The 60,948-nt window shown below is 44.8% G+C and overlaps 1 long non-coding RNA gene across 1 annotated transcript; it reads left to right on the forward strand.

Moving 5' to 3' along the window:
* The first annotated feature begins 23,373 nt into the window (after positions 1-23,373).
* Positions 23,374-59,864, forward strand: LOC143172056 (uncharacterized). Its single transcript, XR_012997284.1, has 3 exons — positions 23,374-23,426; positions 32,153-32,281; positions 59,704-59,864. It is a non-coding gene; the product is annotated as an uncharacterized LOC143172056 (long non-coding RNA).
* Positions 59,865-60,948: the final 1,084 nt, after the last annotated feature.

A 60,948-nucleotide genomic window follows, 5' to 3' on the forward strand; every position in this document is an offset into this window, starting at 1 on the left:
TTTCATGGTCCTCAGTTGTAAAAATTTGACAGAGAAAATCCATTTGTTTCTACTGCAAGAAATCACCATTTTGCTGTTCTTCACTATTGCAGACATCTACCAAACTCAAAACATCTGCACTGGCTGCTGGCTTAAGCAACATCTATGTAAAATGAGCCGGACTAGAACCTCAGAGGAATGTAGGTCCCTGAACACCGCTGATAGAGATTTATAAAATAAGGAATACTGCAGAGAATAACAATCACTATTTATGAAAGTACAAGATTACTGAGCACAACAAATTTAACCATGTAATTTAGAATGATGTAGAAGCCAAAATCATATGCAAGTCCAATAACACAACAGACAAACTGATGAGGAATAGATCCACTGACTACAGTTATCTGTGATCTGGACACAACCTCTAGCACAGGCAGTCCCTAAAACACTGATTGCTGGAAACTAGGAGGGCATACCAGAGAAAGTTTTTTCTATATCTGCTCAGTTCCTACACTTCTAAGCATCTGCTGCCCACTGTTGCTGGAGAAAGCACACTAGAGGAGATGGCCTACTGGTCTCACAAATACCGTAGTTCCTGCAGTCTCAATATCTTTGAAGATAAAGGCCCCCAGTGCCTTTGTCATCATGTAGTATGGATCAGACCTCATGAAGCCCCTGCTCAGACAAGTCAACCTTCCAGACAGGTACACAGTCTTAATTGACCCAAGGATGCATGTCTATGTTCTTGGTCTTAATTTTAGACAATTGTTCCTGGCTGTAGAGTTTTGATGGAGTGATTTCACATGACCCCACCTGGGCTGAGTTATAAATCTGCCATGTATTAAGCAGAGCTCACTGCAGCCATGGGATGGATTGGAGAGACTGCACAGCTGCTCCCCTTGCATGTGACATGAAGCATGCGCCACATATGAGGAGCAGGGACTCCTGCCCCCTCCCCACCATCCGACAGCAAATCTCCTCCTGGATTAAGCAAGTTCAGTAAAAGGTTGTCTGTTATCTGGCTTTATTTCATACAGATCTCCTTTTTTCTGTGTCTGAGCCCACTGCAATATCTTTTTTAGTGAACTTCTATAATCTGTCTTAGCTTCCAGTTAAAGATTGGTAAAGGCCCTACTGTGTGTCTGTGCACAAATACAATGTGTGTTTGTGTGTGTGTATGTGTGTATGATTTTGCAAATCTCAGTAGGCAAATGACTGTAAACTATTTGTTGTTCATCTTGTTTGAGTAGTCCATCTAAGGGCATTATATATAACAAAATTTACTTGCTAAAATGCTTCCTGGGAATTGTAAAGCTCCAGCCCTGCTTGCATAAATTTAAATTCCTGCAGGGCCAGAGTTGTCCTAGAAGATTTATGTGTACTTGTCACACTAGAAAACTCAGAAAAGTAGATGATGACTGATATTTTAGAAAGCAGATTAATAAAGACCAGCTAAAATTTCTCATTTATCCATAGAGACTCATGACATTTTCATGATTTGCAGACATGATAATTTCATATTCATGCAGCTGTCAAGACAGTTGTGGATTACAACCATCCTCGCAAGTCACAGGAAACCAATTCTGAAATAGAAAAAAAATATTTGCAAAGGACTTTCTTTACTATTCAGCCAACTTGAATGTTAACACATACAAATCAAGCATGCCTTTTCCTATACTTAAAAATATCTTGGTCTATTCCATAAGACTCTCCTTTTCTAATAACGAAGGTACTTGTTATATTTACTTCTATACAGCCCTATCCACTCCTGATAATGTTATAACTAATAGCTTAGGACTTACAGACTGCCAAAGTGACTCTAGTTAGGAAAGAAGAAGCTATACAACATGTAAAAGTGCTATAATTTCAAAATAATTCGAGAACAGAAACATGCTCAAAGACTTTAAAACACTTCTGCCTTTAGTCAGTCACATAGCAAATCACAAAAACATTTTTAGTGTCTTGCATGGTTTTTTCAAGGTTGTTCAAAAATTTCAAGTTGCTTTGCAAAGTCTTTGTGAGGGATGAAGGGATAGGTCTGTAGGATGTTTATTTTTAGTGCCTGAGTTAGTGAGAAAACACCCATCATTGCCTTTGTGCACTTCCCTCTAGCCATTGCCTTTCTGCTGCTGGATACCACAGCACTGCCCCAAAACTGGCTAAGCAAGACCAGGCTGCAAGAGTTTGGCATAACCCGGGGGTTGCAGGATGCATCTCTGCACTGTTCGGTGGAGACAAAGCCTCAGATAGAGCTGCATGCATGCCTGCTCCACACAACATAGGACCGTTACCCCACTAACGCTAACGTTGCCAAAATACATATCCCACAAGCTGCAGAAAGCTGCAGTGCCTCCAGGGCTGCTCCCCAGCTGCCCTATGGTACTTTGTTTCCAAAGGCATTAAACAATGGGTGTTATGTGAGCCTGCCATTTTGTTCTTCTTGGGAAATGGTACAGTTTGCACCCAGCGGGTGCTTTGAGGCAGTGAGGGCAGTGCATGGCAGTGGAGCCTGTGGGCAGGCTGGGGACGTGCTCTCGCCCTCATATCCTACCCACCAGCCAGTGGCGAGCACAGCAGGCAATCGGAGGAGTGAGCGAGCATCCCAAACAAGAGGCACACAGTCTGTCAGGAAAAACAGAATTACTGGGGGTGTGGGGAATGCTTGCTTTCCTCTATATACTCCCCTGCTGTCCTGAACATGCCGTAGACATCTCAGCTAGGTAAAGGGTTTGTGCAAGCATACAAACACATGTGATTCGATAGCCCAGGCTGATGCCAAGGATGGGAGCGAGCCCGGAGGTGCGGGAGCTTGCTGGGAGCCCAAACAGGGTGAGGGGCTGCGCTCACCTCCGAGTGGCTGCACAGCCACGCTGCTGCCTGCAAGCATAGACCATCCCTGATACTAGCTGGCTGCCGTTGCGCCTGCAGCCAGCCACCAGCTTGCCCAGGCCAGGCTGGGCCAGCAAACATGGCATTGCCATCACTTACAGTTTCTGCCATGAAAGCTGTCTTCTCAGCCAGATACCTGTAGCAAAGACATTTCCCTACCAGCTATGTCTCCAAAGCAGCTGTGCATGTTCACCTTTTGCTTAGCTAATACTTGTTTTCACTCTTTTCCAGGATTCTTTTTTACTTTAAGTCTGCCTAACCAGACTGAAAAACATTTCCCTCTCTCTGAAAAAAATCTGAAGCGCATCAGTTTTGCCAGGAAGGTCTGTGCTTGTTTAACCTTTGGGGAGGCGTGCCTAGAGTGGGTTCCGCAAGGTGGGAAGGAAGCTGTGGGGTTTCGTATGTCACCTATTGTGCCACTGAAAACCCAACACAATGCACAGGCTGGGCTGCATGCCAGGCCAGGCAGCACGGCCTGCTGTGCAGGTGCTGCATCCCCCCCAGGTGCCAAGCTAATTGCTGCCTGGGGTCAAACCGTACCACTGCAAAGTCTGGTTTCATGCCTTGGTCATGCCCTGGGGGCACGCTCCTGTATTTGGAGCTGTACAAAACTGCGCTGGTTATGCACTGGTAGCTTTCCATTGGCATATTTTTACTGTCCCCCCAGAGACAAAAGGGGAAAGGCACAGTCCTGCATCTGACCTCCTTGTCTGCGGTGCCAGGTATCCCTGAGCGAGCCACAAAGGAGCAGCCCATGCTGTTTTCTGAACAGTGGGATGGCAATTCTTCCAGCTTTTAGTTAAAGTTGCAGTTGCTTGAGGTACCCTTGGCACCTCCTCTCATCTGCTCTCCTGTTCCCATTCCTGCACATCTATGTGGAGTCAAGAAGAAACTGGCCTTTTTCAGGAGAAGAAGCCTAAAATTTTGGTGCTATACACAGATCACAGGACACTTCTTCAGTTCATATCATGCTGAACTCAGCCCACAACATAGGACTATTTAGGAAAAATATTTACAGTGCTTAATCTGTGAATTACCTTCTGACCAATATATCTGGAGGTTTCAATTACAGTTGTAGAGGAAAAGTTCCTCCTTGTGCTTATTTTTCCCATGTATATATGTGGGATATAGTGGACAGACACTCCAAGCTGAAAAATGTGTGACTACATTAGTACAATGCTGGGCTTGAGCTTACAAACCAGGCTTGTCTTTGTGTCAGAGTACAAATAGAGCAAGTTTGTGCCTGTCCATCATATGCAGGATAAACACACACAGAGTTTTCAAGTGGTCCCAATGAGCTTCCAGTTTCTCTTGCCAGTTAAAGTATTCACATAGTTTAAGGCCACACTTTGACCCACTTGGAATGGTTTTTAATCTCAGGAAAGGTCCTCTGAAGTTCAAAAATTGCTTCATATAAAAGCCACTTGTCAGTAGCAAAATATGGTTTCTACATTTCTGTTGCACACTGATTCTAGCGATCACAGTAAGAAACGAGCAAACTTTACAACAGCCCTCCTGCAAACATCCACTCAAGCATTTAAAACCACATCAGTTCTGTGTGCAAATCTTTTGCTTTCTATGAATAACTGATGAATATTATTAGAATATTATTGTTTCCAGTAAACTGGAACAGCAGAGCCTATGAGAGCAGACTGTGGCAGAACACAGAAATCTCCTAATTTAGTATTTAACCTATAAGGCCACCCTTGCTCCCCTAGCCAGGATATCGAGTGACCCAGCACCGGCTTGCCATGGCCATTTGGAAGCCCTTTGCTAGTCCCAGGACTGCTAGCCAGGTGTGTGACCCCACTCTGGCCTTCCAAGTGACCTCTACAATGCACTTCACCTCAGTGACTTTTCTTGACCTTTCTATGTCTTGTCTAGGTAGACTGGAAAATCTTGGGATCGCAAAAGGGTTTCAGGATGGGTTTCAGCCCTGCATGACACCATGGGAGCCCAGTGTTTGCTTGGCCCTCCCAGTACCACCATAATTTCACAATTACAGTATCTATTGTACAGGTAGAGAGGGGCTTCCATAAATAGGTCTTATAAGTCTGGGAACTATCCTGGCTACATCAAAGCAATAATAAATGCTACTGCAATCTGGAGTCCTGCTGGGTTGCAGATTTGATGTGCCTTCAGCACCTGTAATAGTGTAAGTCTTCAAAAGGATAATGTTTTGTCCAGTGTGCTTGGCTTTCTTCTGAACTTACTTCTGATGCTGTGGCCTACTCAGCTGCTTAACTTCAAATTCTGACCGTGAGTACATACGTATATTGAGATACCAGTTAAAAGTTTGCATTTTTGTTTGAGTTTCATTGGCACACAGTTAAATTGCCACTTCTGTGTAATTATAATAATACCAAACCACAGACCTGTGTGCTCCATTGCTACTAATGCACTTGTCACCTTGCAAACCTGAAGTAAAGCTCATAATCTGGGATGAGATATCAACAGGAGTCCTAGGTATGCAAAGAATACAGGACTAAGCCCTTTGTGCCGCAATTTGCAGTTTGTATGTTACAGACACCTATTTTTTTTCTCATGTCTGGGGCTTCGACATACCCTGGCAATGAAATGTAAAATATTGCTAATCAAATACTTTAATGGACACATACCTTCAATTACTCCAAACACATAAAAGACAGAGGTCATCAGCTCATTCACTCCACATTACACACCTCACTGTAATCACGCTGAAGAGAGTCAGAGGAACAGCTTTTGATGCAATATTATGCAGCTGCATTATTTACCTGTTTACATCTGGACTACCCCGGTCATTGATAAAGCTGCACAAGTAATGATCTGGCATGTGTCATTGCATTGCACTTACTTTTGCTTGCACATGCTGGAGTTAATGTACAGTAGGAAAATGATCAGCAACTGAAAAGATAAACTAGTTCCAGGTTGTAGTTGTAAATAGAAAAATTGCATAGGACAATAAAAAGACATGAATGGAGGAAGCAAAAAGTTTTTCTCCTGGCATGGTGTAAAAACTGATGCTCAACTTTTTAATGACATTTGTCATTGCAATGTGGCCCAGTCCAAACACTTTTCTTCATGTTACTATTTTGTCCAGCAACCACTTTACTTTTCCTATGTATAAATCTGATTTGTCACTGATTGTGGCCACGCCTTGACAACTTCCCCACTATGCCAGCCAGCTTCCCTGAAGCATGCTACATCCCCAGTCAGGTGGTGAGATGTCTGGGTAAGGGCTGTAAGCAATTTCTGGGTTTTCACAGGTCAGACTGGAGGGGCCAGCATCCCAAAGACATACACTTACATGTCTTACACCCACCATTATATGAAACTGAAATCATTAGAAAGAACACTATGTAAAGATATGGGTGTGGGATTTAATCTTGTTATTGTCCTCTGATTTCTGCATTAAGAAGCAGAGAAACAGATTCAAAGAAACAGGACTAGCAAGAAGGTGTGTGCTTCCATGGCTTGCTGCAGAAAAAAGAGGAAGCGTGGCTGGCTGGTATCAGTATATTGTAAGCATTAATGAGGAACAGAGGAGATTTGTGTGATATAATAATCCTATGACACAATAAATAGATTCCTGTTTCTACAACCAAAGCTAATTGGACTGGATGCTTTATATTTGCTTTTCACATAATAAAAAAGTGCCCAGAAGCAGGGGATGAACTAGTTTCCTTATTAACCAGTTCCTCTAAGAATTTAATTCTCACTCAAATTTCCTGTTTTCTGTTTAGTTGTGCCTGTTTGGATTTGTTACACTGCCAAGTAGCGTCATCCAAGCATCCCATTGCACAGTCTGGACACAACCGCTGCTATGGCAGGCAGCGCTCCCAGAGAGGCTGACACTCTCCTCACTAGCCCAGCTTTCTGTGTTTCATAGGAAAACTGGTACAGCAAACACACAAAAGCAGAATGGTGCAAATAGCCTTGAAAAGACGTTCAAGCATCTATCGGGTATTATTACTCCGAATCCAGTATGAAGACAAGCTGTCCTAACTGTCCCAGCAAGTCAGTGGCACAGCGAGACTGGGATTCCTAATGTGTACATCCCCAACCACTGGGGAAGAGGCAGCTGCCTTCTCCTGATTCAGTGCTGCAAGGGGTGACTTTCTCTCTTTGCCTTTTAACTATACTGAGATACACTAGTCAGTCTGTTTTGTCTTTTTGATCCACTCTTCCTGATATTGTTTTCAGCCCACCTGTAATTTGCTATCTATCTTTAAACGACTAACTTTTCTGGTTTAAGATAGAGCATTCTGGAGTCAGAGGTAAAAACACGTGTTAAGCTTTTCATGTATTTTACCAATGAAAATTTACTATCACAAAGGTTTACAGCGCGGCTCTCAAAGCTTACCATTCATAGATGATTAGTCATGCTCTGTACTATCATTTGATATCTGGAATGGGACTTATTAATTTGCAGGCATTCTTAATGCACTGCATAATGTCAGAGATTACCAGCTTCCCACAAACGAACTTTTCTTCCTCTGTTTAAAATTATTTAATAGAAAAACAATGCAAGTGTCTCTACTTAAGAGCTGGTTCTGCTGGTTCAAAGAGCCAAGTGCTGATCCCACCCCACCATCTACTGGAACTCTGCAGAATCACAGGACTGCCTTAGAGACTCTTCCGTACTGAGTGGGCCACGATCTGAAAATTGCTGGAGACTGGGGGAGTGCTCAAAGGAAATATCACTATACACTTGTCCTGCAGTTCACCAGACAGCTGCTGGCGAGTGCTATTTAGACACTGCAGTTACCGGGCTAGATGAACTTTTGATCTGACCTGGAACAGACATCTTTTTTTTCCTTATCTTGTAGAACAAACAATAACAGGATACAAAAACATTAAAAATTTAAAAAATAAAAAGCAAGGGTTTGAACATCAATTTCCCTCTACCCGTGTAATACCACAAATGTGACACACCCCAGCTCCAGCTCCCTGGTGTCACAGACATGAGTGTGTACCCAGGACAGACACACACCTGTACCTTGACTCTCCTGCTTGGGTGGGTCTCCGCACCTACCCCTTCTGCTCCTCCACATGCAGATCTGGCTGGCCCACACCACCAGGCTCTTCAAATTGGCCTTACACCATGCCAGAGGTACTGAATGCAGTTTTAGACCTGAAAATATTGTGAAGTCATCTTTGGAGGGTGGGAGAAAGCTACAGCACGGTAAGGGTAAGGTAAACTCAGTGGGAGACTCCTCACTCCTTCTGAAGCAGGCACAACAATCAGTCTGAGAAAAATTAAAAATTTGGTTTAGTTAATTACAAACAGGTTATCATTTGGGGAAACAATACCGACAAAACCAGTTACCGTTTAACAGCCCTACTCTAATTACAGAGTGGACTCTCAGGCATGATTGGCTTGTTACTAAATTTGTCTCACAGGTTGCTAGTGATATCCCAAACAATCGTACCATGAGAGACACCCTGATCCCATTAAAGTCAAGGGCAAAAAATCATATTGACTTAGTAGAGGGTGTATTTGGCCTTATAAAGCAGGGAGCAGAGTAGAATGGATCCTCACTCTGTCTTACATTTCATGTGGGAACCTCTAAGATGTAGCTCTGACTTTATTCTTTGTCTAGTCACTGTTTATCTGCTGACATTTTAACAGAGATTGTCCTCATTTGGGTGGACCCCGGATCAGTCCCCACCAGAGAGCACAGCTGAATCCTTCTGCCTGGATAGGGGTCCAACTTCTTCACACACATCTGAGCTCGGTGCTAACACTCCCAACATTGAGGATGCAGCTCCAAATCCAATCAGGAGTTAGTTTATATATAGCACAGTACTTGAAATACTTTATAATTAAATTATTACTGGATTTTATTAGGAACTGAAAGTGAAGGTATCCCTTTGTTCATTTTGACTTCCATTCACTAGATTACATGCTTATCAAGCAATACTGAGGGTGTAAACATTCAGGCTTGCGATACACCCGTGAAGAAAGCAGGGAAACACTTTACCCTGGCGCTGCTGTCTCTGCGGTGCTGGCTCCTAGCAGTGCTCCTTACAGACGAGGGCGCTGCTGCTCCAAGCGCTTTGCAAAAGCAGCTCATCCTTCCTCCAAAGCACTGACTGCGTCAGGGGTGAAAAATGGATGCAGAGCCCTTGACCACTTGCCAATGTCCTCTGCAGCAGCAGCAGAAGAGCAGATATGTAAGCTGAATCTATGCTCATAATGGCAATGTGGCACAGAGCAGGTGCTGTCAGCTGTCGACACTGATGATCTCTCAGTCTCTGCAATGCCAGTCTTTAGCCTTGCTCTGCACCCCAGTAAATAACATTTACATAGCATTTGAATATATGTTTCAACCATTCTCTGTGGTCTCACCACAAGGCTTGCACTCACCTAATGAACTGTTATTAGGAGAGTTAACTACCCTACATACAGCCAAACACTGATGCACAGGCAAACAAGCACACAAAAAAAGCTCTGTGTTTCTGCTACTCCTTTTTCATCACTTTTCTGTACCCAGGCTTTCTTCCACTACAAAAAAAACCCCAAACAAACAAACAAAAAAACCACCCAAACCCAACAATCTACCACTGACAGCATAAATGTCAGAAATGCTTTGCTTAAATTAAAGAATAATGTAAATTAACAATATTAAAGCTATCATCTTTATCTGCTGCCTAGACCAGGATCAATCTCTTTTGTGGCTTTGTTGTCCTTAGCCAGGGTTGCTTTCACAGCCACTGAGCACAGGAGGCCCTGAGGAATTTGGAGACATTTCCTTCAAGTCTTCTAAAGAAACAATAAAAAGATACTTACAGAGAAGTCAGTGAGTCAAGCCTAACTCCTAAATCTCAGCTTTTCTGGCAGCCTCTGAGCTGTGAGATGTCTACCACAGCTGAAACACAGAACTGTGTTCACTTCGTGCTCATGTCTACATGGGGAAAGGTGTTTTGCTAAAGCATTGGCCTTGCTTCTCTTCTGATGAATGTAGAGGGCAGGAATTGCCAGCTCTCAAACACGCTCTGTCCCTGTGGGCTGTGGACACCTATCTCGGAGAAGGTGCCTGGCTTTCCCATAGCTGAAGGCAAGCTGAGCCCCTGGCAAATGTATACAGTGCCATAGGGAATATTGTGCCCCATGTGGGACCCGCAAGGAGTCAGCTGTCAGGTCTTTCTCCCCCAAATTCCCTGGCTGTGTACCTGCAATGAGCCTCGTTCCCAGGCTAATGCATGGCAAGAGTGAGACTGGAGCGGTAATCTCCAAAGCCCATTGCCTTCATCACAGGAGCAGAATGGAAGGACAGAGACCCAGTAATGGTAAACGGGCAGGTAAAACTGTGAGTATTTAATTTATCAGATTAGGTAGAGGATGGTGGAGCGGTCAGCTAACTGCGTAACCTGCACTGCAGCAGTGCCCAGGGTCAGAAACCCTGTGTACACAGAGGACAAAGGGCCTCTTGTCACACACAGGAAGCAAAGGCTGCTTTTAAGGACTTTTGAAGATCACCAGGGGTGATAATTTGCAGTTCAAAATGCCTGACCACAGACTCCCTGAAAGACATGTCTCCAGCTCCAGTCCCTCCTCCACAAAGGCGGCAGCAGCCGTGGCAGCTCTTTGAGCAGAGCCAGGGTGTTAGACTGGATGGACTGTCCATGAGGCAGGTGAAAGCTGGTGCCACCCCCTGAGCCACCCTCCTGGTGAGGAGATGCCAGTTAGGAGCTGACTGTCTGCATAATGCTGTTCCCAGATCTGTGCATAGACAGCACTTGCCACATGGTGGATCCCTCCTCAATATAAAAAAGGCCTGAGATGAGCTAAAGCACAAACAAGTCAGCAGTAGAGAAAAGAAACAGCCAATCTCTGGCTCCACAGTCCCACCACATACCTCTTCACAGTTAAGGACCCTTGAGCAGATCACACTGTTACATTTTGGAGAATTTCGGCTCTGGTCTTTGGTTTCAAGCTGTTGAGGATATATTGCTTGCTGGACCATACTATCTTTTTCCAAACACATAGTTTGGATTTAGGTTCAGAAGCAGATGCTTGGGATGTGAATCAGCTCCAGATACAACTCCTACAGTGTCTACATGTAAATTACGTCTCTAGCATCCGTTGTAGTCACAGGAATCAGTCAATACAGCAGAATATAATCACTACACTGAATAAAGTCTAGGGGCTTCTTAGGCTGACCAAACTTAGACATAGCTTTAGTGTAGGTCCTCTCTGCACTCTTGGCTCAAAAGTGCCTTGCCTTTCTTAATTTTCATATATTAGTTTGCCTTATTCAGCAGTAGTGATAAATACACCAGTGCTAAATAAACTTGTTATATCCCTCCAATCCACCAGCCCCCAGGCACTGCTGGTGATCCACCGCTCCAGGTAAATTCCAAGTCAGCCCATTTATTGCTATTTCTTCCATGGAAACAGCCCAGCAAAAAGAAAAGCTCACCTGGGTCCCCTCCCCTTTACAGTACAGAGTCTGAGTTCCCAACTTAGGGAGGCAGAGGCCCAGCCAAAAAAATTGTGTGAAGACATGGGTCTACTATTGGTTTGGCAGACACAGAGGATTTGGAGCATCCACTGTGAACTATTATACCTGTTGCACTATGCTGTGGGAACCATCACTATCCACTTCAGCCATGGTAACGTGCTCTCAGCTACTATCCCTTCATTAAACCTTGTACTTTAACTGTAATTAGGTATTAATACACTAAGATAGTAATGGCTTGCTTATTTATGTTCTCCATGCAGGAGTTAAATCAGGAAATAGGTAATCTCTGAAAACATCATTTGACAAACCATCCTCAGGCATATGCTGACAGCACAGTGGTACAGGCAGCCAGCCTGCAGGACTGTCTGTGAGTGAGTGAATGCAGCACATGCCACTCGGCCAGCACAGTGAGGATGTTTGCACCCGACCTGCACTGGCAGCTCTGCACATGCTCCGTCTGCCAGTGAAGTCACATTCACCCTCCAAGGCTTGTTTGTCTATGGGCAGTGCTTGGCTGCTGAGGCTGGATGAGCTGCAGCATCTCTCAGAGCTGCTCGTAGGCGATTTCACTTGCTGGAGTGAAGAGGATTTTCAAAAGCTCAATTAAGCTTCCAGGGATGTCATTTTAAGAGGGTCCATAACAAACAGAATATACCGTTCCCATCAGGATAGCAATAATGTCCTTGCCTTGACAGCAACCTGCAGCTGTAAAGTGGGTTTAATTCTCTAACAAGAAGATTGGCGACAGCTATCATTGCATTGTTTACTGTAATATATGGGATTCTTCCCTGAAAACCCTGGAGATGGCATTTGCCTGGTCTGGTTGTAAATAATGAGATAGACCACAATGGATTTCAGTTCCTCATCAGTGTTTGATCAGCACAAAGGTAAGTCACCTGCTACTAATTTCAAAATCCTCTGGTCCTCCCATGCCTCCCATGCAAATGTACTAAGATTACTTGGCAGAATGAATAACAAGAATTTCTGGAAAAGATCAGGTCTCATGGAGATTTATTTTGGTTACACATGAAGGAATTTCTTCCATCAATTTTAGACATGGATATTTCAGCCTATTGCTACAGTTATTTTTAAAAATAAAATATTTCAGCAGAATAGCAACAGCATTTGATTGCTCTTATGCTTAGCATTGAGAGATGTAGGTATACATTTATTGTTTATATTATACGTTGGTGCTCTTATGGAGATATGGATATAAAATAATTGCAACATTAGCAAAGAGCAGTTTAAAATGCAGTAAAAATTTAAGAAAAGCTGATTTTCATAAGTCTACTAGTTTGTATACATTGAAAGGACTAGATGCTGACAAGTGATCAACTTTGCTTCAGCAAATCTTAGCTGTATAGGTAAGTATTGTCATAATTGTGAATTTAAGATATCTTTAAAAGCCCCAAATGTGAAGATTTTCTACATGGTAAGGTTGCTATGGAAATATAAATGTCTCTTTGTTGTCTGGTTTTAAGTTAAATGGTTGAATTTCATGTCTTTATTTGCCTATACAAGCTTTTATCTCTTATGGCTTAATCCACTGTAAGGAATGTAGTGGCGTTCCTTTTATGTTCCCAAAGCAGGGAACTTGTCCAAGCTGACATAGCTGTGCTGGCCCCACAACGAAGGTGCTGATTATAGAAAAAAGACAAAGGGCAGGAGTCATTAAAGAGCAAGACAGATACTGCAGTGCCTTTTGGGCGCCCGGTTCCCACAGGTTGTATGCTTGTCTATGTTTGTTTGGTGAACCCACAGTAAATACACTCCATGTAAAGCAGCAGACTTATGGCTGCCTTTCAGCCACAGTAGTGCTCAAAGCCTGAAGCAAGTCCCGAGAGTACTGGTCTGCACCAGCCCAGACGGGACCCCACCCTGAGCAGCTGGGGAAGAGTGGGGAGCCATCAAGCAAAACTGGGTGATAAGAGACAAAAAATACTACCAGAAAGGATAAGAGGAAGTGCAAAGGGAGAAGGGGGTTGTGTACTGCAGAAATAGAGACAGGTCCTCCTAGGTCACGTGCGAATGACGTAAGGAGCATTTTCCCCAACAGGACAGAGGTGTGGGGCTGACTGAGCTTCTGCAGCTCCAAACAGCCTTTCTCAAGCTCTCCTTCTGCAGGCACTACGAGTATGCTCTGTGCCACACGCCGACCCAGCAGTGCTCGGACTGGGGAGGGAGAGGGGACTCCCTGCACACTCAGTGCTATGGGGATGGCTGCCAGGGAGCCGATGGAAGTGCTGCTGGGAATGAGGCTGGAATATGACCAAGGCTGGGGAAGGAGCAGTGAAGTCTCCAGACAGATAAGGGGGCAGACAGTAACGCAGGAGACCACTGACCCAAGCCACCTTATCTGGATAGAAGTGAGAGAGTTGGGAGGCAACATCTGCCAGTACCTCCCCTTGCTGCACCCCCTCCTCCTGCCAGACCACTCTCCAAACTGACCCATTCTTATTCCTGTCCAGCATCGTCTCCCAGCCCCAAGTCACACTCCACTCACAGCACCTCCCCAGCAAGAGGGTCCCCTCTGGATAAGTACATCATCCTCCCCTCCACCACCACAGCAAGGACTGCTGGCTCATTAGATGATTTGTGACTTACTGCTCATCTTCCCTGCTAGCTGCGTGGGAGGTGAACAGGGAGCAGAAGCAGGCAACACACAGCAATGAGACACTGAACAAACTGGTTATCGCACAAAGAAAGGTCTATTCAAAATTTACAGTGCATGGTGAATTTTATCTAAATAGCATGTTAATGTCTTGGCACATTGCCGATTTAAACAGGCATAATTTTTTAGCAAGAAGAAGGGGAATATTTTTCATTGGAGCAATTTATAACAATGGAAGAATGCAGACTAGCTTCAAACACACCAGATCAATATCTGTTGGTCCAATAAAATAATCCATCCTTCCCTACAAACCCTTTCTCCTCCCCATGCATCAGAAAACTACTCCCAGCTACAGGTAAAAAAACCAGCATTCCAGGCTTGAAAATCATACTGTCTCTTTGCAACACTTCCTATGATACTGCTCATTAATACCTTATAATACTTATCAATACCAATAGCGGTAGCAATGCAGGACTTCCAGAAGCCAAGCAAGATCAGAAACCCCTCCCCTCCTAATACTGCTTGGTGTCATTTAAATGTGTGCTGTACGTGGCTTCAAATGTTTGCCATTTAAACAGAGAAGCTAGAAAAAGACCTGGACTGGTACATTCACAGCCAGGCACACACAGGGATTATTACTTTGTTAAGCAATCGATAAATCCATAATATTAGAGAGCGAGTTACAATTTCCAAAATCTGCACTCATCCACCTCCCGCTGACCCTTGACACCGATGTGCTAAAATCAAATAAACTGTCTAGTATTGTGTCCTGCCGACAAGCTGTGGGAAATCACATTAGGCATTTGGCTACTGGGGGAGACAAGAGAGTTTATAGGAAAGGAGGGAGTAAATTATATACATAAATATTTCTTCTTTATAGTGAACATAAATTATCCTGTTATCCAACTTTCAGTTTTCAAAACTTATGAGTTTTAGTAAGGTAAGGTCTAAATCACTCATTGTCAAGACCACATACACTAAACTGCAGCAAATTTATTTAGATCTTAAAAATCCAATGTAGGAGAAAGCATGCACATCTAATGTGCACTTTGTAAACCAACAGATCAGCCGACATTGCAAATCGTGTAAAACATGCGTTCTTCATAGGAGAGTCAGAGGAGTGTTAATGTCACAAGTAGTGTAAATTCATTGCTCTGAATCCTGTGATCATTCTGCATGTTTCTTTATATACCTCCTTTCAGACCAAAAGACTATTATTGTCTTAAAGAAATGACGTGTTTTTAAAACACTGCAGCTTATTTCAGACAGATTGGCTTTTAACTTTGATTCTTTCTAAGCATTTTACCTACAAAAGAAAATGTCACAACCCTGTATGTCATTTGGTCTTTGCTCACTAAGACTCTTCCAGACCTTTCTATGCCACTGTTGTGCCAGCCTGCAGTTTCTCCCTACCCTTGCTCCATACAAAGGCTCTTAGTTGGACCTTCTGCCTTCCTGAAGCTGACTGACAGCTTCCTTTCACCAGTAGCACAGTAATTTTCCAAAATAACATGTAAAATGTATTTGAAACAGCACCAGTACTCACTGGCATTTACAGAACTGCAAGATAATAAATGAAGTAATGCTAACACATTTGAAGATGGAGGGCCAGGCATTTGGCTGTTCGTATTCCCTTTATCCTGCGTGATGCTGGTGCCCCAGCCGCAGCTGAGCTCCCCAGCAGGGTAAGCTCACAGAGGGAGCCACAAGCGCTCTGTACCTCACTGTCGCCTTCTGCAAAACTCCCACTCTCCAAACTATTCCTCTTCTGCCCAGGAAGGTGTCTGCAAAAAGAAATGGCCTACAAGCTTTGCACCCAGGCCCCCTCATTCCTGGACAGGATAAGCTGGAGGAAGATGAAGTGGGAGATGTTGTGTCACCTGGAGCCAAGTGCATCCAGTGTAAATGACATCCAAGCCCTCCTGGCATTCCCTGCTCCCTGTCATCATCTGAAGCATCAGAAGACCATGCATCTTTCTTCCTCCTCTCCCCCCACCCAGAGCCACACAGGTCATGTTAAAGACACCCCGCTTGAAATCAAGTCACCCTACAGAAATGGAATTAGTGTCGGTTCACTTTATGTCAGATGCACAATATGGGCGCTCATCAATTCCTCCTGGCCCAGTCTCCCCTGCCAGCAGGGTGACAGCCTGGTCCACCTGCCTCTCCTTGCTCTGATGGCTAGGACTCATGGGTGGGGAAGTGTGAATCTTGGATGTGGCTTCATGCCACTGTCCCTTAACAGGAGTGGAGCCCATGCTCTGTGAAAGCAGGTGTGGGGAAAACTTCTTCATTCATTCATCCATCCATTCATTCAGAGTTTTGCTTTCTCTCCTCATATGGGAGGACAATTGCTCTGGGGAAAGCAGATTCAGCCCAGCACAGGCAAAGGCACAGGGGAGAAGGTGTTTTGGTTTTAGATGAAAAAGGGTAGAGGGAGTCAGAGACCCACATGCAGGTGTGCATCCATGTCCTCATCTTCCTGCCATCCTGCCCTCTGGGTAAGCAACTGTTGTACTCGGGAGATGGAAAGGTTCCTTTTCTGGCTGGATTGCTCTACTCCTGTCTCACAGCAGGAAAATTTAACAGTACTTACAAGGCTAAACAGCAAAAAAGTATAAAATTTACATGTGTAATGCATAAAAGGAGGCGAGGGCCCCTTTGATCCACTGTCTGTCCCAGTACATCTAATGATTTCTTTACCCACACCAGCAGCATCTTCTCTGTACCATTCCCATATAATGACCACCACATGCAGCTGTGAGAGGAGCTGCAATCGGTGCTCGTGACTGGCACCTCCTGTGTGCCTCCAGAGACTGGCCAACAGGAGCAATATAAGCGATAAACTTCTGCCTTGTCCCCTTGCCTTCCGCCCAGGCCATACTACATCCTTCTTTGAGTAAGGGACTAGCTCAGGCCTGAGCTTGTTTTTAACATGTCTTTGCTGAGTTTACAGATTGTGAGAGCAGTCTGCAGATCTGGCATGATAAGGAAATCTGATTAATGGGCCCTGTAGTAAAGTCACTTCTTTTTTCATATACTAGTCACTGATGATGACTCTCCAGAGGCAATGACTCTTAGTCTCTCCTGATCCCCCAAGCACACAGGTCAAAGCTTCTGGGCTGAATCACCAGTTCTCTGAGTGATAGACTCATCAAGTTAACATTTTTAATTTACAAATTTCATCAAATGTGTAATTTAAAAGACCAGCTAGAAGAAAAAAAATAAATGGTATGAAGCTGCATCGGGGGAAGTTCAGATTGGACGTTAGGAAAAGGTTCTTCACTGAGAGGGTGGTCGGTCACTGGAACAGACTCCCCAGGGAAGTGGTCACGGCACCAAGCCTGTCAGAGTTCAAAAAGCATCTGGACAACTCTCTTAGTCATATGGTTTAGTTTTAGGTAGTCCTGCAAGGAGCAGGGAGTTGGACTCGATGATCTTTATGGGTCCCTTCCAACTCAAGATATTCTATGATTCTATGAAATTAAATTCGCTTCAGTTGAGTAGTGATGGAGCGGGAATCTGTGCACTGGTGAAGGCAGATTTAACGTCAGCTTTCTAGTTTTCCCAAGCCCATAACCAGAGCTCCAGATTTGACAGACTAACCTTTCCCAGGGCAAGAACTGATTGTGTTTCCATGGCAGCCAAGTTTTGAAGCAGAGTGATGATTGTGTCCTGGGGAGAGAAGGTCATGTGTGTGGAATTACGCTGGGTTGTAAACTCCAGTGTGGAGCTAATGTGGGTTCAGCTGCGACAACGTCTAATCACAAACGTGAATAGTGTGGCTAATACTTTAAAATTATCTTTAAAGATCTTTTATCACTCAAAAATATATATGACAATGTTTAATATAATTTATATCAATGTGTTAATAATAACGTATTGTTTGATTATGAAAAAGACTTTTTACTAACTCTCTTCAAATTCTCTTTAAACCATCTCCTTTTTTTCTGCACAGCTTACGTAGTTATGCTATCTCCAGAAGACACAACAAGAAGGAAAAGTCACCAGTCACTTAATCTGTCTTTCCTTTGATCAACTCTCTAGTGTGATTTAGGCATCAGTTTTACTTTCTCCTGCTAACAAGGTAGTGCAGTGGCTGGACAAATGTTATGCTCTGTAGCTCTGACCCTCAGCCACAGTGAACAGTACAGTGCACTGCAGCTGTACTTCTTTCTGAGTTAACAGAGATCAGAAACTCCTCTTTTTAAAATTAAAGATGAGACTGTGGCTGACCAACAATATATATCTAGAGCATTTTACCATTACATCAGATTTGACCCTGCACAAAAAAATCAACTCTTTTGACTCCTGGAGTTAAGAGGTTAACTTGAAGCCAAAGGAGGTGTAGGCATGTGGAGCATGGGATGAGCAGTCTGGAAGGAAATTACAAGCAAAGAAGCAAAGAGAGAATCTGTGAACAAAGAAAATCATCTAATTAATTTCTCTAGAAACAAAAATCTGAGGAGTGTTCAGGAGCAGGTCCTGCAAGGCAGGCTCATGAAGATTTTCCTTCCATTGCAATGGCCTCAGATACTAACTACCTGTGTTTAAAATTCACTAGATAGAAAGTCATAAAAATAGCGCAGCTTCAATTGCAATGCACTGTATGATAAAGGGTAATAAAGGAAGCATCCTGCTCCACATTGGTCATACCTCTATGACTCGCAGAGTAGAAAAAAGATTGAAAAGTACATTCAGAATCCCAATCCCAACCAAGAAAGTATTAACAAAAGTTGGAAGTTAATAATTTTGAATTCCAAGAAATGTTTCTAAATTATAAAATGTCAAATAAAAGCAAGAAATAGACATATAAGCATAGTTACTAACCAAAGAGCGTTATGAGCAAAATTAGCACACAGAAATTGTCATTGATTGTTGAGTGCCCAGTAAAGCTTCTGAAACACCCAGAAATATCATTTCTCCATAAATTAATCATTTCAATGAAGGATGTGTTTAGTTTTCAGTGCCCCTGAAACTAATTGACTGTTTGGCTTAGATCAAGCTGTTGGGCCTGTTTGGCTAGATCAAGCTCCAGACCTTTCCTCTTTGTTTGCCTCACAGCCAGGTTAGGGGCCTCATTTGTCTTCCCTGTGAATCTGGCCCACAATAGCCATGTATGTGTTTGTGAATATTAGATTTGAATATATGATTTAAGTAAATATTAGCGCCTGGCCCATATGACTATTTCTGAACATGGAACTCATTTTTTACTGAGATCAGTTCATAATCTCACCTAACATCAACGACAGATTTTCATGCACATACACATATTTCTACACACAACCATGCCCTTCTGTCATTTCATTCCTCCCTTGTGCAGACAGCTGTGCTTTTAACTAAGTCTAGGGAACCAAAGAAAATATCACATAGGCACAGACTTCCTGAGGGCATTAGGGGACTGCATGTGGTTTTGCATGCCTCCCCATTTTAGACTGGGCCTGCATCTCCCCTTGGTACAGATCTCATAATGTCAAACTGCTCTGCTCTTTGTTTCAGATTTTCTCTGAAATCTTCTCAGGAACTGAAGAATGAAGCAGTTTTATAATAGTGTTTGGATCTAAGATATATCATTATAATATATAATATTTATTATATAATATATAATATATATTATAATATATAATATATATAATGATATATCATTAAAAATGCAATTTTTTTCATTTTTATTAGCCTTAGCTAATAAAATGTTATAGATGTTATTTAGTTCTTAGGTTTATTTGGCCATAGGTTTTGCTCAGCTGTCACTAGTATAAAATGTACAGAAGTGTGCTGTACGCTGCTACCGCAGAGCCTGACGTGAAGTATGTCCCAGGCTCCAACAGCGTTTGCTGGTTGAATCTCAACAGATGATAGTCACCAACACAAGCTACCCAGCCCAAAGGGGAGCCTGGGTCAGGAAGGTTAGCTGTGACAGTTACACTTGTGACTTGCTCTTTTGTTTAGTGGTTATCATAAAGGGGATAGAGAGAAGGAAAAGCATTGTACAACACTTGTGTAACAGAGATATATGGCCAAGCAAGGTGAGGAACCTGATTTAAGATCACAACAGCAGGAGGGAAAAAAAAAATTATAATAGAGCTTGAAACTATGTCTTTCCCTTAACCAATTACCTTTCTGCCACCTCCCCACAAGAAATATTACAAGAAGCTCCTTCTCTGGACTTCTCCTCTGAGTAGTATGGCAAGTGTGAGAAAAGTTTTCCATACAACAACCTCTCTGAGAGCCCCTACTGTAAAGGGGAAGCTGAGGTTTGGTGGACTGGCTCATTTTTAACTACTCTGTCATGGTTTAACCCCAGCCGGCAACTAAGCCCCACACAGCCGCTCGCTCACTCCCCCTGGTGGGATGGGGGAGAGAATCAGATGAGTAAAAGTGAGAAAACTCATGGATTGAGATAAAGACAGTTTAATAGGTAAAGCAAAAGCCGCGCACGCAAGCAAAGCAAAACAAGGAATTCATTCACTACTTCCCATCGGCAGGCAGGTGTTCAGCCATCTCCAGGAAAGCAGGGCTCCATAACGCGTAACGGTTACTTGGGAAGACAAAACGCCATCACTCCGAATGTCCCCCCCTTCCTTCTTCTTCCCCCAGCTTTATATACTGAGCATGATGTCATATGGTATGGAATGTCCCTTTGGTCAGTTGGGGTCAGCTGTCCCAGCTGTGTCCCCTCCCAACTTCTTGTGCACCCCCAGCCTACTCGCTGGTGGGGTGGGGTGAGAAGCAGAAAAGGCTTTGACTCTGTGTAAGCACTGCTCAGCAATAATGAAAACATCCCTGTGTTATCAGCACTGTTTCCAGCACAAATCCAAAACATAGCCCCATACTAGCTACTATGAAGAAAATTAACTCTACCCCAGCCAAAACCAGCACATACTCTTACTGAAGGTGGAGTAACAACTAAAGAGTGTCTTCATAAAAAGTCTTAAGGAAGATCTGCTTTGTCTCATTTCAGCCTGTGATAATAGGAAGGTTTAACAAATTTTGATTTGTACATCAAAGTTCAATATTGTGTAAATTCAGTCTAAAAACTCTCCCAAGTAACTCATGTCTGGAGGGATAGGAAGACATTAGAGACAAGTAAAACAGTCAGTACATGTAAAATGATCATGTGACTTAATCATTGAGGCTATGGTTTTGCTGTTGTTGCCATATCAGACCACCCCAGACCTCTGTGCGTTTCTGCTGATCTTGCTCTCCAGCCTTTTTTAACAGCTTTATTAATTTTCCACCTTCATCATTGCTTTTCATGCATCACTTGGAGGGAATAGTTTGAAGTTTCTGCAAAAGTACAAGTGCATTATCATTAAACAAAGCCTCCACAGAAAGAAGTCAATATTTGTACAACACTGCACATGCTGCTACTTGAAAGGGAACATTAATCTACTTTACACAGGGTTCCCTGAACGTTTTTCACATTCTCCATGGATATGGGCAGACCTTTGCTCTGCACAGGAGTTTACCAGCTGCTCAATTCCTTTTCCTCTGTCTTCTGGCTGGGGTTGCCCCATGCCCAGAAGACATGCCTGGAGCACTGAGGGGGGCTTTTCCATCATGGTCATTGTCACTCTCTTGAATCCCATGTCATTGCCAAAAGGGTATATGCAGTGGACAGCTATGAAATGCTTTTTCAGCCAAGTTTGAAAGCTGGCAGCCCATTGCTACAACCCCATGTGCAGCACACGGACCATGTGGAAAGACAGAGACAGTGATCAGCCAATTTATGTATGGATTTGATAATTGATTTATGTGCTTCAGTGCATGTTCCACAGAGACTAAGAGAAAAGGTCAAAAGGGAATCTGTGCACTTCCTGATCTCTGCCTTTAAGAGTAGATAGAGAAATCTCAGCTGGGGTGGCTGAATATCTAGATATTTGAGTGGTAGCATTGATGTCATAATGATCTGAGGATATAAGTGAGGCAAGGTTTGTTGATAGAGGTTTTACACTCAAAGAACAACATTTCCTTCACATACACTGGTTTCATTGATTATATCTGGGGTTAAACTATAGAACCATGTAACAGATTATATTTAAAAAAAAAAAATTGGGGCTTCTGGCTCCTGAAGATGGCGTTACCAAACAGATAAGCTTTTCACCTGCAGAATTGCCCATATCATCCCTAAGCAATTGTAAATGTCTTTCTTTTGAAAAATTTACACTATCTAGTTGTTTATTACTGGGGAAAAAATAACGAACAGATTTCTCATGCAACATTCTCAACTTCATCTGATCAACACACCTGAGCACAGTTCAATCCAGAAAATGTACTGGAAGTTGTTGAAGATTGCCCTGATGAAAAGTAGCAAAAGATTTTCATTCAGTCTCCTATGAGTGGGAATAAATGCATGGTTGTATACATTTATCTGTGTGTTATCTGTACATTTATCAGAATTCCCACCTTGACACTTCCTTGTCTTTTAATCTCCTTGTAAAACAGCATGTCTTTTAAAAGACCATGTTTTTAAGGTTTCTAACAAATTCACACCTTCAGATGAGCCAAAGGCTTGCATTATGATCTTATCTAGGGATCCACTAAGGTTATATCTTTCCTTTTGCTATAATCATAAGAACTGTACATCCATGTTAAGATCTATGCTATTTGGCTTTGTTACAGGCTGCTACAGGATGGTCCTTGTCATTTCCATGGTCCACCCATCTACATGGTCCAAACACTTAGCATCCTACTACGAAACATAACCATCTTCTTCAAACCTATAGTGACTTCAGAACATCTTCATAGGATGCCATAAGGAAAAGAAAAGCAAAATCCATGCAGTGTTAAAAATATTATTGCACTTGAATAATATTTCATGTAACTATTTTATTGTAACTGTTCCCTCCACCAGAGGGGAGTGTTTGTAGTCTGATATTCTATAAAATGTGAACCAATGCATTGCTATATTTTATACTATAACAATGGCCCTATCCCAGCAGACACACTGTAAAGCCTTGTAAAATACTATCAGTTTGTGTGTGTGTAAACATATTGTACGTATGCATGTACACACACAAACACGTACACAACATCACATTACTCCAAGAGTTAAAGAGCATGAAAAATCATTTTAGAAACTGGTCATTAGCATTTCTGTTTGTTTAAAACTTTATAAAATAGGATGACGACAAATTGCTAAGCTACCAAAAACTGCACATGTGTATAGTATTACACACTGATTCTAGCCTGGCAATCAGCGTAAGAATTCTTCCTAGCGGATATGCTTTTAATTCCTAGCACTAAACTTCTGTTGTTACAGTAAGCCATAAAGTCCTATTTGCTTTTCTAGTATGACATAGCTCAGACCTAAGATTCTGACCTGTACCCATCACTAATACTGATTTTTCTTGAAATTGCATGTTTTGTTTCTCAACAAATGTCAATTTTTCAGGTTTATAAGGGGTGCAGCACAATGATTATGTCATTGCTTCTGCAGGCTTCTGAACATGCTTCTGCAGCAGTCAAATCTTGGTGAAATTAATCATCAGGACAATGAGGTGAGTGAGCTTGCGCTACAAGTCACAGTCCCAGGCTCTGGGGTCATACAAGCCATGCTGTTCAGAAAGAGTCCACTGAACTATCAATTTTATGATGAGACTCTGCACTAGTCAAAAATTTCTATAATGCTTTTGCTGAACTCTGCAAAGCACTATCTCATTTTTCCTACTATGCATGATGCACCTTTAGGCTAATAAACCTTCTCCATATACTGCCAACTATGAGGTACCTTGAATCAGTCTCTTAACTCACTTGCCAAGATATTAATTGCTTTTGATTCTTCTGAAGTTAGACATTGGATGAAATCTTCACCTTTTCCAAACATCCCACCATTAAAGTACTAACTATTCTCAGGAAAAATATCAGAAACCTGGTATTACACAGAACAGCCATGAAACTACAAAAAATTATGCTATCCTCTGATCCTTAAAGAATTGTGCCCTGCATGTGCATATATAGTATACACAGGAGAGTGTCAACTTCCCAAATGTGTTCTTCTCCAAATAGAGAAACCAAGACACAAGAGAAACTCTGGACCTCTTTTCAGATGTTTCTCTTCACTCTAGCAATTGCTCAAGATGTGTCTCTTTTCCATGGTGCCAGAATCACCACAGGGTTGTTAATTTTCCCTTTTCCCATGAACCTCCCTTATTCACTGGATGGTTTGCAGACCCTGCTTACAACAGCCTAAACCAGATGCATGCTTTGTCTTGGTGTACAATTATGTTGCTAATGAATTCTGTGGAACCATGGATCACAATTTCAAGCCCTAATGTTTTGCTGTAATGCGTTGCTACATGCAATTTGGAACTTATAGTCCAGCTCACTGTCATTTGGCACTGGGAAGATATTTGTTCAAGTGTCAGCACTAAGTCCTGAATATTCATGTTTTCTGAAAAATGTGGATCCTCACAAATTATTTCAGCTAATAGATCTGTTCTCTTGGCATAAGTAAAACACTTCAGTTTTCCCATCTTACACTTCAGAAAAACACCCTGATGAACGCATGAACACATAAACAGGAAGAAATACATCTGGAGGTTTCATAGTTATTACAACTGTGGCTTTCTTATGAAGCCTGTGAGATGACAATGTGAAGAAACGTTCCCTGAAAAAGCCTAGAATCTGAGCAAAACCAGTGTCACACTATTTTTCCCAGAGCCATTTCCTGTTTTTTCTCCTTTTATGTCCCCTATTGCTCCTTATTTTTTATAAATCGTATATATTATTTTTATAAATAAGCAATCCCACGGATGGCTTTGCCTTTGCCCGAGGCAGGAATAACCCAGACTGTCTTCCCCAGCATATTTTTTATGTGCACTACAGGGACTTTATTCCCATCTACAGTACGTAAAAGTTCTGACTGGGCAGGGCCAGCTCGATTGGCAGATCCCCTCGTGTTGACTAACCAGGTGGCCTTTGCTAAATGCGTATCCCAATGTTTGAATGTCCCGCCACCCATTGCTCTCAGTGTAGTCTTTAACAGTCCATTGTATCGTTGAATTTTCCCGGAGGCTGGTGCATGATAGGGGATGTGATACACCCACTCAATGCCGTGCTCTTTGGCCCAGGTGTCTATGAGGTTGTTTCAGAAATGAGTCCCGTTGTCTGACTCAATTCTTTCTGGGGTGCCATGTCGCCATAGGACTTGCTTCTCAAGGCCCAGGACAGTGTTCCGGGCAGTGGCATGGGGCACGGGATATGTTTCCAGCCATCCGGTGGTTGCCTCCACCATTGTAAGCACGTGGCGCTTGCCTTGGCGGGTTTGTGGGAGTGTGATATAATCGATCTGCCAGGCCTCCCCATATTTATATTTCAGCCATCGTCCTCCATACCAGAGGGGCTTTAACCGCTTGGCTTGCTTGATTGCAGCACGTTTCACATTCATGGATAACCTGCGCAATAGTGTCCATGGTCAAGTCCACCCCTCGATCACGAGCCCATCTATATGTTGCATCTCTTCCTTGGTGGCCTGAGGTGTCATGGGCCCACCGAGCTAGAAATAATTCACCCTTATGTTGCCAGTCCAGATCCACCTGAGCCACTTCAATCTTAGCAGCCTGATCCACCTGCTGGTTGTTTTGATGTTCTTCAGTGGCCCGACTCTTAGGTATGTGAGCATCTACGTGACGGACTTTTACAACCAGGTTCTCCACCCGGGCAGCAATATCTTGCCACAATGCGGCAGCCCAGATGGGTTTGCCTCTGCGCTGCCAGTTGCTCTGCTTCCATTGCTGCAACCACCCCCACAGGGCATTTGCCACCATCCATGAGTCAGTACAGAGATAGAGCACTGGCCACTTTCCTCGGTCAGCAATGTCTAAAGCCAGCTGGATGGCCTTTTGTCGTGGTTTAATCTCAGTCGGCAACTAAGCACCACGCAGCCGCTCGCTCACTCCCCCCACCCCCAGTGGGATGGGGGAGAGAACTGGAAGAGCACAAGTGAGAAAAACTCATGGGTTGAGATAAAAACAGTTTAATAATTGAAATAAAATGATAATAATAATAATAACATGATAATAATAATAATATACAAAGCAAGTGATGCACAGTACAATTGCTCAACACCCGCCAACCGATGCCCAGCCAGTCCCCGAGCAGCGGCCCCCCCGGCCAGCTTTCCCCAGTTTATGTACTGAGCATGACGTCACATGGTATGGAATGTCCCTTTGGTCAGTTTGGCTGTGCCCCCTCCCAGCTTCTTGTGCACCTGCAGCCTTCTCAGTCGGTAGAGCATGGAAAACTAAAAAGTCCTTGGCTAGTGTAAGCATTACCTAGCAACACCTAAAACATCAGTGCGTTATCAACTTTGTTCTCATCCTAAATCCAAAACACTGTACCAGCTACTAGAAAGGAAATTAACTCTATCCCTGCCAAAACCAGGACACCTTTACTTCTGCAAATTGGCTCGATTCACCTTCTCCTTCAGCAGTTTCTACAACTTGTCGCATAGGACTCCATACAGCAGCTTTCCACCTCCGATGCTTTCCCACAATACGACAGGACCCATCAGTGAACAGGGCATATTGCTTCTCATTTTCTGGTAGTTCATTATACATTGGGGCCTCCTCAGCACGCGTTACCTCCTCCTCTGGCTATATTCCAAAATCTTTGCCTTCTGGCCAATCCATGATCACTTCCAGGATTCCTGGGCGACTGGGGTTTCCTATTCGAGCCCGTTGTGTGATTAGTGCGACCCACTAATGGGTCTGCTAATATGTCTTTTTCAGTTGGAGTATAGAGGGCCTCAGATCCTCTGTATCCCCGACTCCAAAACCCTAGGGGTCGACCTCGAGTCTCCCCAGGTGCTTTCTGCCAGAGGCTCCAGGTAGGGCCATTCTCCCCGGCTGCGGTGTAGAGCACATTTTTCACATCTTGTCCCGCCCGGACTGGCCCCAGGGCTCCTGCGTGAACTATCTCCTCTTTAATTTGTTCAAAAGCTTGTCGTTGCTCAGGACCCCATCTGAAATCGTTCTTCTTCCGGGTCACTTGATAGAGAGGGTTTACAATCAGACTGTAATTTGGAATATGCATTCTCCAAAAACCCACGACGCCTAAGAAAGCTTGTGTTTCCTTTTTGCTAGTTGGTGGAGACATGGCTGTTATTTTGTTGATCACATCCATTGGGATCTGACGATGTACATCTTGCCATTTTCTTCCTAAAAATTGGATCTCCTGTGCAGGTCCCTTGACTTTACTTTGTTTTATGGCAAAAACAGCCTTCAGAAGGATTTGGACTATTTCCTTCCCTTTCTCAAAAACTTCTCCTGCTCTGTTGTCCCACACGATGATATCATCAATGTATTGCAGGTGTTGTGGAGCTCCACCCTGTTCCAGTGCAGTCTGGATCAGTCCATGGCAAATGGTGGGGCTGTGTTTCCACCCCTGGGGCAGTCGGTTCCAGGTGTACTGGACGCCCCTCCAAGTGAAAGCAAACTGTGGCCTGTACTCTGCTGCCAAAGGGATTGAGAAAAACGCATTAGCGATATCAACTGTGGCATACCACTTGGCTGCCTTTGACTCCAATTTGTATTGAAGTTCTAGCATGTCCGGCACAGCAGCACTCAGCGGTGGCGTGACTTCATTTAGGCCACGATAGTCTACTGTTAGTCTCCACTCTCTATTAGACTTCCGCACTGGCCATATGGGACTGTTAAAGGGTGAGCGAGTCTTGCTGATCACTCCTTGGCTCTCCAGTCGATGAATCAGCTCATGAATGGGAATCAGGGAGTCTCAGTTGGTGCGATATTGCCACCGGTGCACTGTGGTGGTAGCGATTGGCACCTGTTGGTCTTCGACCTTCAGCAGCCCCACAACAGAGGGGTCCTCCGAGAGACCAGGCAAGGTGGACGGCTGTTTAATTTCCTCCATCTCCAAGGCAGCTATACCAAAAGCCCACCGGTACCCTTTTGGGTCCTTGAAATACCCTCTCCTGAGGTAGTCTATGCCAAGGATGCACGGAGCCTCTGGGCCAGTCACAATGGGGTGCTTCTGCCACCCATTCCCAGTTAGACTTCCTTCGGCTTCCAATACAGTTAGCTGTTGGGATCCTCCCATCACCCCAGCAATACAGATGGGTTCTGCCCCTATATAGCTTGATGGCATTAGGGTACACTGTGCACCGGTGTCTACTAGAGCCTTATACTTCTGTGGGTCTGATGTGCCAGGCCACCGAATCCACACAGTCCAGAAAACCCGGTTGTCCCTATCCTCCCCCTGGCTGGAGGCAGGGCCCCTCTAGTCCTCATCACAGTACTCATTTCTCATTTCTTGTACATACGAGTCAGAAGTCTCTTCATTAATATCAGGAGTAAGATCAGCCCTTCTACTCTGTCTGGGGAACTGCCCGCTGGAAACTGGAGCAGCAATTTTCCTGGAAGAACCCCCTTCTGTGATTGTTTTCTCTTGCAATTCACGTACCCGTGCCCCTAGGGCTGCAGTAGGTTTCCCATCCCACTTCCTCATGTCCTCTCCGTGGTCATGCAGGTAAAACCATAGGGTGCCCCGTGGCGTGTACCCTTTATATCCTCTCTCTCAAGCAAAAGAACGCTGACTCCTAATAGCCGAGATATTGGTCCGTACAGGTGAGGAGTAGGACCTATCCTCTCTGAGTTGCTGGATCTCCCGGGACAGTTTCTCCACAGCCGAGACGAGGGAGGAAGAGAGACTTTCCTCATATTGCTGGAGTTGACTAGCCAATTCATCCACCGTTTGTTCCTCTCCATCTTTCCAGGTCATCACTGCCAATGAATTGGCGTATGACGATGGTGAGCTCCTTATAAACTTCCGCCATGTGGGTCGTGTGCACTTGACTTCATCTGGATCTTTAGATAGTTGTTCATTGTTCAGGTCATCATAAATCACCTCCAGCACAGCTAATTCCCTCAGAAACTGGATACCCTTCTCCATGGTGGTCCACTTGCCTGGGCGACATATGACATCTTCCTTGAAGGGATACCTTTCCTTCACGCTTGACAAGAGTCGCCTCCAAAGGCTGAGGAGGCTGAGGTGCCCCTTTTCCAATCGCTTTGTCAATGCCCCCTTCCCTAGAAAGGGATCCCAGCTGCTTGGCTTCCCTACCCTCTAATTCTAGGCTACTGGCCCCATTATCCCAGCATCGCAGCAGCCAGGTGACAATATGCTCACCTGGACGACGGCTGAAATCTTTTCGTATATCTCGCAGCTCACTCAGGGATAGAGATCGGGTGGTCACTGCCTCGTTTATGAGTTCTTCCTCTTCCTCCTCCCCAATCAGCAGCCGGCTCTCCTCCTGCTGTTCTCGTGATGGCCCTTCTCTAGGGTCATCTGTCTCATACACTTCTTCCTCCAGCCCCCTTTTAGAAGAAGCTTCTTCCTCCCTTACTAAACGAGCCGACTTCCGCTTCCAAAATTTCTTCTTGTGTACAGGGGCGACTGATACCGGCACAGGCTGGTTCTTTGGTTCAGCCACAGGGTGTGTCACCGGGGTTGGAGTGGCCGCAGTGCCTGTCACCGGAGTCTGAGTGGCCGCAGGGCCTGTTGCCGGAGTCTGAGTAGCCGCAGTGCATGTCACCGGGGTCTGAGTGGCCGCGGGGCCTGTCGCTAGGGTTGGAGTGGCCGCAGGGCTTGTTGCCGGTGTCTGAGTAGCTGCAGAGCATGTTGCTGGGGTTGGAGTGGTCGCAGAGCGTGTCACCAGGGTCTGAGTGGCTGCACGGCGTGTCGCTGGGGTCAGAGTGGCCGCAGGGCGCGTTGCCCGGGTCTGAGTGACCGCAGGGCGTGTCGTTTTACTGTCAGAGCCAGAGACCTTCTCTTCCCTTTGAGGGTACTGAACGGTGTTGAACAGGGCTCGGTAGGCATGGGCCAGGCCCCAGCACGTTGCAGTGATCTGCATCTCTCTGGAGTTGCCAGGGTGACAGCATACTTTTTCCAAATATTCTACTAGCTTTTCAGGATTCTGCACTTGCTCAGGGGTGAAGTTCCAAAACACTGGGGGTGCCCATTGGCCTAGGTACTTGCCCATCTTGTCCCACACACCCTGCCACTCATAATTATTCAGCCTTGGGGCAGATCTCTGGATGATATTCTTAAATTGCTTACCAACTTTAGACAAAACCGAAACAATATTCCCAAGAAGTACCAATAGAACTATCTTAACTGCCCAAGGATGTTCAAAATACTGAGAAGTTACTGTAATGAAGGAGGAAACATCATAGAAGAAGGTAGTGACACTGCCATTCTGTATTTCCTCCATAGAAAAACTCTCAGAAAAGTCACTGTAATTGCTAGTTGTCTCCACGAAATGGTATCCGTGGTACAGTAACGGCTTCATTGCGAAACTTACATACCACACTAACGTCAAGGTCAATGTTCTAAAAACAAACCTCACAAGGGAAACATCACTAATCACTGCAGACCACAGCAAACTGCAAAAACCAACACCAGTCTTTAACATGTACAGCAGGAAAAAGAGCACGATGCAGATTATACAAATCAATATCGAGAACAGAGAAACCAACATTGTGACCCACAACTATTTACATATATAAATTCCTTAATATACTCCGGTTAATCTGTTATTATCTCAAACCCTTCGAGCCCCATGTTGGGCGCCAAAAAGGACTGTCGTGGTTTAACCTCAGCCGGCAACTGAGCACCACGCAGCCGCTCGCTCACTCCCCTCCACCCCAGTGGGATGGGGGAGAGAATTGGAAGAGCACAAGTGAGAAAAACTCATGGGTTGAGATAAAAACAGTTTAATAATTGAAATAAAATGATAATAATAATATGATAATAATAATAATACACAAAGCAAGTGATGCACAGTACAATTGCTCACCACCCGCCGACCGATGCCCAGCCAGTCCCCGAGCAGCGGCCCCCCCGGCCAGCTTTCCCCAGTTTATGTACTGAGCATGACATCACATGGTATGGAATGTCCCTTTGGTCAGTTTGGCTGTGCCCCCTCCCAGCTTCTTGTGCACCTCCAGCCTTCTCAGTCGGTAGAGCATGGGAAGCTGAAAAGTCCTTGGCTAGTGTAAGCATTACCTAGCAACAACTAAAACATTGGTGCGTTATCAACTTTGTTCTCATCCTAAATCCAAAACACAGCATTGTACCAGCTACTAGGAAGGAAATTAACTCTATCCCTGCCGAAACCAGGACAATGTAATTGTGTGGCTGTCTCACCTTTAATATTATATTCTGCTGGATCTTCAGCTTTGACAGTTCTGATATCACTCTCATGCTTCCTCTCACAAACAGTAGACTATCCACAGATGCCATTCAAGGGTGCTATCACCATGCACGAATCAGATGGGTGCGTGGTGGACAGCCATTGCCCACTGCAGCAGGCCCACACATGTGAGCTGCTGCTATAACCAGCTCAATGCTCTTTTCTCAATTGGGTGCTCCAAAAGGACATGTGAAATGTACAAATTATTAGAGAAGAAATAGAGAACAAAACAGGAAGCAGCATTATGCTCTGTCTGAATCCTTGGTACACCTGCATCTTGAATGCCGGCTGCAAGAGTCATCTGAAAAAGGATATACAAGAAAAGGAACAGAAAAGGACTACAAAGATGGTAATAGTTATAGAATAGCTTCCTTTCATAGGCAGGCTAACAACTAGAACAAACTAACTACAATAGGACTTTCAGTTGGCAACTGTCAGAGGGATGATATAATACGAGTCCATGATATCGTAAATCAGCAAGCTAAGGAACTAGCCCAGTGATGTCAACAAAAAAGTCACAATATAAACATCTCATATTTACTGTTTAGGGAGAAAACAAAGCAAATGGCAAGCTATCGACCTGCCAGCTAAAATACTAGCTTATAATATTTATTTTGGATCAAAGATAAGACCTAAGATAAACATCACACTGTGTCATGTCAAAGCACCAGTCTAAAATAGGCCTTTCTCACAGGATCCAAACTGAGCAGTGAGAAACCATCCCCAAGCCGTCGTGGTCCTGACCACGCATTATTTATAACAGGCTATAGTCAGGTACGAAAGAAGCATTCGTATCTGTATCCATTTTCTGTAACAACACCAAAAAGCTAATTGCTTGGTTCCCCCTTATGACTCCACTAATTCAGAAGTTGTTACTAATTATTCCAAATCAAGAGGGAGAAGGAAGAGTCTGTCAGTCCCAAATGGTTTCAGAACTGACTAGCTTATCTACAGAGACTTGAAGGGTGCTTCTGTGAGTGACAATTATTTGCTCTCCGGGTTTATGGCTTTCAGGGAATGACTTCACTCCACTGGGCTGCTTTCCACAACAGGCCCCAGCACACCCAAACTCTGCTGCACAAGGGAGCAGATCTGACTCTGGTGGGCAAAGACTTCAAAACAGCTCTGCACTGGGCAGTACAGGTAAGCCACAGCTGCAGTTTCACCAGGCAGTTGCTTGAACTGAGCCAGCTATTGCAGTGTCCTAAATACTCCAAAAGCAAATATTTTGGCTGTGAAATGAGGAAAATGGATGCTAAGAATGCCCACTAACACCCCCACCATTTTGCCAGTGGGCACAGATCAAGGATCTAACTTCATCTTTGGAGAGCAAGGCATACTTAATGTAGGCTCAACACTGTTGCCCTAAACAAAGTTATCATTTATCTCACTGGGACTATGTGTATGCTTCATGTTGAACTCATGCTTAAATTTTTTCACTGAATCAGGGTTGCAGAAATCAGCAGCTTAAATAGTCTTGCCAAAGACCTTTGGGAATAAAATAATGTAAATGCAATTTAAAACATATTTAAACAGCTATAGTTGTGGAATAATTAGCTGAAGGGTTGAGGTCCTACTTCTCTGGAGATTAAGGAAGACAAGGAGCCAAACACATTTCCTGTTGAGCTGTATGTTTCTATCTCCTATGCAAAAAAACATGAAACTGCTAAAAATTACTTGGGCAATCTTTAGAGAAGAAAAACACACAGGTTTAATGTGACATTAAACACTGTATTATGCAATTGGTAACAGATTTATTAGTAAGTGGTCTAAAATATAGCATAATTTAAGAAGTTAGGCATAAACTTTACTGCAGAAGACAACCCAGATGAAAGGGGGAGAACAATTATATAAATATGTTTTTACTTGCTCACTTGCCATAGCAAGTTCCAGTATCAATGTTCAAAACACCTGCACACCAGATAAGCAGAAATAGAACTCCCATGAAAATCCAGTAACATTTTCCTACAGTGACTAAATATTTGCATCCTCACCTTTTGGTCTAAGTCCGCTCATCTTAAAATATGTTTCAACAAAGAAATTCAAAAGCTCTGAACTGCCACATACTATATTTGTAAATGAGTAAGGACACGTAGAAAGAATAATCTGTTTCCTTCAACCACAGCCTCCCACAGATGGTGCACATACAATAGGCTCAACTTTTGTTTTTCTGAAGTAGAGTTATATTTTGGCCTTTTACAATTTATTTTGTAAATTTTATTATTTTATTCCACCACTAACTCCCACCTCCAACTTTCACAAACGTGCAGAATAACTCTTGAGAAAGGGGGAAATTAAAACTGCACAAAACCCACTTTGCCTCAGGTGGAGACAAATCACAAATCCCTCTTCTTTCTCCCTTTAAGCTGCTCCCAGAAATCAGAGGAAATATGTGCAGGATGGCCCCCCGTTTTTTCTTCTTAAGAGATTCCTGCTATGAAGCTTTATAAATTGCTTCTTCCATCCACATATTTCTCCATATTCTAGGTCCAGCAGGGCTAGCTGAAATACCAGAGCATGGAATAGATCTGTTAATATTTCTCTTACTCAAGCTTAGCCAAGAAGAAATAATTTCAGCCAGTGCTCACTGCTGCCCTATTAGACCCAGGAGAAATAGGTAGTGTGGACAGGCATGACTTTCTCTGCTATGACAATGGCTCTGCTGGGTGGGATTATCATTATGTCTGATAACCTCTTCCATAGCTGCTGGAAAGGGGATATTTTTCCTTTAAGAATTGTATTAATATCTTCAGAGCACAAGAGAGACACAGAGCTCAGGCAGTAACAGCTGCAGGGGTTGTTTTCGGCTGAATAGGGCCCTGTGTTTAATTTCATTTTTAAAACATGCAGCAAGGGGAAGACCAGGCACTGCACAGAAACTTGTTTCAGAAGTTGCAGGAAAGAGGCAGTTTGTGCACACTGGGCTGAAACACAGAGCGGGACCACATAAAAACTATCACCCGCCATTCAAAACCAAATTCTCAGGCATGTTTCGTACAAAATAATTGTTCCACACTGGCTGTTTCAAAGACCACGTGTTTGGCGCTTGGTCTCCCATCAGACAAATGGGGCCTGTGGAGTCCCAGCCATGTAACTAGACAGACCTTGCCCACACCAAGGTCTGCTCTATTGAAAAGCTCAAACCTCCTGCTGCTTGAGTTCACACCTTCAGTGCAAATGTGTTACATTGGTGTTGAAAACACAGATCATTCTGGTTTGAAGTGAGAATGTCTCATGTCAAATTTTTCATATATGCAATATTTTTAAGAGCTGGTGCAGATAGGGCTATATTAGGAGTGTCTCAGGAGGTATTTCTCTCCTTTCATTTCAGCCAGCAATAGTCACTGTAATCAAAAGGAAACACAGCTTTATAACGAAAAACTGCTAACTGATACTGGAACAAAGTTTAAAGCCTTTCTAAAAGCCCTAGATAACAGTGTCATTGAAATCCTAGTAAAATATAGTATACACTATACACTAGCATACTACATACTACTATATCATAATAGTATTAGTAGTACCTTGGAAATAGCTTGGGAACATTTGGAGTCTTCCTGCATTGTCTTGCTAGTTCTCATGATTTTTACCAGAAGTTTCTTTGTCTCTTTCTTAAAACTCTGGCTCCCGAAGTCATATGATTATGTAAAAATATCAGCTTTCATTTAAAGAATAAACAATCAATCAATCAAAGATTTCTAGCCATTGTTCTTCTAAAGTGAAGAAATGTGAACCTCTGGGATAAAAAGAAGGTGGCAACTAAAAAGAAGTCATTAAAAATAATATTCTGCCATGTGGATCTGCACTTAGGATTTTTTATAGCTTGATTCGGAGTGTAAAGTTTTAAAAAATTATGAGCCCGCATATTTGCTCCATAGCAACAATGCAATTATTTCATTCCCCTGTTTCCTGAGAGCAGAGTGAAATACCTGTATATCTTAAACACATTGTAAAAGCAAAGCATAGGCAATTATTCATTTGTGTTTGGCTGAGCAGGCATGGCAGCCTCTTTGTAATTACTTGGAAGGTGAGAGCACACTTAAATTTCAGGATCTCCAAGAACAAATCTCTCTGTTGCTGCAGAGGATCTCAAAGGCACAGCTGGCCACCCAGCCAGGGCAGAGGAAGGGGCTAGGGAAGGCTGCGGTGGCTCAATGCCAGGCGCTCTACCTAGGGATCACTGCACTCATTCTCTCTGCCCAGAACCCCGTTTTTTATTTCTGTGGGCTGCCTATGGTGGAAGGATTCAGACAGAAACTTCTTAAAACTTAGTGGGTGTTTCTCCATGGCAGACATGTTTGTTGTTGGATTAGGCCAGAAAAGGTGCATGAACTCTATTTGCTAGGCACAGTTCACGGTCTGGGTGGTTTCAGGCATATTTCTTTCACAGCAAAATTGTACTTGTTTTCTCCTTGTTTTCTCTTTGTTTCATGCAGTTTTCTAGAGATAGCTAGAAAGGGAGAGTAGTGATTTACTTTATTATGTCACTAAGCTTTAAAGACAATTTTGACTGTTAGCAAACAAATGAAAAAGATTCAATTTGTATTTTTTAAGCATACCCTTAAGAAATCCCTTTCTTGTGTAAATATTGTCATCCTAGCAAAGGTACAGCTGTTGCTCATGGAGGCTGGAACATTGCATAGCAGCAGGGCTCTACAGAGTGAGCTGTCAAGTTGCAAAACAAGGAGGAAGAGGGTTTGCAAATAGTTTTGAGTAAGAAATAAACTTGCTCCAATACCATCAGAAGCTTTTTCCAAAAAGTGCCCTAAACATTTGTGACAATGCCTGCAATAGCAAATTAAATGTGCCTGAGTCTTGGCTCCGGCACTGAGGCCAACTATCACAGGACAACCTGTGTCCCTACTGCTAAACTCTCTTATTCTCTAAAACAGGATGGCCACATGCGGACCGCTTATTGGGAATGGTCTATAGCCCATGCTAGCTCCTAAACTATGCCCAGGAACTGGTGGGGAAAGTGTTAATTGACCCAAGCCAAAACCATGCCAGGGAGAATTTTAAAAACTTTACAGTACAGACAACTGAGTTCTAGTGCTCAGGAATGTTTCCTAGTGCTACTTAGTTTTTTAGTATAGTTGTAACCTATTTGTCCACTTTCATTTATGTCAGTTTATAAGCCAAAGCCCCCTTCATGACTTGTACATGGTACAGAAGTGCACAATATTGATATACAAACTCATCAGTACAACCAGATCATCAGAAAAACTGCCTTTACCTAAAATAATTGACTGTTAAACAGTAAATTCTTCAAGTATGAACATGCTGTTGACAATGTAATTATTCATGCCAATCAAATTTCCAAGGAAATCAATTGCAGAACTCCCACTGAGCTTAGTAGGAATTTGTCTAGGGCAAAACCAGTAGGTAAGTACAGGATAATTGCCAGACCTCTTCCCAGCATGCAGTCTATGTGTAACTCAGCAAGTAGATGCCAGAACATGAGTAATAAACATGCACCACACCTTTTGCGTATCTATAAATGTCCTAATCTCCTATGCCTTATAAAAAGGCACTGGAAGACAAATATTTCCATTTCTCTGATAGTAGTAAGGAATAAATCCTTATTCTACTGCAGAATAAAAGATGACCTATTTTTCAAAGCACATAAACAGCTCATCCAGAGAAATCAGTCCTCGCAACAATGTACTAGCAGGGGAAAGCTGCCAAGTAATTTTAGTCATAGCCATAGTCATTTACACAGTAAATCATATGCACTTATTATAGAAGACTCCAAGTGAAAATAAATTCTCAGAGAGACTTGGCCAGGGAATGTTGGGCTGTGTTAATATCAGAATCTGCGTTACCGGAACGCAAAAAGACATCAATAACTGGTGACCAATTATCATTGGGTCAACCATCTTGAGGTTATTCTCAAGGATTTTAACAGCATGGTTGACCAAGGCATGTCCCATTAATCCACGACAAAGGGAATTTATAAGATCATCTGGTTGTGCAGAAAATCTAAAATTATTACAACTTCTAATTCGTAATGCAAAGAAGGAATATCGACCCCTGGGGGTAGTCTTCATTGATTTAGCGAAAGCCTTTGACACTGTGAGCCATTCTCATATCATTATGGATCTTAAACAGAAGGGCGTTGATGAACATATTATTGCCCTGATTAAAAATCTCTATCATAATATTAACATCCCTATTGACCTGAAAAATGAGCAGTCGGATCCTATTGGGATTCGGATTGGAGTAAAACAAGGCGATCCAATGTCTCCAATTTTATTTAACTTATCTGGTTGTTTAACTTATTTGGTCACTCGCAGAGGCGATCAGCTCCGGTGCAGATGCGTCCCGCAGTGGAGCGCAGATCCTGGCGTACAGGGGGGTTTCCTGAGCTGGGGAACCCACAGGGGAGCACAGAGACCCGCCGGGAGCCGGCAGCTCTCACCAGGGCGGCTGATGAGGCGTGGGCGGGGCCAGGAGCAATGGCTGCCACCCCCCACTCCCACTAAAGGCAGCCCCAGGGAGCGCTAGCCACCAGGATGGGCAAACAGGGCGTGGCACGCCAGCTAGGGCATGGCGCGGCAGTTTGCGCAGCAGTTCGCGAGGGAGGGCGCACAGGGAGGGTGCCTCTTTGAAGGAGAGGCATTCCACGGGCCGAGTAGGGGACTCGGCGTACACATAACCCAGCAACTGGGTGTCACAGGTCAAGGGCACTCATCCTACCTGACCCTCAAGGCAGAATGCTGGGCACTCGTCTGAGAGTAAAGGCCATGGCTCCAGCTGGGGGGTCTGCACCATCTACCCCAGCAGTGGCCCATGCCTCCACGCAGACGGAACTGCTGAAGGGAGAGGCTGCAGTGCAGGCCTCAGGCTGCAGGAAGTGCCTAGACCTCTCTCCTGGGGTAGGGACAGGCAGCAGACCTGCCTGCAAAAGGTGTGCCCAGGTGGAGGACCTCCTGCAGCAGGTGGCTGAGCTGCAGGAGGCAGTGAGAAGGCTGTGTAACATCAGGGAGGCAGAGAAGGAGCTAGATAGCTGGTTCCAAGCGCAGTCTGCAGCGGACCCGCAGCCCATGGCCAAACAGCCAAAAACTCCCCCACTGGCACACGCAGAAGGGAGCGGGGGGGCCAATAATGCAGAAGAATGGACGGTTGCAAAGGCAAGGACCAGCAGGAGGAAGAGACTTCCCCCAAAGCCTGAGGTGCCCTTGCAGAACCGCTTCACCGCTCTGCAGGCCAAAGAGGAAAGTCCTGTCACACCAGGAGAAGCGCTGGAGCTGAGTAATGCAGCCCGATCTGCCCCCCGCATAACAACCAGCGCAACTAAGGAAAGGCAACAGGTGACAGTAGTAGGCGACTCTCTTCTGAGAGGTACGGAGGCACCCATTTGCCGACCGGACGCACTCTCTAGAGAGGTGTGCTGCTTACCGGGGGCTTGCATCAGGGATGTCACCGAGAGGCTACCAAGCCTCGTACAGTCCACTGACTATTATCCGCTGCTGCTGTTTCACGTGGGCACCAGTGACACAGCCAGGAGCAGTCTGAGGACTATCAAGAAGGACTACACAGCCCTGGGAGTGGCGGTAAGGGACTCGGGAGCGCAGGTAGTTTTTTCATCAATCCTGCCGCTCAAAGGGAAGGGGTTTGAAAGGGCCAGTCGAATCTGGTGAGTCAACAAATGGTTACGGGACTGGTGCCACAGCCAGGGGTTGGAAGCAAGGACAGGTAGCCTGGGAAGAATACAAAGAAGTTGTCCAAGCAGCCAGGGATCCGGTTAGGAAAGCTAAAGCCCTGATAGAATTAAATCTGGCCAGGGACGTCAAGGGCAACAAGAAAAGATTCTATAGGTACGTCGGGGATAAAAGGAAGACGAGGGAAAATGTGGGCCCTCTCCGGAACGAAACGGGAGACCTGGTTACCCAGGACACGGAGAAGGCGGAGGTACTCAATGACTTTTTTGCCTCGGTCTTTACTGGCAAGTGCTCAAGCCTCACCGCCCAAGCCGCAGAGGGCAAAGGCGGGGACTGGGAGAATGAAGAGCTGCCCACTGTGGGAGAACATCAGGTTCGAGACCATCTAAGGCACCTGAAGGTGCACAAGTCCATGGGACCCGATGAGATCCATCTGCGGGTCCTGAAGGAACTGGCAGATGAAGTTGCTAAGCCACTATCCATCGTATTTGAGAAGTCGTGGCAGTCCGGAGAAGCTCCCGCTGACTGGAAAAGGGGAAACATAACCCCCATTTTTAAAAAGGGAAAAAAGGAAGACCCGGGGAACTACAGGCCAGTCAGTCTCACGTCTGTGCCTGGGAAGATCACGGAACAGATCCTCCTGGAAGCTATGCTAAGGCACATGGAGGACAGGGAGGTGATTCGAGACAGCCAGCATGGCTTCACCAAGGGCAAGTCCTGCCTGACGAACCTAGTGGCCTTCTGTGATGGAGTGACTACATCAGTGGACACGGGAAGGGCTACAGATGTCGTCTATCTGGACCTCTGTAAGGCCTTTGACACGGTCCCCCACAACATCCTTCTCTCTAAACTGGAGAGGTATGGACTTGATGGGTGGACTGTCCGGTGGGTGAGGAATTGGTTAGATGGTCGCATCTAGAGGGTAGTGGTCAACGGCTCAATGTCCAGATGGAGATTGGTGACGAGTGGCGTCCCGCAGGGGTCCGTATTGGGACCGGTACTGTTTAATATCTTCATCCATGCCATAGACAGTGGGATCGAGTGCACCCTCAGCAAGTTTGCAGATGACACCAAGCTGAGTGGTGCGGTCGACACACCAGAGGGACCTGGACAAGCTCAAGAAGTGGGCCCATGTGAACCTCATGAGGTTTAACAAGGCCAAGTGCAAGGTCCTGCACCTGGGTCGGGGCAACCCCCAGTATCAGTACAGGCTGGGGGATGAAGGGATTGAGAGCAGCCCTGCCGAGAAGGACTTGGGGGTACTGGTGGAGGAAAAGCTGGACATGAGCCAGCAATGTGCGCTCGCAGCCCAGAAGGCCAACCATATCCTGGGCTGCATCAGAAGAAGCGTGGCCAGCAGGTCGAGGGAGGTGATTCTGCCCCTCTACTCTGCTCTGGTGAGTCCCCACCTGGAGTACTGCGTCCAGCTCTGGAGCCCTCAGCATAAGAAAGACACGGACCTGTTGGAAGCGGGTCCAGAGGAGGGCCACGAAAATGATCAGGGGGATGGAACACCTCTCCTATGAAGAAAGGCTGAGAGAGTTGGGGTTGTTCAGCCTAGAGAAGAGAAGGCTTTGGGGAGACCTTACTGCAGCCTATCAGTACTTAAAGGGGGCTTATAAGAAAGATGGCGGCAGACTTTAGCAGGGCCTGTTGCGACAGGACAAGGGGGAATGGCTTTAAACTAAAGGGGGGTAGATTTAGACTAGTTACAAGGAAGAAATTTTTTATGCTGAGGGTGTTGAAGCACTGGAACAGGTTGCCCAGAGAGGTGGTGGATGCCCCATCCCTGGAAACATTCAAGGTCAGGTTGGACGGGGCTCTGAGCAACCTGATCTAGTTGAAGATGTCCCTGCCCATGGCAGGGGGGTTGGACTAGATGACCTTTAAAGGTCCCTTCCAACCCCAACTATTCTATGATTCTATGATCTGTGGACCTTCTGCTGTGTAAGTTGGAGGAAGATGGGTTTGGGTTCCAACACTGCTCGAAAAATATAACAATTTTGTCCTTTGCAGATGACTTGGTCCTATTAAGTGAATCCTGGAACGGAATGCAGAAAAATATTGAAATTTTAGAGGTCTTTTGCAATCTGACAGGCCTCAAAACACAAGGGGAGAAGTGCCATGGCTTTTACATCCAGCCCACGAAAGATGCTTATACGATCAATGACTGTCTGGCATGGACAATAAATGGCACACCCCTCTATATGATTGATCCAGGTAGTTCGGAAGAATACCTGGGCCTACGTATAGACCCATGGGTGGGAATATCTAAGCCAGAATTACTAGAAAAACTGAATGAATGGTTAAGACAGATTGGGCAGGCTCCATTGAAGCCGTTTCCGAAAGTGAAACACCCACCAAGGTTGCTGAGAGGATAAATATTTTAAAAACACGTCCCCTAGTTGTACCAGAGGCAGCAGTGCTCTGAGGACCACAGGACAAAGTATCCTGTACAACAACAACACGTTCTCTTTCCAAGAGTACCACAAAGTCAAGACAAGCTGGGTTGCTCTGAGTCTGCAAGAGACACTGTCTCAGTGGGTGTCTGAGGCTGAAGCACTAGGGTTAGGAGAAGACAAATGAGCTTCTCTCTGAGCTAGCTGAGTCTCACCAATGTAACTACAGTGGCATCAGTAGAGTTGTTAATTTATATTGGTTTGCCATCAGAAACACACCCTATGAAGTGCCTAGGCTGTGTCCAGGCAACTTCTGGCAAAGTTTCCCTGGCAGGAGGAAAGCTGAAGATGGTATTACAGATCATTCCTTTCCTCAGCACAGGGCCCAGTTGTCTCTGTCCCCTGAGTGTAGAGAAACCCCAGGGTGCTCTGAATTTTTGCACTGGTTCTCCACTGCCAACACAGCCATTGGGCAGCCAGGACATGGCAGCAGTGGAAATAGAGTGAACGTGCTCCCATTCCTCAGCTTTTCCTAGTCTGGGGTACAGAGGGGGCATGCTGGAAGTCTTTAACAATGAGAGAAAGCTCCTGCATGTGCAAAACCCTTCAGCAACCCAAGTTGCTAGCTTTATGGAGGCTTCTCATTGCACTCTGTTTGTTGGAGACTAGAATGAGCTGCATTATGTCTCTGCTCTTGAGTTTGGCATTCTCCATGTTTAAAACAGCAGACACTGCATCTGTTCAGCTGAAAGAAAATTCCTTCACAGTGATATGGTCCTCTACAACAAGACAGGGATGTGTTGGTCTGACATAGCTTTAATATTTGATTCCAACCAGAGATATCCTCACTGTTAATGCAACATCATGCTTGTCTTGCTCTGATTCTAGGATGAAATTCTGAACTTGTGTTACGGTAAAGGTAATGACATAATACACTGCCATGGTGCTCTGAACATGAACACAAGGAAAACTGCACTTCAGTGAAATCAATCCCATGAGGGAAAAAATTGTACTGGAGGAACAGTTCAGTTATGCCAGTATAGCTATAACTGAACACAGGGCTTCTGTCAGCAAAGCCTTGAGTCAAAGATCAAGACTTTTCAAGCCCCAACCAACAGAGCCACGTGGGAAACATCTGTGGAATGGCTTTTGCTTTCAGTAAATACTGAATTTCAGAATCAAAAAGGAAAAAAGTGACTTTGAAAGGAAAGATGTATTTACCAATGCAATAACCTCAACTGGAGTTAAAAAGTAAAACAGTCCACAGACAAGTTATTCAAATTTTGCTATGGGTTGCTCAACAAATACTTGAAATAGCTTATGTTTCTTTATTTCAGCAAAGAAGAAAAAGATCTTTGTTCTTTTCTTCAGTGGCCCTGTTGGTGTTACAGTCAATTTAATATTAAAATCTGATATGTGTGTCTGTTTGTGAAATATAAGAGGAAAGATAAAAGGGTTGGGAGACCAGCCAGCATTCTGTAACATACAACTCAAACAGCACCCAGTGATGCACAAGGACAGTTTCCAGGAGGAAGCCAGAAATACTGATGCAAATTTTATTTAATCTATAGTCATTTATGGTGCTTCTTTATGAAAATAAATTACCTCCCAGAGTAGTGCAATGGGAATAGTATTTGCTTGCTGCTGCAGAGAGGAGTGAAATGATGGTTAAAATGTCAAGCCATTCAGGGTCAGAGCAGGACATCAAAGGGAAAGTCAAAGCTTTGGATTCACAGGTGTGGAATTGAAAAAGGAGGGAAGGTGGAAGAAAAGGAAACACAGACATCCCTAAAGTGCAATGCTAATTATAAGAAGCAACATCAAGAGCTGCTAGTGGGGAATTTCTATCCAGCAAAGCTGGCTATAGATATAGGAAGGCTTTAAACTGCACACTAATACAAAGAGACAGAAAATATAGGAGAACTAATACAACCTAACCACATAATCTCCAGAGGCATTCACTTGGAAGAAAAATACTTTGTCATGGTTTCCTGAAAACAGTTAAGTGGTCCATAGCTTGTCCCTCTCCTCCTCCCACCTCTAAATTACTGGTAGCCACAAGCCAGCTTAGCAGACTCCCTTCACATGATTCTTCTCTTTGGCATCGTAATATCTACCCCACCAGAGTATTCTGACAAGGGGAAAAATTAACCCTCTATACAGTGCAGTGAACAAGGAAAACATCGTACTATGTACTCCTGAAGACCTGGCAGAATAAAATGCAATGTTATGGTAGGATATTACATAAGTAACAATAAACTACCCAAGTAAAATTATAGATCTACATATCAGTTGGACATACACAAGGGCTGAGGTATAAGAACAAAGGCTGTAGTAACAATGATGATAAATTGAGCAGACATAGGTGAAAAAAAGTGTTGAAACCAGAAAAGCATCCCAAACTTGCAGGATTCTCCTCATGGCACTTGATTCAGTGGATACTTCCTGAAGAATTATTTTCTTATTTTGAAAGCACTGAGAGATGCAAATATTAGAAGATGGGCTTTATATTAACCTAAAGAAAAAGGAGTTGTAATCAAGTGAAAGTGAGAGCTAACGACCCTGTTGTTAGTGAATTATTTGTTAGCCACTGCCTGGATATAACATAATTCTCAGACAAAAGCTTGCATAAAGCACAATGAGAGTTTGCCTTGCAAGGGCTCCTGGATTGAGGCTTTAGAATCATAGAATCATAGAATCATTGAGGTTGGAAAAGACCTCTAAGATCATCGAGTCCAACCATCGACCCAACACCACCATGCCCACTAAAACATAGAATCATAGAATCATAGAATCATTGAGGTTGGAAAAGACCTCTAAGATCATCAAGTCCAACCGTCGACCCAACACCACCATGCCCACTAAACCATGTCCCTAAGCGCCTCATCTACACATCTTTTAAATACCTCCAGGGATGGGGACTCCACCACTTCCCTGGGCAGCCTGTTCCAATGTTTCACCACTCTTTCAGTAAAGAAATTTTTCCTTACATCCAATCTAAACCTCCCCTGCCGCAACTTGAGGCCATTTCCTCTCGTCCTATCACTTGTTACTTCGGAGAAAAGACCAACACCCACCTCGCTACAACCTCCTTTCAGGTAGTTGTAGAGAGCGATGAGGTCTCCCCTCAGCCTCCTTTTTTCCAGGCTGAACAACCCCAGTTCCCTCAGCCGCTCCTCATAAGACTTGTTCTCCAGACCCCTCACCAGCTTCGTTGCCCTTCTCTGGACACGCTCCAGCACCTCCACGTCCTTCTTGTAGTGAGGGGCCCAAAACTGAACACAGTATTCGAGGTGCGGCCTCACCAGTGCCGAGTAGAGGGGCACGATCACTTCCCTACTCCTGCTGGCCACACTATGTCTGATACAGGCCAGGATGCCATTGGCCTTCTTGGCCGCCTGGGCACACTGCCGGCTCATGTTCAGCCGGCTGTCAACCAGCACCCCCAGGTCCTTTTCCGACAGGCAGCTTTCCAGCCACTCTACCCCAAGCCTGTAGCACTGCATGGGGTTGTTGTGGCCGAAGTGCAGGACCCGGCACTTGGCCTTGTTGAATCTCATACAATTGGCCTCGGCCCATCGATCCAGCCTGTCCAGGTCCCTCTGCAGAGCCTTCCTACCCTCGAGCAGATCAACGCTCCCACCCAACTTGGTGTCATCTGCAAACTTCCTGAGGGTGCACTCGATCCCCTCATCCAGATCATTGATAAAGATATTGAACAAGACCGGCCCCAAAACCGAGCCCTGGGGAACACCGCTCGTGACCGGCTGCCAACTGGATGTAACTCCATTCACCACAACTCTCTGGGCCTGGCCGTCCAGCCGGTTTTTGACCCAGCGAAGAGTACACCTGTCTAAGCCATGAGCCGCCAGCTTCTCTAGGAGAATGCTGTGGGAGACGGTGTCAAAGGCCTTGCTGAAGTCCAGGTAGACTACATCCACAGCCTTTCCCTCATCCACTAGGTGGGTCACCTGGTCATAGAAGGAGATCAGGTTGGTCAAGCAGGACCTGCCTCTCATGAACCCGTGCTGACTGGGCCTGATGCCCTGGTTGTCCCGCTCATGCCTTGTGAGCGCCCTCAAGATGAACTGCTCCATAATCTTCCCTGGCACCGAGGTCAGGCTGACAGGCCTGTAGTTTCCCGGATCCTCCTTCCGGCCCTTCTTGTAGATGAGCATCACATTAGCAAGCCTCCAGTCATCCGGGACCTCCCCCGTTAACCAGGGCTGCTGATAAATGATGGAGAGTGGCTTGGCGAGCTCCTCCGCCAGCTCCCTCAGCACTATAGGGTGGATCCCATCTGGCCCCATAGACCTGTGAGCATCCAGGTGGTGTAGCAGGTCATTGACTGCTTCCTCTTGGATTATGGGGGGGTTCATCCTGCTCGCCGTCCCTGTCTTCCAGCTCAGGGGGCCGAGTACCCTGAGGATAACTGGTCTGCCTGTTAAAGACTGAGGCAAAGAAGGCATTAAGTACCTCAGCCTTTTCCTCATCCTCAGTGGCAATGTTCCCCCCCGCATCCAATAAGGGATGGAGATTCTCCTTGGCTCTCTTCTTGTCATTAATATATTTGTAAAAACATTTTTTGTTGTCTCTAACGACAGCGGCCAGATTGCATTCTAGCTGGGCTTTTGCCTTTCTCATTTCCTCTCTGCACGACCTAACGAGATCCCTGTACTCTTCTTGAGTCGCCTGCCCCTTCTTCCACAAGCGGTAAACTCTCCTTTTTTTCCTGAGTCCCAGCAAGAGCTCCCCGTTCAGCCAGGCCGGTCGTCTTCCCCGCCCATTCTTCTTACGGCGTACAGGGACAGCCTGCTCCTGCGCCTTTAAGACTTCCTTCTTGAAGAAGGTCCAGCCTTCCTGGACCCCTTTGCCCTTCAGGACTGTCTCCCAAGGGACTCTCTCAACCAGCGTCCTGAACAGGCCAAAGTCTGCCCTCCAGAAGTCCATGGTTGCGGTTTTGCTGGCCCCCCTCCTTACTTCACCAAGAATCGAGAATTCTACCATTTCATGGTCGCTAAGCCCAAGACAGCCTCCAACCACCACATCTCCCACCAGTCCTTCTCTGTTAGTAAACAGCAGGTCGAGTGAGGCACCTCCCCTGGTAGGCTCACTTACCAGCTGTGTCAGGAAGTTGTCTTCCACACACTCCAGGAACCTCCTAGACTGCTTCCTCTCTGCCATGTTGGATTTCCAGCAGACGTCCGGGAAGTTGAAGTCCCCCACGAGAACAAGGGCTAGCGATTGAGAGACTTCTGCCAGCCGCTTGTAGAACGCTTCATCCGCCCCTTCATCCTGGTTGGGTGGTCTATAACAGACTCCCAGCGGGATATCTGCCTTGTTGGCCTTCCTCCTCATCCTTACCCATAAACACTCGACCTTATATTCATCACAATCTTTGAGCTCTAGACAATCGAAACACTCCCTAACATACAGGGCCACCCCACCGCCTCTCCTTCCTCGCCTGTCCCTTCTGAAGAGTTTATAGCCATCCATTGCAGCACTCCAATCATGAGAGTCACCCCACCATGTTTCTGTGATGGCGACTAAGTCATATCTCTCCCGCTGCACAATGGCTTCCAGCTCCTCCTGTTTGCCGCCCATGCTGCGTGCATTGGTGTAGATGCACTTGAGCTGGGCTATCCATTTCGCCCCCAGCATTGGCATGCCACCCCTAGGCTCATCTCTAGTGAGCCTGGTTTTATCCCCTTTGTCCTGGTTTCGGCAGGGATAGAGTTAATTTCCTTCCTAGTAGCTGGTACAGGGCTGTGTTTTGGATTTAGGGCGAGAACAATGTTGATAACACACCCATGTTTTAGTTGTTGCTAGGTAGTGCTTACACTAGTCAAGGACTTTTCAGCTTCCCATACTCCACCGACTGAGAAGGCTGGAGGTGCACAAGAAGCTGGGAGGGGGCACAGCCAGGACAGCTGACCCAAACTGGCCAAAGGGATATTCCATACCATGTGACGTCATGCTCAGTATATAAAGCTGGGGGAGGAAGAAGGAAGCGGGGGGGACACGTTTGGAGTGATGGCGTTTGTCTTCCCAAGTAACCGTTATGCGTGATGGAGCCCTGCTTTCCTGGAGATGGATGAACACCTGCCTGCCGATGAATAGTAGTGAATGAATTCCTTGTTTTGCTTTGCTTGCATGCGTGGCTTTTGCTTTACCTATTAAACTGTCTTTATCTCAACCCATGAGTTTTTCTCACTTTTACCCTTCCGATTCTCTCCCCCATCCCACCGGGGGGAGTGAGCGAGCGGCTGCGTGGTGCTTAGTTGCTGACTGAGATTAAACCACGGCACCCTTCCCCCTTCGAACCTAGTTTAAAGCCCTCTCGATGAGCCCCGCCAATTCATGAGCGAGGATCCTTTTCCCCCTGTGAGACAGCTGAACTCCATCTGTTGCCAGCAGGCCCGGTGCCATGTAAACCTCCCCATGACCAAAAAAGCCAAAATTCCACTGATGGCACCAGCCCCTGAGCCACGTGTTGATCAGGTGTGTTTTCCTGCTCCTTTCAGTATTCTTCCCAGCCACTGTAGGGATAGAGGAAAACGCTACCTGTGCTCCCGATCCTTCAACCAGTCGCCCCAGTGCCCTGAAGTCCCTTTTGATCACTGCAGGACTTCTCTCTGCAACCTCATCACTGCCAGCCTGTATAACCAGCAGCAGGTAGTAATCGGAAGACCGTACCAGACCAGGGAGCTTCCTAGTGATGTCTCTGACCCGGGCCCCAGGGAGGCAGCAGACTTCCCTGTGGGACGGGTCCGGTCAGCATATAGGGCCCTCTGTTCCCCTCAGAAGGGAATCACCTATGACAATTACCCTCCTTTTTTTCTTAGCAGCAGCAGTCATAATGCATGGGACTGACTGCCTCACCCTAGGCGACCCCCTGGATGGACCTTTGTCTACATCCTCGTTTGCCTGGCCCTCAAGTTCCAGGGCCCCATATCTGTTGTGTAAAGGCAACCAGGAAGGTGAGGGAGGCTGGGCAGGGGTTCGCCTGGCACCCCGAGCAGGGACCTGTTTCCATTCCCCCCCTGTCGCTTAGGTCCCCTCTTTCTACCTGGTGGCAAGAAGGCAGGGGATCCTCTGCTTTTTGTGGAGCCTCCATCTGCTGCCTTTGCCTCAGGGATGGTAGGGTGCAGCTCCACCAATCTATCTCCCTCTCACACTCCCTGATACTCCTTAACCTTTCCACCTCCTCCTTCAGCTCTGCCACCAGGCTGAGCAGATCATCCACCTGGTCACACCGCACACAGGTGTCATCTCTGCTGCCCTCCAATACAAGTGACAGGCTCAGGCACTCCCTGCAGCCAGAGACCTGGACAGCTGTATGCTTGTGTGAGGGCTCCATCTGGGTCGCCACATTTCCTTCTGGCAATGGCTTTCGGCCGAGTGGAAACCATAGCTGGGTCCTCTTCTGGGAGGGCGATGACTACTAGTTGAGTTGGCCTCTAGAGCCTGGAGGCCCGCCCGCCCGCTCGCCTTCCCTGCACGCCCTGCCTGCGCGAACTGCCGCACCACGCCCTATTCGCCACGCTCCCTGGGGGCTGCTCTTGTAAGTGAGGGGGTTTGGCCGCCGTCCCTCTTGTCCCCGCCCACGCTGAGTCAGAGCTGCCGCTCGTCAGGAGCTCCCTCCTCCGGCTCGGGGAGGCGGGGGGCTGGGGCACCCTCTCACTCCCTGCGCTTTTGCCTTCGCGGTTTTTGCCGCGGTTTTGCCGCTTTAGGAAGGGTCCCCCGGCGCGATCTTCCGCTCCGGAGCCCTTCGCCTCGGTGGCTTCCATATAAATATAAATATAAATAAAAGCATTCTCATGATAAATACCTGCTTGGACTGTCTGTGAGATGTCCACCTCCAAATATTATTTGAACTGTCCTGAATGTGGCTGATAGAGAATATATGATGTGTGATATAAGTCCCTGGGTTGATTTTGATTGCATTATTCCTTATTCTTCCCCACTGGGACATCCTATCTTTGGACCTAATTCTGGGTCCATTATAGCAGGTTGTGCTTCATTCAGTGTGATTCAAGTTGCATGTACTGCTCAAACCAGAAAGGGACAAAGAATTGGACTTTTTATGATCACTCTCTTTACCACCTGCTTAACAAGCTTTCTGTGCCATGTGATTAACTTTATCTTGTTGACCCTTTTCCAGTATTTCTGTGTTTATTGCATGGTATTAAACTGTTTCATTGACATTCAAACATATTATATCCAATAGCTTCTTATCTGAGAAAGGAATGATTGCTTTGAAGATGGCTATTAAATTTCTGTCCTGTGTTAACAATTCAATCAAATTGTTAATTACATTTTCTAAATATTCAAAGGATATTTTCTAATATTTTGAACCTTCTGCTGAAAGAGATCTCCGGCCAACTGCTCTGTGGCTTTCCAGCTCTCTTTACATTCATCTTGGCTTTCTTAAGTTGCACACAAAATTCTCCTAAAACGTTTACACTGCCCTTATTCTTTGATAGCTTCAAACCACCAAAAATTTAGTCTTCCTGTGGTAAATTTACCATGGACCACAGTACTATTGTTAGACCAGGATGTTCAGTGGTAAATTTACCATAGGAAAATTACACATTTTTGTAACCTTACTGTATGTATCCCTACATTTTATCTTCCCTTTTTGAATTCAAATTCTTTTCAGCAGTGTTCTCAGGGATTATTAGTTATTTTTGGTTTGCGTTTCTATATAATTCTGCAGGGCTCCCCCCACAGATTTCTTTACGCTTTTGTCCCATCTCACACCTTTATCTGCTTCCAGCCATTATTAATTTACCTCAGTCAACTTTTCTTTCTTAGGTCACTCATCTAAGTTAAACTTACTTCATTAAGAAGAAATGTCCTAAAGGGCTGAGGGCTTTAAACTAGGTTCGAAGGGGGAAGGGGATAAAACCAGGCTCACTAGAGATGAGCCTAGGGGTGGCGTGCCGATGCCGGGGGCGAAATCGATAGCCCAGCTCAAGTGCATCTACAGCAATGCACGCAGCATGGGCGGCAAACAGGAGGAGCTGGAAGCCATTGTGCAGTGGGAGAGATATGACTTAGTCGCCATCACAGAAACATGGTGGGGTGACTCTCATGATTGGAGTGCTGCAATGGATGGCTATAAACTCTTCAGAAGGGACAGGCGAGGAAGGAGAGGCGGTGGGGTGGCCCTGTATGTTAGGGAGTGTTTCGATTGTCTAGAGCTCAAAGATTGTGATGAATATAAGGTCGAGTGTTTATGGATAAGGATGAGGAGGAAGGCCAACGAGGCAGATATCCCGCTGGGAGTCTGTTATAGACCACCCAACCAGGATGAAGGGGCGGATGAAGCGTTCTACAAGCGGCTGGCAGAAGTCTCTCAATCGCTAGCCCTTGTTCTCGTGGGGGACTTCAACTTCCCGGACGTCTGCTGGAAATCCAACACGGCAGAGAGGAAGCAGTCTAGGAGGTTCCTGGAGTGTGTGGAAGACAACTTCCTGACACAGCTGGTAAGTGAGCCTACCAGGGGAGGTGCCTCGCTCGACCTGCTGCTTACAAACAGAGAAGGACTGGTGGGAGATGTGGTGGTCGGAGGCCGTCTTGGGCTTAGCGACCATGAAATGGTAGAATTCTCGATTCTTGGTGAAGTAAGGAGGGGGGGCAGCAAAACCGCAACCATGGACTTCTGGAGGGCAGACTTTGGCCTGTTCAGGACGCTGGTTGAGAGAGTCCCTTGGGAGACAGTCCTGAAGGGCAAAGGGGTCCAGGAAGGCTGGACCTTCTTCAAGAAGGAAGTCTTAAAGGCGCAGGAGCAGGCTGTCCCCATACGCCGTAAGAAGAACGGGCAGGGAAGACGACCAGCCTGGCTGAACGGGGAGCTCTTGCTGGGACTCAGGAAAAAAAGGAGAGTTTACCGCTTGTGGAAGAAGGGGCAGGCGACTCAAGAAGAGTACAGGGATCTCGTTAGGTCCTGCAGAGAGGAAATGAGAAAGGCAAAAGCCCAGCTAGAACGCAATCTGGCTGCTGTCGTTAGAGACAACAAAAAATGTTTTTACAAATATATTAATGACAAGAAGAGAGCCAAGGAGAATCTCCATCCCTTATTGGATGCGGGGGGGAACATTGCCACTGAGGATGAGGAAAAGGCTGAGGTACTCAATGCTTTCTTTGCCTCAGTCTTTAACAGGCAGACCAGTTATCCTCAGGGTATTCAGCCCCCTGAGCTGGAAGACAGGGACGGCGAGCAGGATAAATCCCCCATAATCCAAGAGGAAGCAGTTAACGACCTGCTACGCCACCTGGATGCTCACAGGTCTATGGGGCCAGATGGGATCCACCCGAGAGTGCTGAGGGAGCTGGCGGAGGAGCTTGCCAAGCCGCTCTCCATCATTTATCAGCAGTCCTGGTTAACGGGGGAGGTCCCGGACGACTGGAGGCTTGCCAATGTGACGCCCATCCACAAGAAGGGCCGGAAGGAGGATCTGGGGAACTACAGGTCTGTCAGCCTGACCTCGGTGCCAGGGAAGATTATGAAGCGGTTCATCTTGAGGGTGCTCACAAGGCATGAGCGGGACAACCAGGGCATCAGGCCCAGCCAGCACGGGTTCATGAGAGGCAGGTCCTGCTTGACCAACCTGATCTCCTTCTATGACCAGGTGACCCACCTAGTGGATGAGGGAAAGGCTGTGGATGTAGTCTACCTGGACTTCAGCAAGGCCTTTGACACCGTCTCCCACAGCATTCTCCTAGAGAAGCTGGCGGCTCACGGCTTAGACAGGTGTACTCTGCGCTGGGTCAAAAACTGGCTGGACGGCCGGGCCCAGAGAGTTGTGGTGAATGGAGTTCAATCCAGTTGGCGGCCGGTCACGAGCGGTGTTCCCCAGGGCTCGGTTTTGGGGCCGGTCTTGTTCAATATCTTTATCAATGATCTGGATGAGGGGATGGAGTGCACCCTCAGGAAGTTTGCAGACGACACCAAGTTGGGCGGGAGCGTTGATCTGCTCGAGGGCAGGAAGGCTCTGCAGAGGGACCTGGACAGGCTGGATCGATGGGCCCAGGCCAACTGTATGAGGTTCAACAAGGACAAGTGCCGGGTCCTGCACTTCGGCCACAACAACCCCATGCAGTGCTACAGGCTTGGGGAAGAGTGGCTGGAAAGCTGCCTGTCGGAAAAGGACCTGGGGGTGGTGGTTGACAGCCGGCTGAACATGAGCCAGCAGTGTGCCCAGGCGGCCAAGAAGGCCAATGGCACCCTGGCCTGTATCAGAAATAGTGTGGCCAGCAGGAGCAGGGAAGCGATCGTGCCCCTGTACTCGGCACTGGTGAGGCCGCACCTTGAATACTGTGTTCAGTTTTGGGCCCCTCACTACAAGAAGGACGTCGAGGTGCTGGAACGTGTCCAGAGAAGGGCAACGAGGCTGGTCAGGGGTCTGGAGAACAAGTCTTATGAGGAGCAGCTGAGGGAACTGGGGTTGTTTAGCCTGGAGAAGAGGAGGCTGAGGGGAGACCTCATCGCTCTCTACAACTACCTGAAAGGAGGTTGTAGCGAGGTGGGTGTCGGTCTCTTCTCCCAAGTAACTAGCGATAGGACGAGAGGAAATGGCCTCAAGTTGCGCCAGGGGAGGTTTAGATTGGACGTGAGGAAATATTTCTTTACTGAAAGAGTGGTGAAACATTGGAACAGGCTGCCCAGGGAGGTGGTTGAGTCCCCATCCCTGTAAGTATTTAAAAGACGAGTAGATGAGGCGCTTAGGGACATGGTTTAGTGGGCATGGTGGTGTTGGGTTGATGGTTGGACTCGATGTACTTAGAGGTCTTTTCCAACCTTAATGATTCTATTTGATGTGGAAGTAACTACTATGTTATTTAAAATGCGATTATAGATTTTTCTGAAGACTGTAAAATACTGTATTGTTAAATCCTTGTTTGCTCTGGACAGAAGGACAGGTAGTTTTCTATGAATATCCTATGACAAAAAGCTGCAACCAGGCAAATGAATCAAGATGGACGCTGTGCATCCATTCAGTGCTCCACGATCTGCAGAGGGTCTCAGTATAGGACCAGCAGTCTACATGCATGAATGAGGGCGAAATCATATCAATTTTGGGAAATCTTCTAATTGTTACAATGGGAGCTGTCTTTGCATGTCCAAAGGAAGAATAAGTCATTTTATCTCTGACAGTTTGTTATCTACCTCAGAGAAACAAAAGCCTCAGTCTGCTTTAAGCTCAGTTCTCTGTGCACCAGCTCCCTTTAACAAAACTTTCCAACAATAAAAAGATATCTGTAGCTGTCATAAAGGACTTCCACTGAAGCATGTGAAATAAAAGCTTGTAAGGACTGTGGTGGGTTGACCCTGGCTGGATGCCAGGTGCCACCAAGCTCGTCTATCACTCCCCTCCTCAGCAGGATGTGGGGGGAGAAAATAAGATGTAAGAAAAAAACCTCGTGGGTCGAGATAAAGGCAGTTTAATAAGCAAAAGCAAAGGCCATGCGCAGAAGCAAAGGAAAACAAAAGATTTATTCTCTACTTCCCATCAGCAGGCGATGTCCAACCACTTCCCAGGAAGCAGGGCTTCAGTATTCATAGGGGTTGCTCCGGAAGACAAACATAATAATAACAAATGCCCCCCCCTCCTCCTCCTTTCTCTTAGCTTCTATTGCTGAGCAGACATCACATGGTATGGAATATCCCTTTGGTCAGTTTGGGTCGGCTGTCCTGGCTACGTCCCCTCCCAAGATCTTGCCGACCCCCAACCTACTGGGTGAGGAGGGGCATGTTGGAGAGACAGCCTTGATGCTGTGGGAGCACTGCTCAGCAGTAGCCAAAACACTGGTGTGTTATCAACACCTTTCTAGCTACCAATACAAAGCACAGCACTATGAGGGCTGCTATGGGGAAAATTAACTCCATCTCAGCCAGACCCAATACAAGGAGACAGTGTCTGACAGGAATACATTGAACAACCCAGATACTATCTAACATTTCTTCACGATAAAAAGATCTGCTTATCTCTCTTCACGCCTATGTGTGTGGTTTAAATCTGTCTGCCCCTGTAATTAAAGCCACCTGACTTGCTGTGAATTAGACCTGCATTTACTGTATGAGCTCCAGGGCCTCCAGGTCTCCAGTGCACTGTGCCTGCAGGACTTACAGGGATCAGAAGCAAAGTAAGCCTGGCTCCAGCCCAGCTGGCAGCGCTGTGCAGGCAGCTCTCTCAGAAAGACATTTCCTCATTGGGGTTTGTTTGGGGTTTTTTTCTGCAGGAGGCCTAGCTGAGGGAAAAAACAACATCTGGTCTTTGATGGACACTGAAGTGTTAATACGCCCTTTCTCAAGTCATGACCGTGGGGGCTACATGTAATTTCCTAATCACTGAATATCCAGGACAGGATTATGGGTATCAATAATCTAGAGGAACTCAATTTGAAAATTATTTTCTCAGCTGACACACAGTGTTGATTGTCTTGCATGACCATGCCTTTTATTAAAGTCAGAGCTATTTTTTGTGCTTACTGCTACTAAGGCAGCTGGCATATAGATGAGGATTTTTGGAGGTTTTTTGTTCTGTTTTCTATGCTCCTGAAAATGAAAGATGAGTCAATTTACTAGCTAAGCCTTAACACTTATACAAAGGGGAGAGGTTGCTGTGTGTAGCAATGAGACTTACCTTACTATCATGCCACTGGTTTCTCTCAGAATAACTACTTTGTCTTGCCCTCTGCTGGGGAGAGCAAAGACGAACTGTACCAAGAAGTACTGCCAATATTGCAAGAGTCCTTGCCAGCCACAGTGCTGAGCTGGCATCCACAATCTGAAGCATTTTGTATTTATGAGCTTTGCAATCATCTCTTTTTGCAAAATGTACTGCCACCTACTTTCCATGGGGAAAATGGTCTAAGTAGAAAAATTCCAAGTGATATGGGTAAAAGGAGGCCTGTCTCAAATGGTAAGGCAGCTCTTAGCACCCTCTAACCAGCTGGAGCCTCCTTCTATCACCCACTCATCTTTTAGATTACTAACCTGCCAGGTCTAAGGCAATACTTTATTACAGGTTTGTACAGCAGCCCAGTTGCTTCCTTCTAGTTGCTTGAATAGGTAATGTAAAAAATAGGCTACTATTACTCTTATGTTGGCATAAGCAGTATGGTATAGTCCAACAGGAAGCACTTCTTGGCCAGAAAAGAGTAGAGCAAAGCTGATCAGGGTGGCTCGCTCTTTCTCAAATGGAAGGACTGGTTTACAGTGGGACATTCATCATAACATTTACAGCTTTTCCACAAAACACACCACAATGTGGTTCACCTACCCAAATGCAAAGGAAAATCCAAGAACAACCTGTAAAAAATGTCAATAAACAAAATTAAATGAAGAACAGTCCTGCATTTTATAATCATGAAATTGCCTCCTTTCCATTTCATTCAAAACCAAATGCCATCATAAATATGCTCTTGAGGATGACAAAGATGTCTTAAAGAAAGAAAAACTTTTTTCTCGGATGATATGTGGAGCAGGTAGGAAGGAAGAGCAGAAGAATACTTCCACTTGATGACAGATCTTTTAGACAACAAGGATTCATTTCCAAGCATTCATATCAGCCTTGCAAACATGATTATACTTTGTACTGTTGTTTTGCTGCCAGATATCCCCATTTATGAAATAAACATATTTCTTGATAGAAAAAGCAACCTCCCATCATCAAAGCTATAATGGTATATACATAATAAGCCATTAGTTCTCAGCATAAGCATCACAATGAAACCAATATAGCTCGAATTGCACTAATGGGAGCAGCTGGCTTGTTTCTCTGATATTTTGGAATTGATATATTTATTTATTTCTGCACAGTGGATGTGATATGTATAGAAGACATTTACCAACTTTTACACCCACCTTGTGATCACCTTGAAGAGGTGTTAAAGACTAAATAAAGAGTAAAACATGGGAAAAGGAAACCAAAGTCTGTTTCTATTAGACACAGCTCATCCATAACAGATTCTTCATGCTTTAGCCCAATACACATCAGCTTTACCCATGGGAGCTAATAGATTGATCCAATGTCTATCAACTGCTGTGGGCTTTGGAGCAGAATCTTGTTCCACGCTGAGCTGAAGACTGCACTATAACATGGGGGTTTGTCTGATAAACACCACTTTAGCTCCTTTCACACAGAATCCATTTAGCCAGTAACATAGTTACAGAAGTCTTGACAATTACTTCAGTGCACCTCTAGGAAACTGTTCTACAACTATTTTCCTATAGCTTTATCTTGCACAGCCCAACAATACATAGGTATTTTCAAGTACCAGCTACAAAGCCGCCAAGGCAATTTATATCATTCCATTTCTTCCTATTGCTTAAGATGTCCTACTACATCCAGCCTGTGTCTCCCTCATCTCTGCGTGCTGACAGAGCATATGTTTGCTTTGCAATGAGCTATGTTGCAATGCCATGCTGGACGAGCAGCTGTTTGGTAAGACAACTCAAGACTCCTTACAAGGCTCATCTCAGATTTGGGGATAACAAAAAAGAAAAATTTGAGGGACTCGAACATCACAGAATAAGATCAACTCAGGGAAAGGATCTGGGGAAAATGTTGATTTGGAGCTTGAGTTTCTACTTTTTTAATAATATTTGATGTATCATTTATGTAGTGAAATACATTACATCATCTAACACATTGTCTTTTTAATAGTACTAGACCAAAGTTAACTTTAATCTTAGCCAGTGAAATGCCACAGTTAGCCAATTAACCTTTCATTTTCCAGTATCTATTTTTCTTGGTAAAAATGAAATTGCCATAAACATAGTTTAATTAGAATCACTATCAGTTTATATCAGTTCTGCTATGTTTTCATCTGCAGCAAAACCGTCTCAAAGCCCATCTTTACCGCTGACAGACTTCCACCAGCCTGATTTCCAACCAGCAGTTGAACTCCATTTGTGTTCTAGTACTTAGAAAGGCTGAGACCCTATTAGAAAAGTTTGCAAACTAAAGCTCCAATTCTGAAATCAAATCCATCTAGTTGAACATTTCTACAGATTTAGTGTCCAAATATTCTTACATGGACCTAGCTACTGGACTGTGCCTGTTTTAAGACCAATTACTATATTATATGAGAGGAAGTGATAAGGATACACATGAAGGTTATATTAAATCAGTCACTCTTTTAAACAAATGTAAAGAGAACAAAGCAACAGCTTTTTTCAGTTGGTGGTTTCTTGTTATTACATATTTCTGAGATTTACTAAGTAAGTTTTCATTATTCTAGAAGCCAGAGATCTACAGTGCACCATATTATTTACAATTATTTTCATATAGTAACAGATTATCTTTTTCTTTCACAGGTAAAAATTTTCAACAGATGTCTGTAGACCAACCCAAAATAAAAAAATCTTACTCCTGCACAGAACAGCCTAGCTCCCATACCCAACCACTGTGCTCACAAAAATAAGTACAGGCAAGTCCCAGTTGCAGTATCATACTGTGTGCCTCTGTAACTGGCATCTGAGGGCTTGAGGGAGGTTTCATATTCCTTCTTCACAGCATCATAGAACAGCTGAGGTCGGAAGGCACCTTTGGAGAATGTCCTATATAGCCCTGATCTGAGCACTGTGTTGGAACACAAATTGCAGTGTAAATGAGCAGATGGATAATTCATCTCAAAAACTTTCCAATTCCTGACAATTAACTTCCTTTTATTCTTGCCTCATATATTTAATGAATTCAATAGACTAACTTATTTCATATACTGTTTAATTCAATATGCAGATTAAAATGCTGGTTTGCAGAAACATTTTTAAAATGTGGCAAGAATTTAGAATTTCTCTGGGTATTTGAAACTTGAAATTACTGGTGTTTATATTACCTATATATCAGTACTACAGTGCATATACAGTGCAGTATACAACAGTATATTGTGTATCAGTAGGGATGAATATAACGCAGTATATCAAACTTAAGAGTCTTTCAGGAAATCATTCATGTGCAGAAAAGGCACTTCACAACATGCTTGAAGGGCTTAATTGTTTTCTTTACCCAGGATCCCACTCTATCAAATGGCAGTCATAATGCTATTAACCTGTCTTTACTTGCTTGCACCAGAAAATGTGTAATAATGTTGTAAGAAGAGCCGGATTTTTGGTGTGTTATTTAAAGTACAGTCTGTATATTTTAAAAGGCCACAGTCCAGAAAATTTATTTTATATTCCGGGCTACAAGACCCCGTGCCAGAATGTAAGCAATTACAGCTCCCACGGACCATGTTGTTTACGCCAGCAGAGGTTTTGGCCCAGTGTTTATGACCACAGTTGAGAGTTTCACCTTCACCAACAAGATTCAAAATGAAGCAGTTATTACTAGAGAAGATGCTGACACAGAACTAGAAATCACTGCAACGTGAACAATCCTCCTGTCAGATTAAAACCCTAGGTTTCATAAGAATAAAAACAAAACTCAACCCACTGGGTGATGTAATGTAATTGCCCAAAACATTCAGTCCTGCCTGTGAAAGAAGGAAAAGGTTAATACAAACCACATTTGGGTAGATGATAATCATTTAAGAAAAATATATCTTACCACATTTAATTCCATTTACTTCTATTTGCAACATGGATGTCAAGTTATTTCCTCTGAGTAGAGTAAGGCAAACCAAACAGCAGCCCTGACTGAGAATTACTGGACTAACAAGACAAAAAGTGATCAACAGAGGCTGTTACAACTGTCTTCAGGTCACCCACAAGGACAGTGGCTACCCCACCATCCATGTCACCGTTGCAGTTAGGGCTGGTGGAAAATACAGGACTGACTTGTGCCCGCTGACTGATACCATACAGAAATGGGACTCAGTCTGTCCATGAGGTATCTTTCCATCCATCTAGAGTTTGCAGAAGGTCCTGAAGAACAGATAAGGCATATAGGCAAGCATGCTATCATCACTTTCCAAACCTATAGAAAATCTTTGGGAAAGCTAATCATAGAAGAAGAGCTCAGACAAAACTGAATACAGCAACTAAATTGTTACTATATTAATGACATTTTGTGCCAATACAGAAAAATTAAGTACAATTGCAAACAAATTGTTTTGTTCTTCTGTGCAACTTCAGCTATGTGGAAATAGTTTTACACTGAGTCTATAAATAGCCTGTGAAATACAAGAGCTCTTGCTTATTTGAGGAGTTGTAATACATGTAAGCAAGACCTGATATGGGACTGGATTTGGGGGGGGGGGGGGGGGGGGATTGTTGTTCTACAAGTTCTGGCAATAAACCAGGAATCGCTTCAGGCTATGAGATTTCAGAATGAGAATATCATGAGAGGCTTTCTGTTAGCTGGGGGAAGGGGGGAAGAGTTGAGCATCTATTCCTGAAATGTCTATTTAGCAGCAGAACTGTAATAATCTTACATGGTAGAGAAGATATACTGAAATGAAAGAAAAAAAAAAAAACATTTTTGCTGTCCCTCTAGTTCAAGTCTGGTTCTATTTAACCTTTTGTTGCCAAACACAGATTTTTTTTTTTTTTTAGGGTCCTGAAGCAGGGATATCCATGCAGACTGAAAATCTACCAATTATACATGATTCTCAAAATGTAATCCTACATCAACGTAAGCACAAACACACCTGGAACAATAATCTGAAGAGAAAACAAAAGTGACAAGTTGGAATGCTGAAGTACTTTTTTTCATAATGAAAAAACTGTGAAACTTATTCCCCAGATGTTACTTGTCCTGATACTTTAAGCAGCATTTGAACACCAAAAACCCTGTAAGAGAAGACAGAAAGGCCTGGGTCTATTAAGTGCAGAGACTACCAATGGGAGAAACAGCAACACTACAAGTATCTAAGGTTACTAGAAAGAGCGTCAGCTGTGAATAGGGACATGAAGTAATAAATTTAATCTGCAGGTTAGACAAATACCTATCAGAAATTATTTAAGTATAGCTGATTTTGTCTTGAGAAAAGTGGAGGAACTAAATGACCTCTGAAGTGCCCATCTAGCTTTACTTTGTAATGTATAAAACACACAACATTCTCAGAGTTAGTAACAACAATATTTTTGTTGGGGATATTAAACCATCTCAGAAAGTAAACCAAACATAATCAGAGACTGGTACTAAACACCTGAGAAAAAAAAGATTATCTTCCACTATCTTTTTCCAAAGTTCTTAATCTTTTCTCATTAGCAGCTCATGCCAGGCAATGTTTGAAACAGGATGCCCTGCTTGTCTGGCCAATCTGCCTATTCCTCTAAAGATGTAGCTAAAGATATAATATAGCTCATATCCCACTCAAGCCCAAAGATAATCTAGGAAGTAAATTGGCAAAAGCCCAAAGCATCTGGCAGGAAGCAACTCGGGCATGCATCAGTGATGTCTGATACTTTCCTGACTAGAAACAACCTACTTTGACACTCTTAACACAGTATAAGTTTGTGGATGTGGCACTGAAATGTGTTCCTTCTTACTTGTGAACTGGAAAAATTTAATCTGGAATCAAGACAACATCTCAGAGCACATGACTGTCCCATTTACAAAAGTCATTTTTCAGGGCTAATGAATGAAAAAATATACAAGGATAACCATCGAGGGAACCCAGAGGCTTCCCTGGATCCAGATCATACGAATGATCTATATTAAGGACTATTTTCTAGCAACCCAGCCTTCCACAAACACCTTTTCTAGGGACTGCTCTCGATAACAGCGTTTTGCTAACACTGCTGCCGTTGATAAGAGTATTCTCCAGCTGCCCGTGCTCCCAGGGGAGCCTTGTG

The sequence above is a fragment of the Aptenodytes patagonicus genome, chromosome W, assembly GCF_965638725.1.
Source record: "Aptenodytes patagonicus chromosome W, bAptPat1.pri.cur, whole genome shotgun sequence".
NCBI lineage: Eukaryota > Metazoa > Chordata > Aves > Sphenisciformes > Spheniscidae > Aptenodytes > Aptenodytes patagonicus.